We start from the raw sequence: 72,089 nt of genomic DNA on the forward strand, positions 1-72,089 counted from the left end.
TAATCCGGCTGGCCACGTTATTACCGGAGACCTCAACATTGTCAATAACACTTCCCTGCGAAATTTGTTATCCAAAGGTCCGAAATATCGTGAGCCTTAATCCATCAATTGGAAATACAACTTCAAAATACTGATGGATTCAGTCGAGGATTATGCCAGGCAATGGGCTAAACGCGAGAAAGAAGACGTAGATACTCTTTCCGAATAGATTAAGGCTGTGAGGTCGTTGATACAAATCCGAATTAAGAAACTAAATGGGCATATCAATACCCACGCTACATCAATTTTTAAAGACCCAAATGTTGCAAAACACTTGTCCTACCTTCATGACAAATATGTTGTTGTCCCCGCAGATAAAGCCCCAAACAACATCGTTTTTGTGTGTAAATATCGTTACAAAAACTGCTTGATAAATGAATTAGGTATTGACAATTCACTTGGAAACTCAACATATACCCTCACGACACTTACCAAAGATGAAATCCTGGATAATCATAGGTCTTTTCTATGTTCCTTTGGAATTTCAACCAAATATGAAGAACTGGATCTTCCATCACTGTATTGGATACCTAAACTACATAAGTGTCCTTACAAACAACGGTATATTGCTGGGTCTTCCAAGTGCTCCACGAAACCTCTTTCTAAATTATTAACATATATTTTATCAGCAATCAAAGCCGGGCTCCAAAGTTATTGTGAAACTGCCTATTCTAGGGGTGGCGTGAATCAGATGTGGATACTAAAAAATTCCAAAGATCTTTTAGAATACACACAATCTAAGACTCTCTCATCTTGCAATAGTATTAAAACATTTGACTTTTCTACACTTTACACAAGTATTCCCCATTCCAAACTAAAAGACAAATTGAAAGAGTTGATATTACTTAGTTTCATTAAAAAGAATGGCGAACGTAGATACAAGTATCTTGTCTTGGGGAGGGATAAATCCTACTTTGTAAAGAATCACTCTGATTCAAACAACAAATTCTCTGAAACTGACATTATCAAGATGCTTGATTTCTTGATTGACAACATATTTGTTACGTTTGGAGGACGTGTTTTTCAACAGACTGTCGGAATTCCAATGGGAACCAATTGTGCCCCTCTTCTTGCCGACTTGTTTCTTTATTATTATGAGGCTGACTTCATACAGGAACTTCTTAGGAAGAAAGATAAGAAGTTGGCAATATCCTTTAACTCTTCGTTCCGCTATATAGATGATGTTCTCTCACTAAATAATACAAAATTTGGTGACTATGTTGAACGAATCTATCCCATTGAACTAGAGATAAAGAATACTACAAATACAGTTAAGTCTGCCTCATATCTTGACTTACATCTAGAAATTGACAATGAGGGTCGGTTGAAAACAAAACTTTACGACAAAAGAGATGATTTCAGCTTCCCAATGGTGAACTTTCCATTTCTATGTAGCAACATTCCAGCAGCGCCTGCGTACGGAGTATATATCTCCCAATTGATACGATATTCCCGGGCTTGTGTTTCCTATCATGATTTCATTGATAGATGATTGCTGCTCACAAGGACGCAATTAAGCCAAGAGATCCAAATGGTGAAGTTGAAATCATCCTTTCGTAAATTTTACGGACGCCATCACGAGTTGGTTGACCGTTATGGAAGAACCGTTTCACAGATGATATCGGATATGTTCCTTATGTCGTAACTACAATACCCTTCCCTTTTCACGAATGTGACTTACCGAATTAGACTATTTACCGGATTTGTAATAACATAAGCAACACGACGGGTGCCACATGTGGAGCAGGATCTGCTTACCCTTCCGGAGCACCTGAGATCACCCCCAGTTTTTGGTGGGGTTCATGTTGCTTAGTCTTTAGTTTTCTATGTTGTGTCATCTGTACTATTATTTGTCTGTTTGTCTTTTTTTTTTGCCATGGCGTTGTCAGTTTGTTTTCGATCTATGAGTTTGACTGTCCCTCTGGTATCTTTCATCCCTCTTTTAGAGCTTGTGATATTAATTATAAACTCCGGTTTTGTTAAACTCTACATGCTGACCTCAAGATGTTTTTTTGTGATTTTTTAAAAATATAAATGCTTGTCTGATACTGATATATTATTTAACCTGTAGATAGAAAACTAACAATTTTACCTTGTATTGGAAACATTAAAATGGTCATATAAATAGGGCAAATGGGTTTATTATTCTGATTACATTCATCTTCAATCAGTGATGGAAACAGTAAAACCAGCAGAACTTATTTGGGCACGCCTTAGAAATAAAAACATAAACATAATAAATTTTTGACTCACTACGATCACCAGAAATTGTACCATTTTGGATAGCAACATCCCTCTTTGCTGGGACCTTGGATCCGCCCTTTACAGTAATGGTATTTTCATATTTAATAATAGCATGTTAGTTTTAGTCGTCATTCATGTCATTGTGACTGCTCTATTTGTTTGAAAATGTATGTGTATCCTACAAAGAGGGGACTGTATCATCAAAGTTAATTTACAATAATTTGCATGTTTAGGGTTGAAAGGTTGATGCTGAGGTGGAAGATGGGGAGAGGTTAATTTTTGTGCTAATGTAAGGATGGACTGAAAATAAGTATTCTGGCCTTGGTTCTGCTATATGTTTAATGTACTAACATAGTTGTAATATTGTGTATTCACCATGGATAAGCAAGATAGTTTAATTCTAATTGTACAAAAGAAAATTCCAATTCTCATCCTCCCTCTTTAAACCACTTTTTATATCATTTTTTTTTATTTCGGGTTATTGTTTTTCTTTTGCTAGAAGTTTTCAAACTTATAGCAAATCAAAACCCCCTAAATTTGCTTCCACCGATAAATATTAAAATTAAATTAAAACAAACAGCCCACTAATGATACATAATACATGAACGTCCTTGTCATGCTTCAGTCAAAATTTCAACTCATTTGAATCCGTGTTCTTACAACCTTACAATTTGACCTGTTGAGGAGATGCCACCAGTGCACTGTGCACATGTCTTCATCATGCGAGCTTGACGTGGCTCCTTCATTAAAAAGGAAAGAATGTCAACATTAAAAAGTAAAACAATGGTGCCACAAGTGTATTAACCATTTTGTGGACTGATCCTCAATAAAATTGTTGCAAAAATAAATATTTGGAACCCCCGGATATTAAGAAGGCATTTATTCAAAAGCAAATAAAATGGATTTGTTAGTGAAGAAAAATATGCATGACGGCAGAAGCCTGTATATATTGGATCACTTATAATGCACTTGGGTTAAACCCATAACACATTTGTCATCAGCATGATCAGTGGGTCTATAAAAATGGGAAACATGGAAATGACCATCAAGGAATTATTGTTTCATATCCTTAACGGATCTAATTTTTATTAAATTTTGTTGCCAACTGGTGACCTAAAAATGTTGGTAGTCATAAATGGTACTTTGGTTCTCAATTTTGTTTTGTGTATATATCAGTTTTTATCAATATTTTTCTTTGCTAGAATGAGAGGTTGGACCACCCTGACACAGGCTTATTTTTCAATGTCTGTAGTGTCTTTTGTTAGTTCCTGTTTATCATATTTGTTTGTTTATAACTTTTGTATATAAATCAAACTGTCATCACTGTTAGGTTTCTCGTCTAAATTTTTTACATTGTATAACATGTATTGATCAGCCTTTTATAGGTTGCTCATTATGATGTATTAGTTTTGGTCATTGTTGAAGGGTGTGCAGTGACCTATTACATAGTTACTAACAATTACATCACTTTGTCTACAGTTGATGGTTGTCTCATCAAAATTCATACCACATCTCCTTATTCCAGTTATTTTACATTATACAATACTACAATATTATCAAATGAATGTTACTCATTTTTAATAGTTGTCTGACTATTGTTAACAAAAAGCAGCTATGATCAACATGATCAATGGTGATGTAAATAAGATTGCGCACCCTGTAATGTCATTCTGCTTTACCTACATGTACATGATGTATAATTGAATTTTTGTTGAAATTGTGTAATATGAAGGTTTTACAAGTATCCATTAAAATGAAGTCCAATTAACCATGCCAGACAGATGATGTACAACATCCAAACTATGAAATTTACACATTGTCCAATTAACCATGAAAATGAGATAATGGTCTGGCAGATGAAACCGGCCAATCCAACACCTTACAATCATTCCATATGCCAAAAATAGTGATCCTATAGCTACATATAATAGCATCTGGGACACATTGGGAAATAAGACCAAACCACAAAAACTAAACATTGTTCAATGAACCCATGACATTGAGGTCAATGTCTGATGAACCTGCCAGTCAGACAGATACACCGTAGAATTGTTCCATACACCAAATGTATACAAGTAGTTGATCTACTGGAGTACTGCTTATATATATATATATATCAGTCAGGCTTACTACTTGTACAAGTAATTTTTATTTACTTGAAGAAGTAATCATGGTAATATTAATATACTTATATGAATAAATTTGTAGGATACTTATACAAGTGTATTTTATTTACTTGTATAGGTGAAAAAAAATGGCTTAGTTATGTCCGTTAGACATTCAGATTTTTTTACTTATCTAAGTGAAAAAGTCATCCTATCTTCTTTTCTTGAATTCTTAGGACTTCTTTGCTCGAATAGAATTTTGAATTGTCTGTCCTTTGCAGATGTCTTAACTAATCATTTAAGTGTAATTTCATGGACAATAAAAATCTCATTTGTCTGTTATCTTCAGAACACTGATCATTTACAAGCCCCTAAGGAGCAATTTCTGAAGGCCGTGCCCAAATACTTTAGATCTTTGCACAATCAGTTTCTTTGTTGAATTAATGAGATGCAACATTGAACTATAATAAAAAATTATGAGCTAACCTAGGAAAAATCATTAAAGGCATGTTTTTACATCTCAAAACTTGAGATTTTTTGTGGGATTGTAAAAAAAATACAATAGAATTTTTGAGAAAATTAAGGGGAGATTATTCAAACATTATAATTAACTTATATAAGTATATTTTTTTTACTTCTTCAAGTAAATAAAGATTACTTGTACATGTAGTACCCCTGACTGTACATGTATATAGTTTCTGAGAAACAAACTTAACAAAAATGACATTAATCACTGATCCATGAAATGAAGTCAGGGTCAGGTCAACCCAACATGATAGACATGTAGACCTTGCAAGATACCCGTATTAAAAAAAATGTATCCAATTTAAATGTACTCATATGAAAGAGTATTTTACTGTTAAACAAACAGTAATTTTTTCGTGCAGTCACTGAACCATGAAAATGAGGTCAATTGCAATGGACACATGACAGACTGAAACTTCATAACATATTAGCTAGCCTATCTGAATACAAGATAAGAAGCATCCAGGTATTTTAGCTTTTAAAATGTAAAGCTTTATAAAAATAGTTTACGTCACCATGATTTAACCATCCCCAGATTGTAATACCCATTTCTCATGTTTCTTGGATACACCAACTTTTGTCGCAGGCGAGACAATAAAATGATACTTTGAAGTAAATGTGTTGTTTAATATGCTTGACCAGTATAAAATGCCAGTTTCAGTATGAACATTTATTTAGACTATTATTAATACATGCAATATACATGTATGTACATTCAGACTCTTAAGTACAGCAAGCAGTCATTTGACACTAACCAATAGTAACAGACCGTGACAGACCCTCATGGGTAGTTAAGGTCGTTTAACACCCCCTGGTGGTAGTTAACAATAGTAATGCCAGCATTAACTTCAGATGTGATGTACTATAAATTTCACAGAAACCAGAAATTTTCATTATCCAAATTGTTATTTTAAGTGAATAAGTATATATCCAAGGTATTCATGAATTTAGATATGATGCACTATTAATATTCACTGAAACTATGAATTTTCATTATTCCAAATTGCTATTTTAAATGAATAATTATCCAAGGTATTCATTGAATTCAGATATGATGCACTATTAATATTTCCAGAAAACTATGAATTCTTTTTATTCCAAATGAATAATTATCAAAGGTATTCACTCTCATCAAGTAATAATAGTCTTTCTTACAAATTGTAACTTTGTTATTTGTTTAATGCACAATTTCCTTCGTGTCCAATCTAATCCGAACATCCCATCATCATCATGGCATAATAAGTATTGTAAGCCCTATTTGTTATTTCTAAAAGCAATAAGTAAGTAACCAAAAATTATCAATTAATCCACTGTTTCACAATCAGCCGCTATGAAAGTTACTTAGTGACATCTATATATATTTCCTATGCATCAAAGTGCATATGTAGCCGGCTTCATAATCTGGCTGGAAATCATGCTCAAACCAATGTAAATTCTACAAAAAAAATATACATCGAAAATAAAGTACTGTAATACTGTAACTAATCGAATACTATATATATTTACATGTATTTATCTCAAAGAAAACTAGTGTTCCTAATTTGCTTGATAACAAAGTTCTAGGACTTACACAATTGAATTTATAAGTCCCATATAACAAGAAGAATAAAACCTTTTTAGGGGTTCTTTTTCTGAAAAGATATTGTCTTTCTTTCTACATTCATGTTTTCTTAGGTGTGTACCTTCATTGAAGGGTTACTGTCTAATTTAGGCTAGCACCATACTTGTTTTGATCAATTTTATAAAGTCAGACATAGTTATTTCTCTCTAAAACACAACAGGTGATTTTTTTGATCATTTTGATATGAAATAAATAACTACAACGATGAGTTTAAAAGAATGAAAAAAAACCTGAAATAAATGCACTGTTGCTACACTATAGACTTTCCTTTTGTCAAGTGCATATATAGGAATTTTATGTCATGCATGAATACACTTTTTTAGGTAAATCATGTAAATGTAGAATCTTTGTCTTATTAAACCTTTTAATATTTTAAACAACCTAAAATAGCTTATATTTCCTTCTTATACAGATGGGTGCAGTCCTAACCTGTACAGCAAGTTAACTTGATAACCAGTCATTTTGACTGGTCAAAGTTAACCTGTGACAGGATTTAGGACTGCTCTTACCAGTCCTAGGACCACAATCTAGTTAACTTGAAAAGCGGACTTGGTCCTTTTATGTCTGCCGAAAAAGTTAACTTGGAAACAGGTCCGCTATTGATATAAGTTAACTTTGAAACCATTTCTGCCATAAGTTAACACAAGTTAACTTTGATTTTGACAACTCCGATCGAACCAGACCTGATGTCAAGTTAACTTTTGGCCTGGTCTGCTCAACACTAAGTTAACTTGTAACCAGGACCGCTCGATCTACATCGATTTTTTAAAATATTTTTTAATGTCTTTGTTTCTTGGTATAAACATAGAAAAAATAAAGTCAATTTAATACTTCCGTGATATAAACATGATTAAATACATGTAACTCCGTGTTAAAGACCGTACTTTGACTTATAATGGTTTACTTTTATAAATTTTGACTTGGATGGAGAGTTAATTTGTCTCATTGGCACTCATTCCACATCTTCTTATATCTATTTGCAAATAAAGTACGCATAAAACTTTGCTTGTTTATATACAAATTTATCCGTGATCTGCCTTTCTATATATTAAAAAAACGATAATGGTTACAATGCTAACGAGCTGAATATATATTCCAATACATATCAAATTCTTAAAAACGTATCAACCATATTTGCACTTTATAATGTAAATCTATATAGCCGCATAGTAAATCAGAAATATTTTTATGTCGGGATAGTATGTACAATTCAAATGACAGCAATATTGGAACACAATCACTGCAAAATTTTACCCGCATAAATTTAGAGTGCCAGCATGTCCTCCTTTTGTTCAATATATTGATACGTAACAAAATGTCAGTAGTTTGGATACCCCAGGCTGACTCCTATAACAAAATTATTTGACCCCATCAACCAAAACTGACCATATTTGCACTTTATTTTGTAAATCTATATAGCCGCATAGTAAATCAGCAACTATTTTTATGTCAAGATTTAATGTATAATACAAATGACAGCAATATTGGAACACAACAACTACAAATATTTGTCCACATAAATTTAGAGTGCCAGCATGTCCTCCTTTTGTTCAATATATTGATACATAACAAAATTTCAATAGTTTTGATACCCCAGGCTGACTTGTATAGCAAAATTATTTGACTGTATCAACCACAACTTATCATATTTGCACTTTATCATGTAAATCTATATAGGCGCATAATAATTCAGTAATATTTTATGTCAGGATGTATTGTATAATACAAATGACAGCAATATTGGAACAGAATGTGAATACAAAATTTTGTCCGTATTAATCTAGATTGCCAGCATGTCCTCTTTTTAATCAAAATATTGTCTCGCAACAAAATTTTAGTAGTTTTGATACCTCAGGCTGACTCCTATAACAAAATTATTTGACCGCATCAACCATAACTGACCATATTTGCACTTTATTTTGTAAATCTATATAGCCGCATAGTAAATCAGCAACTATTTTTATGTCAGGATTTAATGTAGAATACAAATGACAGCAATATTGGAACACAACAGCTACAAATTTTTGTACGCATAAATTTAGAGTGCCAGCATGTCCTCCTTTTGTTCAATATATTGATACGTAACAAAATTTCAGTAGTTTTGATACCAAAGGCTGACCCGTATAGCAAAATAATTTGACCGTATCAACCAAAACTTACCATATTTGCACTTTATTTTGTAAATCTATATAGCCGCATAATAATTCAGTAATATCTTATGTCAGGATGTATTGTATAATACAAATGACAGCAATATTGGAACATAATGTGAATGCAAAATTTTGTCCGTATAAATCTAGATTGCCAGCAAGTCCTCTTTTTAATCAAAATATTGTCTCGCAACAAAATTTCAGTAGTTTTGATACCTCAGGCTGACTCCTATAACAAAATTATCTGACCGCATCATCAAAAACTGACCATATTTGCACTTTATTTTGTAAATCTATATAGCCGCATAGTAAATCAGCAGCTATTTTTATGTCAGGATTAAATGTATACTACAAATGACAGCAATATTAGAACACAACAGCTACAATTTTTTGTCTGCATAAATTTAGAGTGCCAGCATGTCCTCCTTTTGTTCAATATATTGATACATAACAAAATTTCAGTAGTTTTGATACACCAGGCTGACCTGTATAGCAACATTATTTAACCGTATCAACCAAAACTTACCATATTTGCACTTTATTTTGTAAATCTGTATAGCCGCATAATAATTCAGTAATATTTTATGTCAGGATATATTGTATAATACAAATGACAGCAATACTGGAACATAATGTGAATGCAAAATTTTGTCCGTATAAATCTAGATTGCCAGCATGTCCTCTTTTAAATCAAAATATTGTCTCGCAACAAAATGACAGTAGTTTTGATACCTCAGGCTGACTCCTATAACAAAATTATTTGATCGCATCATCAAAAACTGACCATATTTGCACTTTATTTTGTAAATCTGTATAGCCGCATTGTAAATCAGCAACTATTTTTATGTCAGGATTTAATGTATAATACAAATGACAGCAATATTGACACAACAACTACAAACTTTTGTCCGCATAAATTTAGAGTGCCAGCATGTCCTCCTTTTGTTCAATATACATGATATATTGATACGTAACTAAATTTCAGTAGTTTTGATACCCCCGGCTGACTTGTATAGCAAAATTATTAGACCGTATCAACCAAAACTGACCATATTTCCACTTTATTATGTAAATCTTTATAGCCGCATAATAATTCAGTAATATTTTTATGTCAGGATTTAATGTATAATACAAATGATGACAGTAATATTGGAACACAATGAATACAAAATTTTGTCCGCATAAATTTAGAGTGCCAGCATGTCCTCCTGTTGTTCAATATATATTGATATATAACAAAACTTCAGTACTTTTGATACCTCAGGCTGACTGGTATAGCAAAATTTTTTGACCGTATCAACTAAAACTGACCATATATGCACTTTAGTATGTAAATCTATATGGCTACATTATATTTAATCAGAATTTTTTTTATGTCAGGATGTCATGGATGTACTGTATTATAATACAAATGAAAGCAATATTGGAAAACAATGAATGCAATTTAAATTCTCCCTCGTGACTTCGTCCGAATTTAAAACATTTCTATACTAAATACATGGCTAAATAAGAGACAAGTCATAATTTAGGTTTGTTTGCTCGCAGTAACTTTCTTATTTTCTCAGCGAAACAACATTTAATATCTTGTAAACATTTTACAAATTACAAAAATATACCACAATTCCATCTATATACATTCACAATGTCCTCTAAATACATATCAATACAAACATAACTGTAATATATTATGCAGAGCTTAACGTTAACTTCGTCTATCAAAGTTACTGGAGCACATCGATAATAATCAAACGTAATCAGGACTTATATATGCCTATAAAACCCCACCCGTACTACCGCCCTCGAAATATTCGTGCAGAAAACAACAGTAACATCAGACCACTTCTGATTTACATACTAGCCAAACTTGTACCACAAGTCTAAAGATAGAAATAGAATAGGGAAATTCCAAATATAACGGAATAGAAATAAATTTAAATTCTCCCTCATGAATTCGTCCGAATTTAAAACATTTCTATACTAAATACATGGCTAAATAAGAGACAAGTCATAATTTAGGTTTGTTTGCTCGCAGTAACTTCGATAAAACAAAGGAATAAAAATTTGAGAACTATATGCCAAGATTCAAGGAAACAGCCATTTGAGATTTTAAATTGTCTTTAATATACCCATCTTTGGCTTTATCAGAAGCCCATCTACCGTGGACTTTAAGTAACCTATCAGAGACTCCTCTATTAGCCCCCGTAGAAGCGCCACCACTTCTCAAACTATGAAGCCCAAACTTAAGCTTATCTAAACCAATATCTGATAAACTCTCTAACAAAATTTTTCTCGCTCTGGTATAGGACAATGGACTATTTATATTACATAATTTATAAACATCTTTCGATTTCATAAAAGACAGTGCTCTGAAAATATAGCTATCAGAATTTTTGCTCAATTCAGCTAAATTGATATACTTATTTAACCAAAAAACTGGACATAAATCTGTACCTGTTGCAGCTATAACAACAGAATTACCCCTTCTGTATAAATCAGTTTTGCTTTTATCAATGCGAATTTTAACATGACTGACTTGAAACTCAATATTATTCATCTTAATGTTAGCCAATTCACTATACCTCAATAATCCAGAACATCCTAACAGAAATAATACTACTACACGCAATTTTTTGAGATTATTATGATCTCCGAACTTCAAAACAATTTTCCTTAATATATCTGGCGTAATAGGTTCTGTTTTGTTCGAGGTTTACTTAGCAATCTCCTTCCTCCTTCATAAATAAGACCAAGGAATTTGTCTGAACAAGGATTATGTTTGAAATTAAAGTCATGAAACCATTTTATTGAATAAAAACTTGCATCTAAAATCGCAACACTGGATCCCTGTTGAATGAGTCCACCTATATACATAGAAATCGTAGTAGTTGTCGCTGGTAAACACTCAAGTGAACATGAAACACACCATTTTTCAAACTTTTTAAAATAGCACTTGTATTTCTTAATTGTAAAATTTGATCTAGACGATTCGACAAAAGAGGGTAAATCTCGTATGATACTGGCAAATCTCGAATCATTGGCATAACACTCAAATTGTTTCCATTGATCTGCAAAATAAATATAATAATGAATACCAAGTAATAACTATAAACAAAGTAAATATAATTAACATTACTACTATAAATGAATGCGGCATTTCCCTCGCAAACAACCCAGTGCGGCATTTCACTCGCAAACAAATGAATGCGGCATTTCCCTCGCAAACAAATGAATGCGGCATTTCCCTCGCAAACAAATGAGTGCGGCATTTTCCTCGCAAACAAATGAATGCGGCATTTTCCTCGTACACTTACTGTGGCATGTTTAACATTCTTACGAATATAGTCTCATATCTGATAACTGCGGCAAATAACCATCGCAGAAAACTAAATCAACTACAGTCTGTATACAACATTCAATGCATAAATCTCAATACTTCGAGAAATCCAACAACAAAACATATACATTACTGTTAAAAGGTCTCTGTGCAAATATACTCTTTTCTTGTGAACCTTTGGTAAAAAAGTTCATAGGTTTTACGTACTCTCTAAAGTCTATAACAAAAAATTTAAATCTGTCTGAAAACCTATTCACTAAGATAGGCCAAAATAACGCTGATGGCCATTTAGGTACAACTAAAGTGCCTTTAGCTTTATATAACCGCATGTGATTTAAACACTTGCTAACTAAACAAACTGGTGGAACTAACCAGTTATTATGAGCAGACCAATCATATGCGAAAGCATCAACCCCGGAAGTATCTGGTGAATAATATCTAGAATTAAAATAGTCTACTTTTTTGTTTTTCGAATCTGCAAAACGATCGCATGTGAATGGTCCCCATAATTTATCAAAATATATAAAAATTTGATAGGAAACACCCCAATCGTCATAATCAAAAATTTTGCTCAGATAATCTGCATAAGTACTTTTATCTCTAGGTATCCATTCAACATCCAAGAAAATATTATGTGACAAACAAATATGAAATAAGCTTAAAGCAATGTCTTGTAATTCTACTTTCATGCTACCTTTTTTAACAATCTGTACTACATTTTGGTTATCTGTATAAAGTTTAACAAATTTTCCTGTTAAATCAGATTTAAAAGAAGAAATATTCTTTTCTACAGTTTTCAATTCTCTCCATGTAGAACTTTTGTTTCTTTCATGACCATCAAACATAAAATGTACAATTTTGTTATCATTCGTTATAAACCCTGCTCCGGCATACTGACTAGCGTCAGTGAAAATTACACGCTGTGGTATTCTATTTATAGGTACAATGCGTTGGAAAGATAATGACTCGCATTCAAAATACCAAAATTTTAGTTCCTTCAAAATGTTGTCATTAATAGGGATGACATCGTCCCATGCAGATCTACAACAGACTAGCATATGCATATGCTTCGTCATCATTTGACAAACGTTACCAAGAGCAGGAATCATAGAAATGATTTTTCCACATATTTTAGCAATACATCTATAAGTCAAAATAGTTTTGCCATCTACTACGCTCGATATTACCAGCTTTAAAGCAAATAATTTTTTAAGCGATATTTCTAAAGTACAATCTTTAAAGTTCCAAACAAAACCTAACCAATCAATATTTTGTACTGGTTCCCAGACACTCTTTTCTGTATTAGCAATAAAACCGGAAAGCAGTAAATCATTTTTTACTGTTTTCGATAATTCAAAACATGTATCAAAATTTTCTGCTGTACCCATACCATCATCTAAATAAACCACCATGGGAAATCCTAAAGATCTCCAGTATTTAACTAACACACGTACTGTCTTGGTAAATATATGACCAGCTGATGAAAGTCCAAAAGGCAAAACCGAAAAAGTAAAATAACGCACTGTATCACCATATTGCCAAGAAAATCCTAAATATTTTTGATGATCAGGGTGAATTTCTATATGGTGATAACCAGACTTTAAATCAAATTTAAATCCAAAACCGCTAAAATTTACAAATGTCATAGCTTCTTTAACCCCTTCAAATTTAACTTTTTGTTTCTCGACAAATTTATTAACATGTCTCAAATCTAAGACTAATCTTTCTTTACCCGTACTATTTACCGACACAGTAAGTGGATTAACGACAAATGGTCGATTTACTTCTTTTATACATTCTTTAGTTAAAAGTTCTTCAATAGAATTTTCCACAAATTCTGAGTGTTTTAACGCGAATCTATTATTACTTAGAAAAATAGTCGGTGGTTCACTCAGAAAAGGAATTCTATAACCAAAATTAATAACATTCATTATAAAATCATTAGCGTTAAGTACATTTTTCCAAAACAATGCATGTTTTCTTAAATTTCCTTTCACATTTATAAGATTTTGACAAGATTTTTTCTCATACTTGTTAACAAATTGAAAACAATACTCAACTTCATCTATGTCTGTATCTGTTTTGTTACTGGGTCTTTCCTGTGTTCTGTTCCTGGAACTTTGGTGCACCAACTGTCGCTGTAGGAATCCTTTTTTCGGGGCAGTTCCTTGCAAAGTGCCCGGGCTGGTTACAATAGAAACACTTGTAACTTTCTGACTTGCCTGCTTTGGAGAACTCGGTATCACTGACTTGGCCAAGGCCACGAAAAAAACTCCTGGAATTGAATTCTCCTTTTCCGGAACCACTATTGGAAGATTCTGGTTTACTGTACGGCTTGGAACTTCTTTTACGAGAAGCCCTGGAAATAGCAGCACGCAAATCACTAGCATCTTCTTTATTGTCGGCCAACGGACTATCCAAGTACTCTTTAACCGTGTCCCATCCATGCTTGTCGGCTATCTTTAGAATTTTGTTACGCTTACGGATGATTTCCTTTTCCTGGGTAATAATGTCACTAACTTCGGAAGCGTTTCCAAGCTTTATACAACTTTCAACGGCAGCAAGCCTCTCCAGACGCTCGGTATTAAACGAATGTTGCACTTTAATTCCCTCACTTTGGAATACAAATTCTGGTTGGTCGACACCGGTTGCTTTAACACTTTTTCCTAAACGAGCTTCGAAATGATTAATCAAGGAATGTTTTTGCTTCTCTAAAGCATTGTTTAAAGCTGAAGTGAAAAGCGAAATAGCCCCGTCCGTACTTAACTCTGTTTCGTTACTATTTTCAGCATGTTGAGTAGTAGCACGGCGTTCATCATGGTCGGAGCCTTCCTCGGACATATTATGCAGAGCTTAACGTTAACTTCGTCTATCAAAGTTACTGGAGCACATCGATAATAATCAAACGTAATCAGGACTTATATATGCCTATAAAACCCCACCCGTACTACCGCCCTCGAAATATTCGTGCAGAAAACAACAGTAACATCAGACCACTTCTGATTTACATACTAGCCAAACTTGTACCACAAGTCTAAAGATAGAAATAGAATAGGGAAATTCCAAATATAACGGAATAGAAATAAATATCTTTTCCGCATCAATTTAGATTGTCATCATTTCATCTCTGTATTCATAATATTAGACCATCACTAAAGTTAGTAGTTCAGGATCAAAATGAGGATGGTGTGTATAACAAAACTATTTGACAGCATCATCCAACACTGACATGTCTGATTTCATTTTTACTTTATAATGAAAAGTATAAGAAGTTCTCTTCTGGGAATAGTATATATGTCGGTTGATTGATGTTGTTTGTAGCTAAACCTCAAGTGGCAACTATTTCATTCATGTGCACAGCGAGTATATTTTTTGGAAGTCCCATATCAACATTTTTAATCGGTAAAGACAAATCGGACGAAATTGACGAGATTGTTCATAATTATTCAACACCTTATGTATCCGGACATTGTACAGTTTTCGTTAGAATATTTTGTCGAAAACAGAATCGTCAATCCAAGGCAAACAAGGTGAGTTACGATGAAATATCCATGTAATGCATAAAGTTAAATTTAAGGAAGAGACTGTAAAAAAATGGGGAACGAAGCAACGTCGACAATGATGTTGATATCCCATGACATACAACTATTGTTCCGATGCGTTGGATAACCTTTCTATCCGCCTTCTAATTAAATAAAAACTTTCCTTTCTTTAATGATAGCTGTATGTGATCACAAGTGTGTAATTTTATAGCCATTGTTTAATGTATATAAGAATATGAAATGAAAAAAAGATTTTATTTTTAATGTGTATAATATCGATAGAGTTTAACGAGTAGAGTAATTTGCTATACTGGGAAAAAAGAACAATGCGATTATTGTTTACATATTAAAATCAAAAGTCTTAAACACGGTAATCTGTCATAAGCAGACCTGTTCCCAGGTCTGGTCAACAGCAGACTTGTCCACAGGTCTGGTCAGGAGCAGACCTGGCCACAGGTCTGGTCTGGAGCAGACCTGTCCACAGGTCTGGTCTGGGGCTGACCTGTCCTCAGGACTGGTCCAAATCAGACTTGTCCACAGGTCTGGTCTGGAGCAGACCTGTCAACAGGTCTGCAGCTGTCCTAAAAAAGCAGACCGTAGGTCTGGTCTACCAACGACAAAGTTAACTTGCTAGTCTGCTTAAAATTTCCCAAGTTAACTTGAAAAGCAGTCAACAAGTCTGCTCAAAGTTAACTTTTGTACTGGTTAGGACCGCACCCATCTGTATTTAGTAGTATTTCTTGAGTTTAGTTTGACATCTTTAATGTTACCCGGTATACTTTTTACTTATTACAGCTTGTATTAAGTAATGCTTTGCAGTTTATCTACCCCACACAACACATTTTCTTTATTTTATTTTAGTTATTTACCCATTTTTATGTTGATAAATCAATACTTATATGACTTTTAAAAGCTGAATTTTTTTTATATCCAAAATAACAGAATAAAATTATATCCTATTGTTTCATATTTTTCTTAATAAATTTTCAATTAATTATGAATTTATCCACAATTTGAAAAGAACAATTAAAATTTGTGAACATCATTATAAAATCATCTTCAATACCCATGACAGTTTTATATTCATCCCCCCAAAGCAATAAACTGTTGTGTCTTAATCTGTTTATTACATATAGCATGTATATAAGAAGTCCTGATTATTACCTATCCAGTGTTGACATCCTGATTATTACCTATTCTAATCATAAATGTCACATTTGCATGGTCAGGAATTCATGTTCAGTAAATATACTTAAAGTACATAAAAAATATATACTTACAGATAGATTTTTTTGTTTTGTTTTTCCCACATACTGAATGTTAAACATAAAATAATTATAAATAAAATATAGGCAAAAAATCTGCAGTCAGATGTGAATGAGCATGATGAAAGGAGTTATGGGATATATATCAATGATACATCAACCCAACAATAAAGCAAGGATTTGTAAAGTAAGACTATACAAATCCTTGAATACCTGTAGAAAATATGACTCATGAATAGAAAGTCCTTTAATGGTGGGATAAATAAAAAGACACTTGAATGTTACAACTTGATAACATTTATGCACATTTAGCATATTTGCTGATGTGGAGGGCCATTCATGCCATTCAAAAAACATGATTAAAAGGAGATGTTGGGTATATGTCAAAGAGACAGCAGCCCAAAACCCAAAACAAGTAAAAAGAATATAAATGAATTTTGACTAAACATGCTAACAGGGGACAATTTATATAAGAACTGACAAGAGTTCAAATGAAAATATATAGTTTAGGTTCAAAGTATTAAGTGATTTTATATTCTTCGCTAGATCAAAAAAGAATACAATTATGATGCTCACTTTGGTCTTTGAATATGTTTTGTATTTCCTTTTAAACTGAAAACCATGTAGCAATTAACATGATAAAATATTTATAGATATCTTATTCATTGTATTAATTATTCATTTTGAGAAAAGTTACAACCTCCACAACACTTGTTCAATATGAATCCTTAAGTTCATGATGAAACAATTAACACATTTTGTTATATCAACTGTCTGAAGTTCTAAATGGCAACTGTAAGGACTCTGTGCATTGTTTTAAGAACATTAATTTAATAATATTGTTTTATTTTTATGATGAATATTAGTTTGAACCATCTATAGACGAGTGACATTAACCATAAAATTTTATTTTTAATGCACCCACCTAATATACGGCTAAATTATATAGCATTCGAAACCACATCATCTGCACTACCTTTTTTGCCTGGTCGTCAATAATTCGTATGGTGCAGTTTCTGTCAAATCACAACGAAAGGTCAAGGACGGACAACTTCTAATTTTACAAGAAAACAGCATTTTTTGCATATTCTGTCTTCTGAATAATGATATTTTGTATGGACATATGGAAATCTGATAGAACAGATGTTAATAGTTACTTATCAAAAGTACTTTGAAATATATATGTCGGATTTTTAATAAATAGCGCTGTTTTCCACATATTCCATTGAAAATGACAAAAATGCATGAAAATCAAATCTTATGTCTGTAATTCAACTGTTATTCACCATAAAACCAAATAGCATATTTTATTTAGTGCTAAGGATGTTTTTTACATCATTAAATTACTGCAATTACGCTTCTTGTTAATTAAACAGCCAATTATAACAACCATGCAGTTGCCCAAAATACATCATCTGCAAGAAAATAGCTTTTTTAGCTGTTCTTTGTTAAATCAATTTGTATGTAGTCGATATTATGTTGAAAAACACAAATTTAAAAAGTGCAAAAATGTTAAAGGATAGAATACACAGAAAATTCGTGCATTTAGGGAAAAGTTTGGGAGCGAAACTTTGATAATTCAATATTTCAATATTTGTATGTTTCCTTGGTTGCTTATACTGCATCTTGCATTGAATGAGGAAGTGAAAACTATTATAAGCTAGCCACTGAAATGTTCTTCATTCCTGGCCAATATATTTAATCCTATCCAACTACGTAATTTCTTGTAAATAAATTGAGACCCTCGCAATTAAATTTACTTACATTAATTTTTGAATTGGGAAATCTAGCAATTCGCAATAACAATACATACATTTCCATTAATCAAATTTACTCCCTGAATAGTTTAAATATAAATACATTTTAATATAAAGATGATTGATTGATTGTTGGTGTTTGACGCAATTTTCGGTTTAGCACTTTTGGATTCTAAAGTATTTTGCGGCGATCAGTTTTAAATGGTTTAGGCCCATGGAATGCCCAAGGAACCATCGACCTTCGGAAGGAAAACTGGCAATCCCCATCAACAATACATTAGTTATAGCCATTAGTATCAAGGACGAAGTTACTGTGTAGGTGTCACAACACAAATATGCCAATCAGCATTGATCACCTTTTGTAAAAGTAGGCAACCTCTAAGCAAACACAGCAGTGTTAATGTTGATGTTTACTTCAGCTAAATGTTACAAGTGAAGTTTCTTAATAGAAACAAAAATATAAATGCATTTGAACCACTTTTATTTCAAATTTAATTGGCCATGATTTTGCATTAACATTTCAATGTAGATTTGCCACATAATAAATTTTCATTTTAGGCATTTAAAAAAAAGAGCACGATCTACTATTTTAGTAGATCATCTATTAAGCATTGGTTGATCATTGGCATATTAAAGATAGTACATGTATATTAAGAATACATATGGTTAAAATGAAGTTATTTTATTCTAAAATATCTATACAATTGTGAGAAATGAAAAAATTGTGGTTGAATTTATCCAGTTTTTATAATTGGTTTTATGTAATCTGATCTTAAATTATGTTCGTGGATATTAATTGTGCACTGAGCCCTCTGTTATTGATTTGACAGCGACTTTTGGCGATTTTATCACTTTATTTTCATATTTTTCCGTTCAAGTTTCTAATGGTGCGAAGATCTCACAACAATAATAAATGATATAAGTTGACATGAAAAAAACCGTACAACATGTTATGTATAAGTGTTAAAAACATGGGTTAAAACAATCTGACTAAAATTAAGATCAATCACGACTTGCCTGCTCATATATCGCATGAGAATAACGAAATCAGAGAACTACATTTTAATAAGATCAGGGTTAACTTAATGAGATAGCTTGAAAGCAGGTATGTTCTGGTAAATTTCAAGCGATTACTGTTTTTAGCGCTATTTGAATACGTCTATTATGAAACAAACCCCTTACGTATAACCTCCATATGTGCACTTTGAACTTCCATAATTCTGCCAAGCAATGTCGAAGGAATATTGCTCATTACAATTTTGAGACTCACATATGGATATGTGAATGGAAAGAACAAAAGAAAAAAGGACGTAAGGACAAGATGATTCCTACATTTCCGCTATATCATATAAAGATAGATAGAGATGGAGAGAGAACTACGAGATTTATCACAACTGTTTTCCAATAGTTTGATGTTTTTCAGCTTTTGGTTTTGATATGTGATAAGATACTTTCTGTTTTGAAATTTCCCTTGGAGTTCGGTAATTTATGTTGTTTTACTAGCTTATTTTTTCCATCAATATCTGAGTTTTAAGTTCTGTTGTCTTTTTTCGCTCAGCTTTGAAATTCATGGTTTTCTTTACTTTGGTTGAAAGAAGGGATAAAATAATATGGAGGCAGTCTCAAACCATGGTCGAAGAAAAACAGATGACAACATGACCATGGCGAAAAAGTAAGGCAGACAAACAAATCTTTATAAAACACTATACCGAATTGTGTGAACAATACATAAACCAGTATGGTGATTACCGTTGTTCATGAAGGTTATTCAATCTTAATTAATCTGAATTATTATTTTTCAGTCATATTTATTAAAACAACTAAAAGGAATTCGCCGGATTTGACATTGAAAAGCGGATGGTACAGACAGTTGTATTTCGAACATTGAACGAGCATAATCTTCGTAACATGTCTTTCCACATCGGGAAACTAATTTTTACCAAATATACTCTTTTTGTTCCTTAAAGTTCTTCCATAACCTTTTTTTTTAAATATGTTTGATCATTATCTGCTGATATTAGCATTATTATCTAGCAAAAAAAAGCTAAATGATCCCCATTTGCAGATGGTGTTTTTTTGGGCAACTACAAAAGCTTCATTAGAAGGCTGCATCTGGACCTACATTACATTAATTGCAGCTTAAAATGATGAAAAAATTCCCTCGGTCCATAAACAATAAATCTATTCTATTTTTGACATACAAATATTCAAATTTCAGAAAACATTTAGATGTTATTGCAATTTTATCATTTTTGGAAGTTTTTTCAAGAAATGCTATTTTTTGTTAATATAGCGCAATCAACATTTAAGTTTGCACTTGATTTGAAATCATGGTCATTTGTTTTATAAGGTTTATATCAATTTTAGGGACTAAAATGCCATACAAGTACCTGAAAATGGCATTTTGTGTAATTATAGCAAACATTTGGAATGCTCAGTTTAGACCTTTGACCTTGATTTAACAAAAATTGCACGGTACGAATTATTGACGACAGGGCAAAAATAAAAGTACAGGTAATAAGCTTTCGAATGATATATAATATAGCCGTATGTAAGGTGGGTGCATTAAAGTCGTTAATTAAGAGTCTTTTTTGAAAATTGTCACTCGCCTACTAATAAATATTCACTTACAATGCCTTATATCATGTATATAATCAAATATATTCTTATTTTGTTGTCCATGACTCAGGAATTATTTGAAAAAAATATACTGAAAATGCATTCTTGGTAAATAAGTCAATAAAATTAATGATATTCACAACATTTTATATATGAAATCAGAATAATTGCTTTCTAGTAAAATTCAAGTTGAATTTTCTCAAATTCTATTTAATAGTAGTAATTATTGTACATCACACACAAGGTAATTAAATAACACCTGGATTACTCAACACAATTATATGGATATGTACATGTGAAGATTGGTTGGTTGTTGGTTATAAAAAAATCAAGCGACAAATATTTCATGCAATTTTAGGACGAGACACTCAACCCGCTATTAATAATACTTTAACATACAATATGCATAGGTCCTGTAATAGGCCTTCCAGCACAACTAAACCAATGCACCACATGTTAGGGTTTAACAGTAAGACGATGAACAGGGGTGGATCCAGCCATTTTTAAAAGAGGGTTCACGACCGGGATAAAGGGGGGATGGGGTCCAACTATATGTCCCCATTCAAATGCATTGATTGTCAAAAAAAAGGGGGGGGGGGGGGGGGTTCCAACACCCCAAAAACATTACCCCTCTTGATGAAGATCAAGAGTAACCTTTTTTCTATTCCCTTGCCACCCTTGGGGTGATGTATGTGAAGTACATGAGGGATTAAATGACAGAAACATGATAAAGCGGAGAGGGAATGGAGTCATACATGAATTTCAATGATGCATTAACTTTTTACAAGCCAAAATCCTAACCTTTCTTTGAAACATGCTACTATGCATGAGTGCGGTGATATATAGAACGTCGATTTATACCTGTAGGAAGAAAAAATGACGAAATGTGCACATTTTTCCTTCAACATCTTGGATCCATGATTATTCTGATAGACATGCTTTAAAATATTGTTCATTTCTACTCACCGATTGCAATTTCCAGCTCAGCTTATATTGTACTGTAGTTTCCCTTCTACGAAATAGTAAAATATAGTTTGCCGCCCGGCCGGTCCAGTCTGCCGACAAGAATGCAACAAAAAATAAAGATCGTTTACGGTGAAGAACTGTTTTCCGTTTTTAATAAAACTTGACTGATATGATTAATTTTCATCGAAAAATGTCCCTCATGGATAGTAGTTCAGATTAAACCAGTTTTATTATGCTGTTTAATATAGGTAGTCATATTCTTTAAATTTACTTCAGGTACACCGACATAACATTTTCGCTTCCGCATAATTTATCAAAACTTTTTCAAATATAAATTTGAATTAATTCATTAGCATCTTCTGCAATAATATTTAAACTCTATTTTTAAACGAAAGCTTCTGGTATGTAAAAAAAGTTAAGAACGACTCTGAATAGACAGAATTAAAAATAAAGAAAACATAAGGAAAGTCAAACGCACAAGTAAAAAAAGAATGGACAATACCATAGCAAAAACGGAAAACGATAAAGACATACAACGATCGCAAAATAAATAAATAAAAAAAAAAAAAAAAAAAAACAACAACAACAACAACCGCACAATAGATAATAATATAAATTATGGGTAATATCACAACTATATCAAATCTTGAGAGGGTGCTCGAGAGGGTGAGACGTGAAAAAAAAATTAACACTGAGCTGCAACCGTGACGCTAAATTATTTGTATTAAACATTTACCGACTGTAACATGTGTAACAACCTATGAAATGTTTATCTTGAACATTTAACGACTGTAGCAACTTTTTAAAATTTTTAATAAACATTTTATGACTGTAACAACCTTTAAAAAGTTGTAACAAACATTTTACAACTGTCCCAACTCTAAAAACGTTGTAACAAACATTTTTTGACTGCATCAACGTCTGAAAAGTTGACAAAAACAAATTTCAAATGTCCCAACTATTAAAAGGTTGGGACAAACATAAAACAACTGCCACAACTTTTGGAAGGACTGTAATAAATAGTATTTGACTGTGACAACGCCGTAAACCACTACAACAGTCCAAAAATGACTGTTGATAGCATTTGTTGATTTTCACAACCCATAAAAGTGTTGGGACAGTTATAAATTAACTGTTACAACGAAATAAGGCAACTGTCACAACCCTAACAGTTGTTATCAGTTGCTTTGACAGTCATCTACAGTCTTCCACAGACTAAGACAGTCGTACAACGACTGTTACTGGTATGGACAGTTGTTTTGTCGTCGAGTAGTGCTCACTTATATCAAAACCATGCAGCTAAAAATGAAACTTAAAACGAACGTCCAACAAACATATTTTTACATACTAGAGATATCGTTATGTTATAGATAAACATGTAATGAATATGGAAAGTCTACTGCCTTGTCCAAAGTACTACTAAATCAATGTTGAATAGTTATATTAAAATCATGCAAAGTAAAATATAGTTTCTTGAACATTAGTTTTAGTTTACCATTAAAGGTAAAAAAGGCAGTTAAACAATTGATATTTGGACCATTACCAATTGGTCACACATCATATATTCATTATCCAAATGCTATACCAAGATGCCTTTTTGTATCTACTTAAAACCTGTTGAAAATATATATTACTTCCGGATGAGCTCATATATCATTTATAGGGATATTAGGTTTCTATGTGGTGTCATGTGATATAATTTACTGTTGAAAGATATTTTGCAGCGTCGTTATGTTCAATATGGCTGTTCATCGTACGTTATGGCTATAATTTAGACAGAATGTGGTATATGTGCATAGACACAGCAACTAAATATCCTAAATATATGAAACTTATCAAAAAGAAAACAAATAATCTTAAAAAATGTCGTGATCATGCATAACACAAATTAAATGTTATAAAATAATTAAATAAAAAGGACATATAGCTACAACCTGTACCACGTTGTCAAAAACAGGTACATTATAAGTGGACATAAGACAATCAACATCTGTTGTAAGACAACCAACACGTGAATCATAATTGTGTTTTGTGTATTCTAATCATATTATATAAGAAAACATCGTTATACATTTAGTATAGACAATGTTTCACTTAAAAGAGATTTTCAAATAAAGATCTTGTAATACATTGCTGTCAGAATGGATGCATTAGTTGCTGTCGAATTAATTTGGTTCGCTGATTTCAGTAGTTGTTCCTTCACCATCAATACATAATATGTACTTGTATATATAAAAATTACTCTCATATAAGAACCTCTTCTATTTTCTGTAAGTTATTTAGTTGAAAAAACATAGTTTGTTTTATTTAATGTAGGTTATTATCGAACAACAAACTAACAAGCCTACCTGATGATGTTTTCAGGGACAATGTGAAGTTGGATATTTTGTAAGTTAAAAATTACTGTAATTTTGTGAGTATGTTTGCTGAAATCATAGCATTTCCTTTATGAATAATTAGTAACTTTGTGTATTTTAATCATATTATGCAATAAAACTATCGTTATGCAACTGGTAAATATATTGTTTCACTTCAAAGCTACTTTCGAATGATTATTTGGTTATAAATTGCTGTCAGAATAAATGCATTAGTTAAATTATTTGTAGTCTGCATACGTTTGTTTGTTGATTAAAGCAGTTCTTCCTTAGCAATCGACATATTATATGTACTTGTATAAAATGGAATAACTCTCCTATCAATGCTTCGTCTATCATGTCTATTTTCTGTAAGTTTTAGACATATACTTCATTGAATTAAAAAAACTGAGATGTTTCATTTAATGTACAAACAACGAACTAACAAGCATACCTGTATAAAATGTTCGTAAAAGTAACTTCAACTTTGCTACTTCGAATCCTTATTTGATAGTTTCTTCGAAAGCTGTTACACTCTTCTTTTTAGAATGTTTTGTCGTATACATTACATATTTACTGCATTAAGATATAAAAAAGAGTTAAATGATTTGGAAAAAGTTTGCTTGACACATTTTTACTGACCCAGCAATAAAACGCTTTCTAGGTTATTCGTGAGAACACTGATGTCATAATGCTATCATTACAGTGAAAGAACATTCATTTCAACATCTTAAAAAATTAAAAAAATTGTTAACAAGATTAAGGATTTTTTCTTTATTATGATTTGAGAGGAATTATGTTGAGTGTCAAAGGGAATTGTCATAACATAAAGACTTTATCAAACAGTTAACACAATGTAAATTAAACACTCAGAGAACAATTTCTGATATCCACACACAATAAAAGTCAAACACAGCTGACTATTATGTTTTGTTAAAAGACATCAATGCTACAAATATTGATATTTGATAGAACTTAAAAATCGAAATATATATCTTAATTATGGCAACAGTACATGTAGTTGAGCGATGTTCACATATCTCGAGCTATTTCTTTCAAAATATAGGTCATATAAAAACTAAGATAACTGAGATTGTAGCCGGCATGCTTTTTCAGTTTAGCTCATGACGCTATAGCAATTTATATGATTAGACACTATACAAACGGATCTGCTATTTTTTTGTTTCTTGAGGCAGAAAAACTTTAACTTAAGTAGCGATACTCTGTGGTATTATGATTGTCAAATTACAATACAAGACAGAAGTCTTAAACTCAAGATATAGAGGAACAGCAAAACAACAAAGAGTGTCAATACTCTTTAGAAAATCAGTAACAACAAATTACAGAGGAAGTAAACGTTCTAAATAAAGTGGAGGAAATCTGTTATATACATATTGAAGTAATCGTCCTTGAGTATCACTTGAGAAAAACCTGATGAATTTCATCGCATTGATGATTGTGATTGATATTTTGATATTTAATGTCCCTGTTGTACAAATCAATATTACATGTTCTTTATGTAAAAAAGCTTATATCATATATATACATTGTTTTGGCACTTATTAAGTGGAAAATATCAAAACTAGGCCAAAATTGGAAGTATTTATTTCCCCTTTTTTAATTTTAATGTGTTATATATGAATAACTCTCTTATAGGTACTTCCTCTGTTTTCTGTAAGTGATCGAAATCAAAGACATGTAAAAACTGACTGGATTTTTGTTTTATTTTTTTTGTTTTAATATAGGTATTTATCTAACAACAATCTAACTAGCGTACCTGCAGCTGTTTTCAGGAACAATGTGGCATTGGAGACTCTGTAAGTAGAACATACCTGTAATTATTTCAGAACGTCTCTTGATAGGAAATTATTTTCTAAATAAAGAATTTGTAATCCTCATCTTTTGATTCAACTTTGGCATTGCAAACCATTCCCCTGGTAATCTTTCCAAGAAGACACAAGCTCTATGAAAACACCTTTAGTAACACAACTAATAAATCACGTCTGATTTTTTATCAATTCTACATTAAAACCAGTTTTGATGACATCCGAAAGAGTTAACTTGGATACAGGTCCGGTACTATCATCAGTCAACTTCAAAACAAGTCCTGCCATAAACTAATTTTGATTTTGACAACTTTGATCGAACCAGTAACCATGAAATAGATTCGTAAACAGCAGATCAAACGAAAACAGTAAGTAAACTCTTCCAGAAAGTATCCATTTGAACATTTTGTTTCACAACTTCTAATCGAACAGACCTAGATGCATCAGGTCTATCACAATAGTCAGGTAAATCTTCTTTTTGGATTGGATTCTGTTATTTTCCTACACTACATTACATGCAAATGCAATATAATTAGTGTTGTCTGTTCAGTCCAATTAATTAATAAATCGTGTTTTGTTTTTTAAACAAAAACTGTGCAGAGTATGCATAAAAACTGCAATGAATAAAATCAAATTAATCAGCCTAAATGTAACATTTTTAGCATCAAGATATTGATTATAAATTGTAATTGGCTCTGAACTGGATGTCAGTATCTGCGAGTAGTCTCAGATCTGTACTTAGTGTCTTTTTGTTGTTGGGATGTAAAAGTTCCCGTCCACGTCCACTTTGTGTGTCTGTTAGATGTATTTCTATTTGTATCCATCTGCTAAGTTAAGCCTTTTTGAACTGATTTTTATAGTTTATATTTTGCACAGTTACACCACTGTACCAGGTTAGGGAGAGGGTTTGGCGCCATCTAACTAGTTTAACCCGCCACATTTTGTATGTGTCTGTCCCAATTTAGTGGTTGTCATTTGTTGCTGTGTTGCATATTTGTTTTTCGTTCATTATTTAGTACACAAATAAGCTGTTAGTTTTCTCGTTTGAATTGTTCTACATTTCTCATTTCGGGGCCTTTTATAGCTGACTATGTGGTATGGGCTTTGTTCATTGTTGAAGGCCGTACGGTGAACTATAGTTGTTTATTTCTATGTCATTTGGTCTATTGTGGAGTGTTGTCTCAGCGGCAATCATACAATATCTTCTTTTCATATGTAGGTTTGAATGGCTCACTCAAAACGTGGATAGATGAGATATTTTCGCAAGGTTGAGCATCATTCTAAAATTGAAGTACAATGTATTATATGAAAACAAAACTTTTATTTTAGTCGTCTGTCATTGCCTTTTACGTCTAAATAAAGCATAAACAAACACCTTGAAACAAACCTTTTCCATTCTTAGTTTTATAATGGCAAAACAAAATCATATATCATCAATCGCAATAACACTGTAGAAAAGAATCATTATAATAGTAAAATATTTTTTTTTTATAAGTGTTCAGTTTTGTAGTAAATTGCAAAACCATATAAAAGTTTGCACCATTATTGAGTGATTTAAATGGAAATTTTACATTATAGAAGTTTACAAGATCTTGTCTTCGTGTACTTTGTGCATTGACTAATTTATGGAGTTGATTGAGCGTCGTTTGCTTACGCCCAGTGGCAAATATTTCATGCATGTTCCTCACGAAAACACATAAATTTTTAATACAATGACAGTGAGGTTGAACGTGAAAATTGAAATACCACTGGAAACTGAGGCTATATTGAATAAGGACAGAAATTTAGGCCACATTCGGCCACATCCACAGCCCGTAAATAATTGGTGCAAGAATGTATAAATTGCAGTGAGCGTTGATCCATGAAATCTATTCTGAAGTCGACCATCCATATGTACGTGTAGTTTCTAATACAATTGAACGCATCTAATTTAGGTAAGATACTTATAGCCCGATTTAGTAACTGTGAAATTTTTGTGAACTTGTATTTATTGTACATTTGTCTTTGTATGATATTCTGTACTACCACCTTCCTGGTTTGTTTCGATGGTGTGTTCACCTCGAGAGTGGGAGGTCGTTAGTTTAAACCCCGACCGGCTCAAACAAAGATGTTTATATTGGTATTTTGCCGTTTCAACGCAAACTTTTTGCGGCATTTAAGAGTAAGACCACATACTTGTCGACTCGGAGTCAGAAATGTATTCGAGTAGGATGACTATTCTTCCTGCGAACTGATAGCTTGTGAACTTACGCGTAAAAAAAACCGGCTCAGCGTGTCGGTCTAGTACAAAGCAGGGTGAATACTCATATTATATTTTTATGTAATTGTCCTGAATATTCATATAATATGCCGCTGGACGTCATTCATTATCATAATTTATTTTACCTTTACACTAATCAGTGAAGTATTTTCTTCTACTGATTTATATTACACCTTCTTAAATTTCCACCAATCGATATTAAAAAAGGGCATGTGATATTTTTCAACCAAGCACTTGTTCCTGTTGAAAAATCTTTAACGGTAGATAATATTAAATCAAATCCGTATGTTTTAATCATGGGGCGGTTTTGAGCTTATTCTCTATACGCATCTCTCTATAACAAAAGGCTGTATGTTGACTCTTAATACTGTTGATTTGTCCATGTCGTTTGATTGCTGCCGAATTAATGTATACCTATATCTCCTTTTATTAAATAACCAAAGGATTGACTTGTGAATAGAAATATTGCCATCCCTGGACTTCTCCCGTCTGACATTATACCCTTGCTAAACGGGTGCGTCAGTTTGGCTGTTCGGATGTATAAATACGCAGCTTCGTCCAATCGAAAAAGAAATGTCGTAATTCGATATCTGCTGTAGTGAGAGTTTCACGCTATCTATACGTTTGAGAACCACTTGAGTAACTCTTGAGGTGGAAATACGATCTACGCACAAGTTAAATGATTGAATCTGTAAACAACAACAAAGCTCAGCTAAGTTTTCAAATAATTTGCATGGTTGATTTTAACACATTTTATTTGAGATTTTGCTAAGACAATCGTAGATGAAAAAAAAAAATAACAAAACCGATCAGTAAAACTATATCTAGAAAAATAAATAAAGCGGCCAAAATAAATTGCATCCTGATATAAACTGTTGCTAACATATTTTTATCCATTTTTGCTTTTATAACAACTAGTATACCAGATATGAAAGAAACAGCAAATTTTGTCACCTAGACGTGATTTCCATCGTTGTACGCTTCAGTATATGGGTTATTGTCACTCAATGAAGATTTTATTTTTATTCTACCCTTCTTCTCCTAGTTTGTTTGGATAGGATACAATGTTACCCATAATATGGTCTATGTTATTTAATATTAAAAAAAAGAGAAAATGAAAAGAGAAAAATGAGGAAAGAAATGCTAAAATTAACGCTTAAAAAATCAAATATGAAAAAAAATCAAATATATAGAAATTTGAAAACTGCCTGAGATAATTATCATATGATTATACATCTCTAAATAGTGCTGATTAATTAATTGCTCCCTTGATGTCAAGTGGGAGTATGTCATGCACACTCGCGACGAGATGTAAAGTGGATAAACCTGAAGTAAATGATAACCATTTTAGAGCGACATTTTATTGAGACAGAACGTTGACTAGAGGTAAAACATATGCCGTAATAGAATAAAGCTGAACTATGATCAAAATGATAAGTTAAGCTATTTACCCCTTTTTTCTCCACGGTAGACGAATGCCATACACAAAACGATATGAATTTTCAATCAATAACGGCCACTATAAGTAAATGAGATATGGACTTATTTTGTAAATAAATTCCTATAACACCCAGCATTTCACGGTTTCGAACATAATAGTATTTCCACTCAAATACCGTTTGATAATTAACGGGAGATATTAAATCAACCAAAAGCACTTTGACTCTCTGAAATTGTAAATTATGGTATTTCATTGGCTGTTTTTTCCCGATCCTATTGTTGGCCCCCTGATTCTAAGAGGGCGTGTCTACTTAGTCATGCCATAATAACTTGTAGTAAATTGAACCTCAACTTAAAGATCTACATCGGGTTAATAAGTTCGAGGTACAATAAGTAAACAAAAAAGATTCTTTATGAAATGAGAGCGTCCAAAGTATCTAAGATGATTAGTTTGCTTTGAAAAACAATGGAAAATGCACGAACAGGCTTGTAAATATTTTTTCAAATGTCTATGTTTCTTGATATCAATTTGGGAGAAAAGTCAATATAATATTTCTATGATATCAACAATACTTTGCTTGTTATACAAATTTCTCCGTGATCTGCCTTTGCATAAATTAAAAACGATATTGGTTACAATGTTAACGGGCATTGAAATATGTAGCAAGCAATATTGGTGTACAGTTCCTTATATTTATCATGTTTTTGGTCGGCTTACTTATATTTCTTTTTCTGAAACAATCAACAAACATGTCCTTCTTTTATTCAAATACTAAATCTTCACCAAAAATAAGCAGTTTCACATCTCAGACTGGCATATTTGCACTTTATTATGAAAATCTATATAGCCGCATAGTAAAACAATAATATTTGGTATGTCAGGATGGATTGTATAATACAAACACAAGTAATATAAGAACACAAATAAACTACAAAATTTTGTCCGCATAAATTTAGAGTGCCAGCATGTCCTCTTTTTATTTAAAATGTTGATACGTAACAAATGTTCAATAGTGTTGATACTCCAGGCTGACTTGTATACCAATTTTTTTTTAAATCCGTATGACCTTATAATAAATCAGAAGTTTTTTTTTTATGTCAGGATGGATTGTATAATACAAATGAAAGCAATTTTGGAACACAATGACTACAAAATCTTGTCTGCATCAATTTAGAGTGCCCGCATTTCGTTTCCGTATTCTTATTATTGAACAGTCACTAAAGTCAGTAGTTTAGCATGGTGTGTATATCAAAAAATTTGACCGCATCATCTAACACTGACATGACTGATATCGTTTACAATCGGCGAAGTTAATTCTGTCGAAACTGACGAGATGATTCATAATTATACAACACCTCATATATCCGGACACTGTACAATTTTTGTTTGAACATTTTGTCGAAGCCATACTCGTAAATCCAAGGCAAACAAGGTGAATTACGAAAAAAAAATTCCAGGAATGCATAAAGTTATACTTAGGAAGAGAAAAATGGAGAACGAAGCAACGTAAACAATGATGTTTCTATTCCATATCATATAAATATTTTCCAGTTGCGTTGAATAACCTTTCAACCCGCCTTCTAATTAAAAAAAACAACATTTTCTTTCTTTTATAATAGCTGCATGTGACCACAAGTGTGTAATTTTATAGCCATATGTATATAAGAATATGAAATGAAAAAAAAAATAATGTGTATTATACATAGTCTAACGAGTATAGTAATGTGCTATACCGGAAAAAAAAAACAATGCGTTTATTGTTTACATAATACATGCTCATTTCTAATTTGAAAAGTCTGGTCTGGAGTAGACTTGTCAATAAGTCTGCAGTAGCCCTAAAACAGCCTTGTTCTGGTCTACCAACGCCTAAGTTAACTTGCTTGTCTGCTTAAAGTTTCTCAAGTTAACTGGTAAAGCAGTCAACAAGTCTACTGCAAGTTAACTTTTGTACATGTTCGGATTGCGCCCATCTGTACCTAGTCAGATCTATAGAAAGTTTTTACTTTTTATTCAGACTGCCATTATAGCTCGTAGGTTGGTTCACAGTAAACCGTTTGAATGACGACATAATGTAATAACTAAAGGTGTCCAATGTCCACACGTCATAAAAAAATCTTTAAACATTCCACACAATGAAATTATCAAAAAAAGGCAAAATCATATGTAAACAAGATATAAAGAAATGTATATGAGATTATATTGTGTAGATAAAGTGAAAACACTTAGGTAGAACATAATTATAACTGATAGGAGCAGCTGTTTTTGGTGGGATTCGTGTTACGCAGTCTTCAGTTTTCGGTGTTGTGTTTTGTGTACTATTGACATTCTGTTTTGTTTTCTGTTTTAGCCATGGGGTTGTCAGTTTGTTTTCGACTTGTGAATATGAATGTCCAATTAGTATCTCTCGCCTCTGTTTGTATACTGATCGAAGTTGTTTAAAAATAGGCATATCAAATAGCAGTTTTGTCCATTTAAGTTGACAGAACACGAACAAGTCACAAATCTTTTTCACAGCATTTTCACAATTTATTTTAGATGATTTTGAGATAAACACTGTCCTCACTGATACCAAACCTATGCAGCTAAAAATGAAACTTAGAACGAACGTCCAACAAAAATATTTATACATACTAGAGATATCTTTATGTAATAGATAAACATGTAATGAATATGTAAAGTCTACTGCCTTGTCCAAAGTACTACGAAATCAATGTTGAATAGTTATATTAAAATCATGCAAAGTAAAATATAGTTTCTTGAACATTAGTTTTAGTTAAGCATTAAAGGTAAAACATGCAGTTAAACAATTGATATTTGGACCATTACCAATTGGTCACACATCATATATTCATTATCCAAATGCCATACCAAGATGCCTTTTTGTATCTACTTAAAACCTGTTGAAAATATATATAACTTCCGGATAAGCTCATATATCATTTAAAGGGATATTAAGTTCCTATGTGGTGTTATGTGATATAAATTACTGTTAAAAGATATTTTGCAGCATCTTTATGTTCAATATATATATAACTCTAATTTAGACAGAACGTGGTATATGTGAATACACACAGCAACCAAATATCCTAAATATATGAAACTTATCAAAAAGAAAACAAATAATCTTAAAAAATGTCGTGATCTTTCAAAACACAGATTAAATGTTATAAAATAATTAAATAAAAAGAAAATATAGCTGAAACCTGTACCACGTTGTTAAATAGCAGGTACATTATGAGTGGACATAAGACAATCAACATATGTTGTAAGACAACCATACGTGAATCATAATTGTGTTTTGTATGTTCTAATCATATTATATAAGAAAAACATCGTTATGCATTTAGTATAGACAATGTCTCACTTAAAAGAGATTTTCAAATAAAGATCTGGTAATACATTAATGTCAGAATGAATGCATTAGTTGCTGTCAAATTAATTTGGTTCGCTGATTTCAGTAGTTGTTCCTTAACCATCAAAACATAATATGTACTTGTATATATAAAAATTACTCTCATATAAGTACATCCTTTATTTTCTGTAAGTTATTTAGTTGAAAAAAACATAGTTTGTTGTATTTAATGTAGGGTATTATCGAACAACAAACTAACAAGCCTACCTGATGATGTTTTCAAGGACAATGTGAAGTTGGATATTTTGTAAGTTAAAAATTACTGTAATTTTGTGAGTATGTTTGCTTAAATCATAGCATTTACTTTATGAATAATTAGTAACTTTGTTTATTTTAATCATATTATGCAATAAAACTATCGTTATGTAACTGGTAAATATATTGTTACACTTCAAAGATACTTTGGTGGCCTTCTGCTGTTGTCTGTTCTGTGGTCGGGTTGTTGTCTCTTTGACACATTCCCCATTTCCATTCTCAATTTTATTTCGAATGATTATCTGGTTATAAATTGCTGTCAGAATTAATGCATTAATTAAATTATTTGTAGACTGCATACGTTTGTTCGTTGATTAAAGCAGTTCTTCCTTAGCAATCGACATATTATATGTACGTTTATAAAATGGAATAACTCTCCTATAAATGCTTCGTCTATCATGTCTATTTTCTGTAAGTTTTAGACAAATAATTTATTGAATTAAAAAAATTGAGTTGTTTCATTTAATGTAGGGGTTTTACGAACAACGAACTAAAAAGCGTACCTGATGCTGTTTTGAGTAAGAATGTGAAATTGGTATCTTTGTAAGTTAAAAAAAAACCACTGTCATAATGTTAGCATGTTTGCGGACATGAACGTATTCCCCTACCGAAGAATTTGTTATCCGAATCTTTTGATTCAACTTTGGCATTTAAAACCTTCATCTTGGTAATTTCTGTTTTTTTGATACCGAACATATACGCTCTATGAAGACAAATTAAATATAAAATTAAACGTTAATCACCTAAAAAATAAACCGTGCACATTGAATTGAATGACTAATTGCGCATATATTTAATTAATTCTAAATTAAAATAATTTAATGAATAGAAAGTTTGAACATGAATGTAAAGAAAAACTGACCAGTTCATTATATGGTTATTACAAAGAGAAAAAAGGAACAATCAATTTGATCATGTTTCCCGTAATAAATGACAGTGATCAGTCTTACTATATTTTGCACCCAGCAACTGAAACATTTAGGTAGTATTTTGTGGTTCAGATATTTCATAACAATTAACAAACTCATAATGATTATGTAAAATGTTCGAAAAAGTAACTTCAACTTTGCTACTTTAAATCCATATTTGATAGTTTCTTCGAAAGCTGTTACACTCTTCTTTTTAGAATGTTTTGTCTTAAAGTCGTATACATTACATATTTACTGCATTAAGATATAAAAAAGAGTTAAATGATTTGGAAAAAGTTTGCTTGACACATTTTTACTGATTTTTATATCAGCTGTTGATTTTTGTTTAAGGTCACTAGTAGTCATGTCAAAGACTCGTTATTTCTCGAAAGACACTTATTCACAATCGTTTGCTGTACTACATGGGCATAATATGATAGCACGTTATTTCAGTTATAAATCAAATTTCATTTTATATGTCATTTCTAATAATAATATAATCTTCTGGTACTTTTGATGTATAAATAATTGGTCCAACATTGAGTAAAAGAGATTACGTTACGCTGTTTCTGAATCCTTTGAAATGCGTTGTAATATTTCAGAGTTGATGTGTCTTTGAAGTCAACAAATAAACAAATATAAAATAAAATAAAAAATTGTGAAGCGTGACAACCGATTAAGTTTTTGTTTATTATTGATATGCACTAATACTCTCTCTGTTCGGTTTTATAACAGCGGATACTTTTATCTTTTGATTTTTGTATTTGTATTCTATAGTTATTTCTTGATATTATAAATATTTGCATTTTAAAAAGAGCAATACAGGGGAACCCTCTGAGGAATTTGCCACATAATCTGTTCTCCTCTAACGTTGATATTCCAGAACTGTAAGTATTATTTATCAAAGCTATCAAACGTCAAGCTGACTAGTTCGTTATTACACAGAGGCGGGAGATACAACAGGGAGAATCAAAATGCATGAGTCGATCAGAAACCGACAAAACTATGGCGAAAATAGAAACAAAACTACCTTAAGATGGAAAAGTGTATACAAAACAATATATACTAATAAAGTAACTGACCGACATGAACCCTACACGGATGGTGATTGTAGTCGATAAGGAAAGGCTAGCAATGTATAGCCCATATGTTGAAGCGGTCGAGTCGCCCATGGTAAGAGACAATAATAATTATTATACCTTACATTATATACTAATTATTTGATTGACCAATACGGAATCACGTGTCATAGTTTAATTTCGATAATTTTTCTAAAAATTGGCAGGAGCGACGAATAACCCTAACAAATTGAAACCTCCATCGAACAACCCTATCCTTATTATTTCTAAATTTCACTCAAGATATACTTCTGTTGTATCCTTAATTTCAAATTCGATATAATAGATTTATTTTAACATAGTCACCAAATTGTGAATTATTTAGCGTGAGGAAATCGTCTGTACAGTGGAACCGGTAGTTAAAGGATAACATAAGCTTCTTTTTGTTACTCTGTGTGACATACTACTAATTCCAATCACTACAGATAGAAAGATGAGTCCAGTTAGTTAGCATATGAATTATGATTGTCTGTTGAAAATATTTTGTCAAAAAAAGTCAGAAATACTTGTTTGAATCATAATGAGGTGTGCACAATCTGAATTGTTCCTTTCCAAAGATGATATTTGAATCTACGTTACAACTTAGTTTTCAGAAAAAATACAAAGCCGTACAAAATGACAATCTGTAAAAAAGAGGAATACTTGTTGTAAGAGTAGTTACGTCAAATATTAATTGTCAGTACTTAAAGGGGGAAGAAACTTAGATTGCATTGCCCCATCAGATCTTCAGAAAGTTTAGTTCTATCATATCACCAAAAGAGTTGGTTGTTTCACGGTAACCTTGAAATCCGGTATTAAATGATGATATAAAACATGAAGACATACATTGTGCAATTCAATTGAGGAAGATAGAATGAGAAACAACAGAGGTCCAATGACCAAAAATTGAGTAAATGGTTGATCTACTGCAATACGATACAAATGTTTTTAATATTGTTTTCAACGGATAGTATGTTAGAAATACTTTTATATTTACGATGAACGGAATAATTTAGGAAAATATTATATAACTTGTTAACTTACATATAATTCAAAATATTCCACACAATGAAATAGCCATTAAAAGACGGAATCACTTGAGAACAATATATACAGAAATTTAAACAAGAGTATGTTGTGTATACAATAAGTTAGAAAGTATTTATAACATAATAAATTTTGACCGGAGCACTTGTTTTTGGTCTTTTACACAGAATATTCGCAATTTATTTTAGATGATTTTGTGAACAAACACTGTGCTTACTTATACATAAAATATTCAACTATATAATACGAAGAAGAAACTTATTAAACTTGGTACGAACGTCCAACATAAAACATTATACAAACTTAAAACAAGTACTACAAATACAAGGTTAAATAGTTATATTATAATAATATAAAGTAAAATATAGTTTCATGATCATTATTTTAGGTTTGTTGTAAAGGGGAAAAAAATACGGTTACTAGTTTTTCTCAATCGCTTGAAATAGAATTCGCTCATATCTGGACGACTGATATAGTCTGAGTACTTGAACATAACATTCATTGTGTTTTGTAAAACAATTTATTTGTGGACAAGAACTATTCAAAATATGGACACACATTAAATTCTTATTATTTAAATGACATACCGTGATGTCTTTTTACTTTTCTCTGTTTGAAACCTGTTGAAAAATATATTCTACCTCGAGATTAACTCTTATATCAATAATAGCGATATTACACTCCTATGCGGTTTAAATTATATAGTTTACTGTTGTAAGATACATTTCAGCATCTTAAAGTTAAAAATGAACGTTCAGAGTACGTGATAATTATGATTTAAGTTACAAGCATGATGTTTTGTGAAACAATTCATACTTGGACAAGAACTATTTCCAATCGGTCACACATTATATTATTATTATATTTATCCAAATGCCATACTGAGATACTTTTTTGTTTGTATCTACGTGTAAATATATATTACCTCCGGATTAGCTCTTATTCATCTATAGGCAGTAGTAGTAGCAAGATTTCAGTCTGAAACGGTCAGTTTGGTCTGATCAGACTTTCAGACGCTGTCACGATATACCGTGTCAAGTCCGTTCAGTCATGTCAAGATAAACAAGACAGATTGTTTTTGCGTCAGATTAAGATCTGTTTAGACGGTTTCAGACCTAATCAGACCAAACCTAAAACAAATACTTTCAAATTTGTCGGACCGTATTTAGATCCGTTCAGTATGCTAGTATGATACTACGAGTTACGCCCCTTCTGATTGATGATACATTTTAAATTAAAAATATTTGCTAGAATAAAAAGCGTAACTTTCAAATAAAAGATAAAGAAAATCATCGGTTGGTATTTATTTCTGTTGTTGTTTTGTTGAGGAATTTAAAAAAATATTCGTCTATAAATGTCGTTGGTTTCATTTTTCTTATAAAAGTAGTTTATTTATTTATTGGATAATTGTTTACCATTATTTGCTGAAACCTGATTTTTAAGATATAGAATTAATACATGTATATTTACTAGGGGTCATAAAAATAATCCTCAGAAATTACCGTATTAAAACAGATTTGAAATAGTCGGAAACTGCGTGTATTGGGGGAAATGTTTTTTGTTTTGTGTACACAATCGTTACATAGTTACGTACAAAACATGTATGTTATACACCGGCAGGTGAAAAATGTAGTCGTTATCCCAAATAAAATGTGTACGGTAATTGATTTTCGTCTTTAAAAAAAGATGTAACTGGAAATTTTAAACTTGACAAATGAATATAAATTGAAGGAGATGTAGTATGATTGCCAATGAGAGAACTATCCGCCATATTTCATGTGAATTGAACGTTAGCAATTTAATTATCAAATATTAAGTATGTTTTAAGTCAGGTGCTACAATTCGTTATCTGTCGATACTTTCCTCATAAACTAGATATTTACTTTAGAGCCATTTTGTAAACGTGTTACTTTCGTGCGGGCTACTTTGTAAAACTTGGACAAGTTTCTATTTTCTAAGCTTTTATTGTAAAATATATTTCTTAACAATGATTTACATCACACAGTTGTGCCAAGGCCGCCTAAGTGCATTAAGCTTCTATAACTGCACTTAGCCCGTGATGAGACAGTATTAAAATTATAAATAAAATATCATCTAATAGAGCTTTTCATTAAAACAATACATTTTAATTTATGTTTCAGTACCCATAGTAATTTTAGTGTAATCAATGATTTATATCGTAAGATAAAACGATAACCCACGAGATTCCAAACCTTCTTACTATATAAATCCTTGACGTAATTTAGTATGTTCTGTTTTTAAAGATTGAGATCAATGACACGTGCTAGTAATCGACCGGATCACCAGGTTATAAACCGAATGATCTTTAACGCATGAAAACAGATTGGCAATTACATGACTATATTACAATTACATCTATCATAGTATCATAGTGTTGGTTCGTGGCCTAGTGGTTAAGACCAATTGTTACAGTGCTAAAGGTCCCGGGTTCGATCCTAATTCGAGGCGCAGGAAATTTCAGTATGTTAGTAGGGTGATTTTCACTCTCCCACACACATCTCTGGTACACAGACCGGAGTTTATACCATAAGGGGTACATTGGGGGCCTCGGTTGGTCGAAATGGCCCTCGGCTTTGACCTGGAGATCAATCTGTAGATATTTCTTCGGTTTGTCTGTTTCCGCCGAGAATCCCGGTGGTTAACTCCGAGTACTCCGGCTTCCTCCACCGTAATAACAGACTTCCCGGTGTCCTAACACTCCCTTTGGTGTTGGGTTGGAGATGGTCCGTGGTAGTGGGTTGTATATAAGTTAGTGACACATCCCCATTAATCCTTGTAGGGAGTGTACACGGATTCCACTGTACCCTCGCAGCTCTCGAGGGGTGCTTCGCATATCGAAGGAATTTACGTACATACATAGCTCAGTATGTGTAGTTTAAGGTTCGAACAATATTATATTGGCTTCGTTCTGAACACTACAAATGACACAGTTTACCCTAAATATGAAGATATTGCAAAACCGCAATTTTGAGTAGTCATTAAAAAGATTGGAGAATAGCTGTAATAAGGAGAAACCCAAAATTCCGGAGGAAGCAGTATATTTTCTTCTTCACAGGGTAGCGAAGATAAGGGCACTTACTCAACCCTATTAGGTTAACGCACGTGTATCGCGAATACAACCTAGTCACAGAAGGGTTCCAATGTGACATATGTGTGAATTTATTGTATTTCAGCTACACAGTATATGAAAAGCTAAACGTATGGAAAAAACTCTGTAAAGTCAAGGATTTGTATATACACATCTTATTATACAAATCCTTGGTAGAGTAAGCAGTATTGCCGTGAAAGATTTGAGAAAGAAGAATTATTAAAGTTGTTATAAATGACATGAAATTTTAAGACTATTTAAATCAATACAGGTTCTGTAAGGCCTAGACCTATGTCAAATTTATATAATACAAATCGTTCAAATAATGACAAAAGGTGAATGTAGACGTGTCAATTCAACCATGTCCGAACCACTTGCAAAAGATAACTGAAATAAAAAAAAAAACATTATGATATGCGGCAGAGATCTGCGGTTAAATTCCGTAATTAGAAAAAAAAACATAGATATGAACCAATGTCGGTATCTGTGTAGAATGTATTATAAAAATTCTCAATTTTGATGTATTTTTTAGGATTTTGTAAGGAACAAATACAAATCCATGTTACAATGTATAATGAAATAAGCTTTCAGTGTCGAAAAAAAGACATATAATAAAAAAGATGCATGCGATTATTTTGGCTAGTAGTCCATACATGAAATCACATTAAACATAAAGGTCTCAAAAAGAAGATTGCCAAATCAAATCTAGTCCGCAATTCATCTTTTCATCCTTTGCAAGTGATTCGGACACTTTACAGCAGAATGCATTGAGTGTGTAGGTAAAGGGAATATATTTGGTTAGCTTGCTTGCTAGCTGAACCGTGAAGTCATTATTAGGTTAGATAAACTACCCTCCTTTTAGAGTAGACTAGTCCGACAGATAACCGATCTATCAGTCTATAGGACTAGACTTCTCCGAAAGGAGGGCAGTATATTCAACCTGACAATGACTTCACGGTTCAGCTTACAAGCAAGCTAACCAAAGATTCTACCATTACCTACACACTCAATGCATTCTGCTGTAAAACAGAGTAATGGCAATATGTCATCTGACACATGCTAATTGCATGTACTAAGAATAAAAGTATTGTGTATTTACAAAATACGGCATCTTAAAGAACAGGAATTAACAAATATATTATTTTCACAAATTTGCAAATCCAATTCACACGGAAAATCCTTGTCACAATCCTTGACCACTGATTCATCACCAGATTTAACACAGATCACATTCATGCGATTTTCAAAATAGAAATATATTTCAACAATATCATACAACTTAGGCACGCATATGTTTATGAAGCCTTTTCGTTATTTTAGAAATAAGTATACAAAATTGTGTGCAATATTAATATGGTATATTTAATACTACTGTTCTAGCATAGATACCTCTCTCACTTATATATATACAAGACGTTTTTGAATATCACTCCAAATTTGCAATTTGAATTAACTCTTTATTGATACAGATGACAATACAAGACTAAAGTAAAGACCAGATACCGAGACCGCTTAGATAATACTGAATGGTGACCCTAAAATTATTCTATTTTTTTTCATTTTTAGATTGCCATGCGACGTTTCCAACCTAGTTAATCTAAATATTACTGACATGACTCGTTTAAAGATCAGCAAATAATATCACTTGCTATACAGTGTGACTGCTATCGAAATGATAACAAAGAATATACAATTGTAAAATCAAGAGCATTCCTTAATTCAAATAATAGTGTTGAAACAGTCGCTAGTGTATTTTATTAAATTTCATATTTGTTCTTTTCTCTGTTTAGCATGAATGGAGAATTTAGAAATAAAGTGAGAAAATAGATTATAGCCTAGCTTGGATTAAAAACAATGTGTTTTGACTGATTGTCGGATGATTGCAAACGCGAGTACTTGTCGCATTGCAAACGCGCGTATGCAATGGACGTTTTGAGAATTGAAGATCGTGTTTAAAATCTTAAAAATGTCATTAAGAAATCTAGAGAGAACGTGACTACTTTATAACAAATTTCTATAGAACAGACGGAGAACAATAGCGTGTGCACTTAAACTGCGAGGAATAAAGGGTGAAATCAAACAGAAACTGCTGATTTACCCTATTATCTTTAACTGTATTAATGGAGCCAAAATGCATTACAACACTTCATATGAAAACGATTAGATTAAATATACTTGAATGAATTATTTCTAAGTTCTACTACAACGGAGATCAATGAACATGCACTGATATTCCTGGACTGGGAATAGTATTCTAGGGTTTGGGTAAACCCCCGTTTTAATTCTCTTTATTTATTTTCTTAATATTTTTTTTATGTTTTTGCTATCGTTAACACAATCTTACTTTGAAGGAAATTGACATGTGCCTACCCTTTTCTCTTATTTTTTATGTGTTAGAATAATAATCATCACAAAATTTGAATAAAAAAATCGTGCAAAATCATTTGACGACATCGTTGGAATTCAACTTCAATGAAACGAAAAATTTAGGATCTTCATAGATGTCCATTGAAGCCATAAATCAGCGACCCAACTCCAAACCTTGCAGGCAATTCATAGACGGAGAAAAGGGAGAACATTGTTTGCCTCCCCCCCCCCCCCCCCCCCCCCCCCCAAAAAAAAGTGACTTTAATTTAAAAGTGCATATATATCGATGTTGACATTCTTCTTTTTTTTTTTATCTCATTTGACAAGCTGCTTATATCTACGGGAATCAGCGTATTCAATGGAACAGCCAGTAGAAATATAAATCAAATTTGGTACTTGGAGAATTTATTCACATAGTATTGTTTTTTTTTTTATTTTTTAAATAATTTTCGGAACGATTTATCTTGAGTTATTTATCAGTAACGTCTGCTCGGAGAACGTGCAAACATGAATAGTCTAATTCTCATTGTTTGTATGTGAAGAATTGTTTGCCACTATATTCTCCATTGTATGCTACAATAACCTCTTACCACAGAATATAATCAATTATTCTTGTAATGTATGACTGGAATTATTATAGCATAATCATGATAATGGCAGAGGAAAGTTATTCTATAGACAGATAGTATAATCTGAAATCTTATCATCTTCAGAGCATGTACACACCGTAAAAATGGCGGATTTAAGTTACGAAAGAAATAATCAAACTACTAGTCGAAAACAAACTGCAAAAAGACAAAATGTATATTAGCGCCGACTTACAATATAGAATTTACACACTGGCTTCACGACTCCATGATCATGGAAATACCAAATTAGATAACGCAATTGTCTTTAAATTGAATATTATTTTTCTTTTAAACTATTTAAGTATTTCTTGTATTTGTACAGTTGGCATTAGAGGAAGGAAGACAGCCTATGTGCGGCGTGCACACCTTTCAGATCACGTGGTACGATTTCAGCTCCCGTTTGGCAATTTTGAATACATGTTATGAAAAAGATCGATTTGTGCATTTTTTTTTACATCAAATGTTCTCTATCGCATTCATAAAACCTATAGCACAAGTGTTCTCATAGAAAGATATATTGATGATCGAAAATAACTTTTACATAATATATTTAATGATTTTTTACTCATTTTTGAAAACAAAATATATCATTAATGTCCCATAGTGGCGGGAATTTTTGTTCGATCTCTATAAAAATACATGGCAATTTTTTTGCTAATATTTCTTAAGTTTGCATGTAAAAATCATTGAAATTATACTAGTAAAAGAATATTTTGGTCATACAACCCTGAACATAACAGGTCTCATTAAGTCTCCATCCAATGCTGCATAGTAAGCCGTGGTGTGGTTTTTTTTGTACGTACTGATAAATGAAACAATTCCAATATTTAGAATTTTGTATCAAATAAAAATTTGTCCCGAATAAAAAATGAATTTCAATTCAATGAATAAAAATAAAAAAACGAGTATTCGATTTATGTACATGTCATATAAAATAAGTCCACCGGATTTAGCAGTTAAATAACGATACAAATATTTATCTTCCCAGCAAAAAATTACAATTACCAAATTCTTGTAATTATATATGCATGTAGGAATATTGTATAATAATAACAACCGTGTTTTACTGCTCATGTTTATAATTTTAATCAACACATTTTGAGTGTCTAGGTGATGTTCACACCATGACGGGCTTATGACAAATGACACATATCACTGCGACCGAGAGAAATCTGCGTGCAGGGTGTCGTCTCTCCTCTGACTTAACATATTACACATCTATGGAGTTTTAACATCGCGATCATGACAAGTACGTCTGCGACCTTATATTGTCCTACAACTGTTTGACACTATTATATGAATCTAGGATCTAAATAAAGCTTTACCTCAAACAAAGACAAATTATTTAAAATTATTCTTTTAAAAGAAAATAGTTATGCGTGTATATGCCTTAATTCTAAATTTCAATAAGACACTGCTGCTATTCATAAAAACTACTCAAATGGGTATTATACGCACGAACTTGCAAATGATTTACTTGTTTGGCTATATTGGTCAGAAATTTGAAGATGAATTACAAGTCAAAATTGTATTTTTTTTCGAATCTTATAAGCAACAAATAAACGGTACAAGAAACTGGGGCAAAGGATACTGCAAAACCGCGAAAGTTTATATGGGACATTCTACTTTATTTTTCCCCACAATTTATACACATTAAGTGAGAAAAGTAAAAAAGTACATGCAACGGATGTTTTTATTAACTCAAAATATCGATATTTTGCAGATTATATCTGGGACTATTATACTAAGTATAGTTAGTAAAATATTCCCAGATTATATCAGTTATTAGCCGATAGCTGCATATGCAGTATCGGGTTTGCCTTTTGTTGAAGTTCGCATAAATGACCTATGGTTGGTTGTCACGTTTGAAATCACATGTGCACACCATGTCTTTTTATTTTGTATGACTTTAAAACACAAAGTTAAAATTTCTAAAACAGGATAAGATATTTGGTTTTTGTTGTTGAAAACTACAGGTACATGAGGGTATTGATGCAGGGTTCTTCATTTCTGTAACGTTTTGGCTATTTTTCTCTATTATGTATTTGTGTTTGCCCATTACTCTCCATTTTGTAAACCTGAACCACACCCTTGTATTTGTTTAGACCTTGAGATGATATTTATTTTTTACTTGTCTCACCATAGTAGTATAACTTTTATTTGCATTCATTTACATGGATAATTGACAATGTTAAGTACATGTGACTCTTGTGTTAAGCTTTCATATTACAGACTGTTAACATAAATTAAGGGTGCGTCTAAACAATCCAAGGACTGCTTAGTGCACTAAGGACTTATACTATGCCACTAAGGACTAGAAGGGGTGATATTACATATAAACACAGTTCATATCATTGTAGTGATTGATATCTAATGCATTAATTCCAAATTTTATCGAAAAAGAAACACAAATAAATGAATAACTGAACAATGTTTAGGCACGTGCCGGTTTTTCCTTCATTTTGCCGGAAATCCGTGAAATGTAAGACACGTGTCATTACATAACTGGTTACACCATTATCTTTTAAAAAATAATGATTTGCATAAGAAGTAACCCGGACAGATTGGTTTACCATAAAAATACTTAAGGATTTATCCTTGTTTTTAAATCTTTTTTTTTTAATTCAACATCTATATTTGAAAATCTGAAGTATACATTGGTTAATTCAATGATGAAATATAGAATATTGTTTAGTGTTTTTTTTAATAAAGAAATATGTTTGTCCCGAGAAAAAAGAGTACCCCTCCCCCCATTTGATTGGTCATTACTTAAGAGGGGGCTAACACTTTTAGTTGATATGTATGAAAGACGACGACGAACACAACATGATTGCACTGAATAATTTCACTACCACATAACCCTATACATTTATTTACATACTTGAACTCGTCTAAGAAATACATTTCTGGACAAAAACGAACTCAGTATGCTTACGGTAGAAACAGAAAACAGATACAATTGTGGCTTACATTGTTTAATTCATTTTTAGAGCAAAATTTGATTGACTAAGTGTTGGTTGCTTAACTTCCAGCGGCAAACATTTCATGCATATCCGGGACGATAAGTCGTGTCAGAAATAGATTATGAAGTAATAGGTATTACAAAATTTTAAATTTTCTCATCATTTGGTAAAATTATATTTTCTAAGCTATTTAAATTTGTACCAATCATATTTTTTTCTGACAAAATCATATCTTTTTCTCTAATTTAACACATTCGATTCTGATAATATTAAGTACATTGTAACGTAAGTGTCGGGAATTATCCGTATGATAAGGCTTTTGATAATTTAAACTCGCTGCATTTGTTTCCACCTGTCCTAAGTCAGGAACCTGTTATTCAGTGGTTGTCGTTCGTTGATGTGGTTCATAAGTGTATTTCGTTTCTCGTTTTTTCATATAGATTAGACCGTTTGTTTTCCTGTTTGAATGATTTTACACTAGTCATGTTGGGGCTCTTCATAGCTTGCGGTTCGGTGTGAGCCAAGGCTCCGTGTTGAAGGCTGTACTTTGACCGATAATAGTTTACTTTTTACAAATTGTGACTTAGATGGAGAGTTGACTCATTAGCACTTATACCACAACTTCTTATATCTATTTTGAGCATAGAATATCAATCTTTTTTTATTGTAAACATGTTTATTCCTTTTGTCTTGATAACTCCTTATTACATAAACATATAAAACATATTTGAAATATGCTTGCATTCTTATTGCATTTATTTTCAAATAATGTTTTATAATTTGTAAATGTAATAATTTTATCCGGTGAATCCTTATATATGATAAAACATGGTAATATATTTCACTTAACTTCCATGGATAAAACAGTCACAGCGTTGCACGGGTATTTATAATTATTAAGATAGTTTTTGACAATTTTTCGGTTTCGGTTGACTGCTCAGATAATTCGTATATTGAAATGTAAATAACTTTCACCAAACATCTTTCATCTGTCAAAAATCAGACAAATATAAAGTAAATAAGATACTCCGAATATATTTTCCTTGACAAATTTGATATGGCTTAGAACAATTATTTTAAATCACAGACGAAAATTTGTTTAAGAACATTTTTGATTTTTATTACTAATCGTTATATATTTACAGATAGAATGAATAAATACTGAATTACTTAATGCCAGAAAGCAGGACTGCAAAGTTTTTATGACTTACATATTTTTCCGGTTACAACAATTATTCTTTTCTTATATAACCAATTAAATGATGACTTGAAATAACATCGGAAAAAAAAAATGAATTGCAAGTTTGCAAACGTTATTTAATTAAGAGACATACAATAGAACATTAAAAGATCACAAAAGAATACCCTCCATTCTATTTTATTCATAAAGAGGGAACAACCCTTGATTAACACAGAGAAAGTGTCGCCAGTTTTGCATCCGAATATTTAAAATCTTAACACGACTGAACATGATCTTACAAAATCTGAACAGCATTTTTACCTTTGGTCTGATTTGATCTGAATATGGATTGATCAAGTCTTGATCGGATGCAAGAACAATCTGTCTTGTTTATTTTGACACGACTGAACGGACTTAAAACGGTATATCGTGACAGCGTCTGAAGGTCTGAAAAAGTCTTGACGTTTTTCTCTAGCAATTAATCTAGTCGATTAAGACTTGATCAGACCAAAATTACCGTTTCAGACTTAAATATTGCTACTAGTGAGAGATATTACGTTCTTATGTGGTGTTATATGATATATTTAACTGTTTAAAGTCAATTTTCAGCATCTGTAAGTTCAATATGCATGTTCATTGTACGGGATAACTATGAAGAATGTGGTATACGTTAGTAAACACAGCAACCAAATATCCTAAATATCTGAAACTTATCGAATAGAGAACAAATAATCTTAAAAAATGTCATGATCATGACATTAAACAAATTAAACGTTATAAATAAAATGAATAGAAAGTACATATAGCAGAAACCCGTACCACGTTGTCAAATAAAAGGTACATTATAAAGGGAATAACTAATAGACAATCAACATCTGTTATAAGACAACACATAACAAGGCTCTCTTTTTTAAATTTGTATTGAGATTTATAATCTTATTATACAATAAATACACCGTTACACATCTGATACATACATTGTTTCAATTCAAAGGGACTTTCAAATAAAGATCTGGTAAAACATTGCTGTCAGAATTAATGTATTAGTTGCTGTAAAATTAGTTGTAGATTGCATAATTATGTTCGCTGATTGTAGTAGCTGTTCCTTAACTATCTATACATAATATGTACTTGTATATATACAAAATTCCTCTCCGATAAATACTTCCTCTATCTTCTGAAATCTAAGTTACTTAGTTGAAAAACATAGTTTGTTTTATTCAATGTAGGTTCGTATTTAACACCAAACTAACAAGCGTACCTGATGATATTTTCAAGAATAATGTGAAATTGGATACTTTGTAAGTTAAAAATAACTATAATTTTGTGAGTATGTTTACAGAAATGATAGCATTTACTTAATGAATAATTTGTAACTTTTTTTTTTAATTCATATTATGCAATAAACTATTATTATACAAATGGTAAATACATTGATAGACTTCAAAGATAATTTCTAATGATTTATCTGATAAAATGCTGTCAGAATTAATGCATTAGTTAAATTATTTGTAGATTGCATAATTTTGTTCGTTGATTCAAGTAGTTCTTTCTTAACTACCGACATATTAGATGTACTTGTATAAATAGAAATTACGGTACGTTTTAGAAATATACTTATTGAATTGAAAAAAAATCTGGGTTGTTTTATTTACTGTAGGGGTTTATCGAAAAACGAACTAACAAGCTTACCTGATGATGTTTTCAGTAACAATGTGAAATTAAAAAAATTGTAAGTTAAAATAATTGTTACTTTGTGAGTATGTTTGCTGAAATGATAGCATTTACTTCAACCGGTAAATACATTGTTACACTTAAAAGATAATTTCGAATGATTATTTGATAAAATGCTATCAGAATTAATGCATTAGTTAAATTATTTGTAGATTGCATTATTTTGTTCTTTGATTCAAGTTGTTCTTTCTTAACTACCGACATAATATATGTACTTATATAGAAACATATATAAATTACTGGAAGTTTAAGAAATATACGTTATTGATTTAAAAAAAAAATGGGTGTTTTTTTTTAATGTAGGTACATAGAGAACAACAAACTAACAAGCGTACCTGATGATGTTTTCCGTAACAATGTGAAATTGATGTATTTGTAAGTTAAAACAAACTGTTATTTTGTGAGTATGTTTGCTGAAATGATGGCATTTCTTTAATGAATAATTTGTAACTTTGTTTATTTTAATCATAATATACAATAACACTATCATTATTCAACTGGTAAATACATTGTTAGACTTCAAAGATACTTTCGAATGATTATCTGGTAATAAAATGCCGTCAGAATTAATGCATTAGTAAAATTATTTGTAGATTGGATAATTTTGTTCGTTGATTCAAGTGGTTCTTTCTTAACTACCGACATAATATATGTACTTATATAAATACATGTATGAATTACTGTAAGTTTTAGAAATATACGTTATTGATATGAAAAAAAAACTGGGTTGTTTTATTTAATGAAGGGATTTATCAAACAACGAACTAACAAGCTTACCTGATGATGTTTTTTAGTAACAATGTGAAATTGTTTTTCTTGTAAGTTAAAACAAACTGTTATTTTGTGAGTATTTTTGCTGAAATGATAGTATTTACCTAATCAACAATTTGTTATCCTTATATTTTGATTCAACTTTGGCATTATAAACTTTTTCCCTTGTAATTGCTGTTTGGTTTGTACCGAACATGTCAGCTCTATGAAGACAAATAAGATAAACCAATTAAAAGCTTTATTTTTATAAAGCCAAGGTGGTCGAGTGGTCTAGCGCGTCGGGCATAGTGCTAGGCGATTTGGTGCCACGATATCTCAGTAGCATGAGTTCGAATCCCGGCCAGGGAAGAACAAAAAATTTGCTTTCGCAAATTTACAGATCTAACATTGTTTGACTATTGTTTAGACGAATTATATATACAAAATGTATTTTCAGCCTTGTATCACCATCACCGCTGGTGATCCGATGGAAACAATCTGTTGCAAAGTGGACACTGGTTCAGACGTACTTTTAATATAATTATTTCTGTGACTGCATCTTACATTAATTTGTAGGATCCTTTACAATAGATGATTCAGCTGATCTTAACAATTCCATCTTCATGACTTATATATCATGTACTGTGTTACGACGCTAGATAAACACTGACGAGGAAAGATAACATCCGGATACCAAAAGCTTTATTATTATAGAGCCTAGGTGGACGAGTGGTCTAGCGCGTCGGGCATAGTGCAAGGCGATTTGGTGCCACGATATCTCCGTAGCATGAAACTTTAGAATTGTACAAGTCTATGATGTGCGGTTTAAACCGGTTTCTTGTATAAATTTCAAGGTTGTTATAGTTTAATCAGAATAGATTGAAATGATTCATTTAACATCATTATCATACTGATGTAGGATATCTGATTCCCGAAATATTTATAGATAATTACATTTAATGTTTCATTTTTTTGTTATTGGTGTTGTTTTGTACACTTTTTAGGCGTTTATATATATATATATATTTTGAAAATGTTGTTTGTGCTGTATTTAGACCCCTCTACCAAGAAATTTGTTTTGCATGCACATGCATAAAAATTGCGGTTTTTATCCAACGCAATCATAGGTTTGAACGATGTTTTCAATTTAGACTTATGTGTATTTTTTCGTTTGGGCTTGTATTATATTTGCCTTCGGGTTTATATGATCCGTTCATCCTATTTCGACTCTTCAAAATGCAAGAGTCTATCCTAAATTGAGGTAAATTATATGGCTTTCCAAATACCGTTTCGATTCCTAACATCACTGAATAGAAATTAATTGTCGAAATGCGGATATGGTGTACAAATGTTTGCACCTCATGTTAGCGGTATACCATCTTTTCCGCAAGTTTATTGTTTTCTGTTTGGTATTAAATTAATAATAAAGATCCATTTTGTTACATCTTGTGATCCGTTTATTTGGCAATCGCCAATGGCAGTCAGCAGGGTTTAAGAACATCCGTTGTTCGACCTATTAGTCAAATGCGTTTTGTTTAAATATACTTTTTTCACATTTTTCGTCTTTTGGAAAATGTTGTTTGTGCTGTATTTAGACCCCTCTACCAAGAAATTTGTTTTGCATGCACATGTATGAAAATTGCGGTTGTTATCCAACGCAATCACAGGTTTGAACGTTGTTTTCAATTTAGACCAGTTTATATTTTTTTGTTTGGGCTTGTATTATATTTGCCTTCTGGTTTATATGATCCGTTTATTCTATTTCGACTCTTCAAAATCCAAGAGTCGATATCCGGATATGGTGTACAAATTTTTGCACCTCATATTTGCGGTTTACCCTCTTTTCCATAAGTTTATTGTTTTCTGTTTGGTATAAAATTAATAATAAAGATCCATTTTGTTACATCTTGTGATCCGTTTATTTGGCAATCGCCAATGGCAGTCAACAGGGTTTAAGAACATCCGTTATTCGATCTGTTAGTCAAATGCGTTTTGTTTAAATATACTTTTTCACATGTTTGGTCTTTTGGAAAATGTTGTTTGTGCTGTATTTAGACCCCTCTACCATGAACTTTGTTTTGCATAGTGCAAGGCGATTTGGTGCCACGATATCTCCGTAGCATGAAACTTTAGAATTGTACAAGTCTATGATGTGCGGTTTAAACCGGTTTCTTGTATAAATTTCAAGGTTGTTATAGTTTAATCAGAATAGATTGAAATGATTCATTTAACATCATTATCATACTGATGTAGGATATCTGATTCCCGAAATATTTATAGATAATTACATTTAATGTTTCATTTTTTTGTTATTGGTGTTGTTTTGTACACTTTTTAGGCGTTTATATATATATATATATTTTGAAAATGTTGTTTGTGCTGTATTTAGACCCCTCTACCAAGAAATTTGTTTTGCATGCACATGCATAAAAATTGCGGTTTTTATCCAACGCAATCATAGGTTTGAACGATGTTTTCAATTTAGACTTATGTGTATTTTTTCGTTTGGGCTTGTATTATATTTGCCTTCGGGTTTATATGATCCGTTCATCCTATTTCGACTCTTCAAAATGCAAGAGTCTATCCTAAATTGAGGTAAATTATATGGCTTTCCAAATACCGTTTCGATTCCTAACATCACTGAATAGAAATTAATTGTCGAAATGCGGATATGGTGTACAAATGTTTGCACCTCATGTTAGCGGTATACCATCTTTTCCGCAAGTTTATTGTTTTCTGTTTGGTATTAAATTAATAATAAAGATCCATTTTGTTACATCTTGTGATCCGTTTATTTGGCAATCGCCAATGGCAGTCAGCAGGGTTTAAGAACATCCGTTGTTCGACCTATTAGTCAAATGCGTTTTGTTTAAATATACTTTTTTCACATTTTTCGTCTTTTGGAAAATGTTGTTTGTGCTGTATTTAGACCCCTCTACCAAGAAATTTGTTTTGCATGCACATGTATGAAAATTGCGGTTGTTATCCAACGCAATCACAGGTTTGAACGTTGTTTTCAATTTAGACCAGTTTATATTTTTTTGTTTGGGCTTGTATTATATTTGCCTTCTGGTTTATATGATCCGTTTATTCTATTTCGACTCTTCAAAATCCAAGAGTCGATATCCGGATATGGTGTACAAATTTTTGCACCTCATATTTGCGGTTTACCCTCTTTTCCATAAGTTTATTGTTTTCTGTTTGGTATAAAATTAATAATAAAGATCCATTTTGTTACATCTTGTGATCCGTTTATTTGGCAATCGCCAATGGCAGTCAACAGGGTTTAAGAACATCCGTTATTCGATCTGTTAGTCAAATGCGTTTTGTTTAAATATACTTTTTCACATGTTTGGTCTTTTGGAAAATGTTGTTTGTGCTGTATTTAGACCCCTCTACCATGAACTTTGTTTTGCATAGTGCAAGGCGATTTGGTGCCACGATATCTCCGTAGCATGAAACTTTAGAATTGTACAAGTCTATGATGTGCGGTTTAAACCGGTTTCTTGTATAAATTTCAAGGTTGTTATAGTTTAATCAGAATAGATTGAAATGATTCATTTAACATCATTATCATACTGATGTAGGATATCTGATTCCCGAAATATTTATAGATAATTACATTTAATGTTTCATTTTTTTGTTATTGGTGTTGTTTTGTACACTTTTTAGGCGTTTATATATATATATATATTTTGAAAATGTTGTTTGTGCTGTATTTAGACCCCTCTACCAAGAAATTTGTTTTGCATGCACATGCATAAAAATTGCGGTTTTTATCCAACGCAATCATAGGTTTGAACGATGTTTTCAATTTAGACTTATGTGTATTTTTTCGTTTGGGCTTGTATTATATTTGCCTTCGGGTTTATATGATCCGTTCATCCTATTTCGACTCTTCAAAATGCAAGAGTCTATCCTAAATTGAGGTAAATTATATGGCTTTCCAAATACCGTTTCGATTCCTAACATCACTGAATAGAAATTAATTGTCGAAATGCGGATATGGTGTACAAATGTTTGCACCTCATGTTAGCGGTATACCATCTTTTCCGCAAGTTTATTGTTTTCTGTTTGGTATTAAATTAATAATAAAGATCCATTTTGTTACATCTTGTGATCCGTTTATTTGGCAATCGCCAATGGCAGTCAGCAGGGTTTAAGAACATCCGTTGTTCGACCTATTAGTCAAATGCGTTTTGTTTAAATATACTTTTTTCACATTTTTCGTCTTTTGGAAAATGTTGTTTGTGCTGTATTTAGACCCCTCTACCAAGAAATTTGTTTTGCATGCACATGTATGAAAATTGCGGTTGTTATCCAACGCAATCACAGGTTTGAACGTTGTTTTCAATTTAGACCAGTTTATATTTTTTTGTTTGGGCTTGTATTATATTTGCCTTCTGGTTTATATGATCCGTTTATTCTATTTCGACTCTTCAAAATCCAAGAGTCGATATCCGGATATGGTGTACAAATTTTTGCACCTCATATTTGCGGTTTACCCTCTTTTCCATAAGTTTATTGTTTTCTGTTTGGTATAAAATTAATAATAAAGATCCATTTTGTTACATCTTGTGATCCGTTTATTTGGCAATCGCCAATGGCAGTCAACAGGGTTTAAGAACATCCGTTGTTCGATCTGTTAGTCAAATGCGTTTTGTTTAAATATACTTTTTCACATGTTTGGTCTTTTGGAAAATGTTGTTTGTGCTGTATTTAGACCCCTCTACCATGAACTTTGTTTTGCATGCGCATGTATAAAAATTGCGGTTTTTATCCAACGCAATCATAGGTTTGAACGTTATTTTCAATTTAGACTTATTTATATAATATATGTGTATATATATATATATATTGAACAAGTCTAAATTGAAAACAACGTATACACCTATGATTGCGTTGGATAAAAACCGCAATTTTTATACGTGTGCATGCAAAACAAATTTCTTGTTAGATTGGTCTAAATACAGCACAAACAACATTTTCCAAAAGACCAAAAAAGTGAAAAAGTATATTTTAACAAAACGCATTTGACTAACAGGTCGAACAACAAATGTTCTTAAACCCAGCTGACTGCCATTGGCGATTGCCAAATAAACGGATCACCGATGTAATAAATGGATCCTAATTTTAAATTTAATACTTAACAGAAAACAATAAACTTGCGGAAAAGATGATATACCGCAAACAAAAGGTGCAAAGGTTTTTGAACACCATATCCGGATTTCGACAAATAATGTCCCTTAAGTGATGTTAGGAATCGAAACGGTATTTGGAAGGCCATATAATTTACCTCAATTTAGGATAGACTCTTGAATTTTGAAAGAGTCAAAATAGGATGAACGGATCATATAAACCCGAAGGCAAATATAATACAAGCCCAAACGAAAAATTATAAACAAGTCTAAATTGAAAACAACGTCCAAACCTATGATTGCGTTGGATAAAAACCGCAATTTTTATACGTGTGCATGCAAAACAAATTTCTTGTTAGAGGGGTCTAAATACAGCACAAACAACATTTTCCAAAAGACCAAAAAAGTGAAAAAGTATATTTTAACAAAACGCATTTGACTAACAGGTCGAACAACAAATGTTCTTAAACCCTGCTGACTGCCATTGGCGATTGCCAAATAAACGGATCACCGATGTAATAAATGGATCTTAATTTTAAATTTAATACTAAACAGAAAACAATAAACTTGCGGAAAAGATGATATACCGCAAACAAAAGGTGCAATATATATATATATATGTATAAAGTGCCTAGAGAATCAACCTAACGATGTTAGAGTAGATCTGTGTCTTTACTTCCTCCCCGAGCGGGAGTAACGCCTATGTATTCTATGTATCTGCACAGTATCGTATAAACTACATATTTAATATACCGGTTGGTCCTTTTTAAAGACTTCTTTATATATATTATTGCTATATAGTATTCTATAAAAATTATCAACCAGCATACTTAATAAATTGCTTTCAGAATTAATGCGTAAGGTGCTGTAACATAATTTTTAGATTGTCTTATTTTCTTTCGTTGGTTTAAGGAGTTCTACCTTAACTATCAACACATCTTATGTACTTGTATAAACAAGAATTACTCTCTTAAACGTACTTTCTCTATTTTTCTGTAAGTTATCGAAATCTAAGCCATATAATTGAACAGAATGGTTTATTTCATTTAATGCAGGACTTTAGCTAACAACTATATAACAAGCATACCTAATGATGTTTTCAAGTACAATGTGGCATTGCTATATTTGTAAGTAAAAAACTGTTATCATGTTAGTATGTTTGCGGACATGATAGTATTCTCCTAAAAATTAATTTGCTATCCGAATCTTTTGATTCAACTTTGGCATCTCAAACCTTAATGGTTATTTTTTATACCGAACATATACGCTCTATGCATATAAATTAAATATAACAATTAAACGTTAATCACCTCTAACATAAACCGTTCACATTGAACTGAATAATTAGTTGTGCATAATTGTTCCTCAATTCTCAATTAAAACCAGGTAATGAAAAAAAAGTTTGAAAATGAATGTAAAAAAACTGACCAGTTCGCTACTATACGGGAGCGAGATATATAGAAGGGGCAATCAAAACGGTCGTGCTTTCCATGGTAAGTGACATATATGACATTCGAGACTTTGTGGTAGGATTGTCAACCCGGAACCTGAAGCATAACGGAAGTCATCTGTGTTTCAGATATTCCATAACAATTAGCAAACTCGTGTTGATATCTGTAATATTTTCGAAGAAATTACTTAACTACTTTGAACACTTATTGGAACGCTTCCATGAAAGCAGTACATCCTACATATCTGAAACTTATCGAGAAGAGAACAAATAGACTTTGGAAATGTCATGATCATGAATCAAACAAAGTAAACGTGATGAATTAATTAAATAAACAGGACAAATAGCTGAAACCTGTACCATTTTGTCAAGTAACAGGTACATTGTCAGTTGATATAAGCCAATCAACATCTGTTATGAGATAACCAACACATGACAAGTTGAACGATCTTATTTGTTTTTTATTAAAGAAGTTTATACAAAAAAACATCGTTAAACATCTTGTACATACATTGATTCTCTTGAAAAAGGACTTTTAAGATATTGTGATAAATTGATCTTATAATTAAACTTTAGTTGCTGTTTAATTTTTTAAAGATTGCTTAATTTTGTTTAATGGTTTAAGTAGTTTTTCCTTAACAATCGACATATTTTATGTACTTGTATATATACAAATTACTCTACTATTAGTACTTCCTCTGTGTTCTGCAAGTTTAAGAAATCTAAGACATTTAAGTGAAAACACAACTTGTATGTTTTATTTGATATAGGAATTTATTTAACAACAGTCTAACTAGCATAGCTGATGCTGTTTTCAGAAACAATGTGGCATTGACAAATGTGTAAGTAAACAATAACTCGAATGATGTTAGTAAGTTTGGTGAATTTCTTCTAACTTCATTTTCGCTATAAAGATGACGTTCTCTCTTCCACAAATTTGCAAAATATAGTTTCGATCGAACTTGAGATAATTGTTACAACAGATACAGTTTAGTCTGCCTCATATCTTGTCTGACATCTAGAAATTGACGACGAAAGATGGTTGAAAAGATATTGTTCCAAGAGACGATTTGATATCAGATTCCCACTTGTTGACTTGCAATTTCAATGTAGCAACATTCCAGTAGCGCCTGCAAAAGTAGTATACATTCTACAGGTGATACGATATTCAAAAGCTTGTATTTCGTATCATGGTTTCCTTGATAAAGGACTGCTGCTCAAACGGAATCTACAAAATCAAGAATTCTAAGTAGTAAAGTAGAAATCATCCCTTCATAAATTTTACAGACGCCATCACAAGTTGGTTGGCCTTTATTGAATATCCGTTTTACAAATTACTCTCCTATATGTACTTCCAAATGTCACAACTCAATCCCTTTTTTTCCCGAATGTGACCTACTGCATTAGACGTTTTATCTGGTCGTGCGAAAATGATCATGCTACCCTTCCAGAGCACATGAAATCAGCTTCTGGTGGGGTTGAGGTTGCCTAGTCTTTAGTTTCTTGTGTTGTGTTTTGTGTACTGTTGTTTGTCTTTTTTTCTTTTAAGCCATGGCGTTATCAATATATTTTTGACCTATGAGTTTGAATGTCCCTTTGGTATCTTTCGACTCTTTTTTGCTGGTTTGATAGTATTTGTGAATACAGAATGTGATCCACGTCTTTTGATTCAACTTTGATTTGCAAACCTCTACCCTGGTAATAAATGATTTGTTCAATTGAGAATATTTTAACTCTGTGAAGACAAATTTGATATAGCAATTGGATGGTTATAACCTTTGACACCAACCGTTTAAATTGAATCGCATGATTAATTGCACATATTTTTCATTAATTCTAAATTAAAAGAAGTTAATGAAAAGAAAAGGTGAACACGGATACAAAAAATATTCACCCTTTCGTTATTACCCCGAGGCTGGAGATACAGAAGGGACAATCAACCCTGTCATGTTTTCCATAGTAAGTGACAATGATAAGTATCATGCTAATCGATTATGTAGTAATCGAGACTTTATGGTAGTTTTCTGGCCGCGGCAACTGAAGCATATAAATAGTGATCTGTGGTTCAGATGTTCTATAATGATTAACAGACTCATGATGATATCTGTAAAAAGTTTTAATTGTTGATATCATATATTATGACCCAAAATGTAATTTAAAAAGATAACTTAGAAATTGAAAAGGTGTACATGATTCATGTCCTGCAATATGATAAAACAGAAATTAATGATTGGGCAAAAGTTTATTTGAAACAAGGACCAAGCAATATAAAGCTTTCTAACTTGTCTGTATGTCGTTTCGGTATTTACTACATTGAAAGTAATCCATTTCTTCATCCTACAATTTAAGGAATTAAAATCAGAATCAGAGTGTTTTCTTTATTATATTATGAGAGGAATTGTGTTGAATTTATTAGGCAATAGTCAAAACACAATGACTTGAAACAGTTTCCGTAATGTAAACTGAAAACTCAGCGAATATTCTTCTGATATAAAAAAAAACAAACAAAAAAACTCACAAGACAAAAAGCCGGCTATAATGTTTTGTAAAGATAAATTGATTTTTACAAATATTGACATTTGATAGAACTTGAAACTCGAAAACCATATTTAATTTATGGCAACAGGACACACAGTTTTGCAATTTTCAAATATCTTTCTGTATTTCTTTTGAAATACACAACATGTACAAACTAAGATAATCGACATGGGAATTCCAGCAAGCTTTTTCAGTTTATTTTTGTAACGCTATAGCATGTTTAGCGATTCGATACAATACGATAAGATCTTGGATTTAATGTTAGACTTATGCAATTGAACCAGGTTTAATCCACCATTTCGTAAGTAAGCAAAGACCTGTAGTAAGTCAGGAATATGAAAGTTGTTATCCATTCGTTTGATGTGTTTGAGCTTATTATTTTGCCAGTTTATTAGGAACTTTCTGTTTTGAAATTTCCACCGAGTTCAGTATTTTTGTTTTTTTTTAATTTTTATATTTTCACAGGTCAATTTATAAAAATAAAAAAAAAACATTTGTTTTAATTAAAGACACTTAGAATTGGGAATGATTATTTTTAATTGAGGTGTGTTTGTATTGTTTTTTTTTAATAAAAAATATGTATAAACAAAAGAATCCCGTGCATATAGTTGATTTAATCTTAAATTCATATAAATGAAATAGGTGGCTGTTTATCTTTAGTTCTACATACCTATAGACAATACATAAATAATAACTGTAATATATAAGACAAGATCATGCACGTGTAAGACAAAACAGTTTTGTGATATACTAATGATATACAGAAGTAATATAGGAAGATAAACGAGAAAATACAAGAGTCCAAAGTCCAAAAATTGCAAGTACCCTATCAGATTTTTAGAAAGTGTTTATTTTCTATTCAGATCGCCACTTTAGTAGATTGCTTCACATTTACCCTGAAATCCAGTGTTAAATGATGATACAATGTATACATTATATGTTGATATAAGACCATCAACACCTGTTATAAGAAAGCCAACAAATGACAAGGTTGACTATCGTAATGTTTGTTTGTTTATTCTAATCATTTTATTCATAAAGCATGAGTTCGAATCCCGGCCAGGGAAGAACAAAAAATTTGCTTCCGCAAATTTACAGATCTAACATTGTTGAGCTGTTGTTTAGACGAATTATATATACAGAATGTATTTTCAGCCTTGTATCACCATCACTGCTGGTGATCCGATGGATTGAATCTGTTGTAGAGTCGTCACTGGTTCAGACGTACTTATAATATAATTATTTCGGTGACTGCATCTTACATTAATTTGTAGGATCTTTTACAATAGATGATTCAGCTGATCTGTAACAATTCCATCTTCATGCCTTATATATCATGTACTGTGTTACGACGCTAGATAAACACTGACGAGGAAAGGTAACACCCGGCCACCAAAAGCTTTATTATTATAGAGCCTAGGTGGATGAGTGGTCTAGCGCGTCGGGCAGGGTGCAAGGTGATTTGGTGCCACGATATCTCAGTAGCATGAAATTTTAGAATTGTACAAGTCTATGATGTTCGGTTTAAACTGTTTTATTGTATACATTTCAAGATTGTTGTAGTTTTATCAGAATATATTGAAATGATTAATTTAACATCATAACCATACTGATGTAGGATATCTGATTCCCGAACTATTTATAGATAATTACATTTAATGTTTAATTTTTCAGTTATTGGTGTTGTTTTGTACACTTTTTAGGCGTTTATATATATATATATATATATATAAAGTGCCTAGAAAATCAACCTAACAATGTAAGAGTAAATCTGTTTCTTTACTTCCTCCCCGAGCGGGAGGAACGCCTATGTATTCTATGTATCTGCACAGTATCGTCTAAACTACATATTTAATATACCGGTTGGTACTTTTTAAAGACTTCTTTATATATGATATTCTTATATAGTCATCTATAAAAATTACAAAACCAGCATACTTAATAAATTGCTTTCAGAATTAATGCGTAAGGTGCTGTAAAATTATTTTTAGATTGTCTTATTTTTTGTTGTTGGTTTAAGTAGTTCTACCTTAACTATCAACACATCTTATGTACTTGTATAAACAAGAATTACTCTCTTAAACGTACTTTCTCTATTTTCTGTAAGTTATCGAAATCTAAGCCATATAATTGTGAAGAATGGTTTGTTTTATTTAATGTAGGACTTTAGCTAACAACTATATAACAAGCATACCTAATGATGTTTTCAAGTACAATGTGGCATTGCTATATTTGTAAGTAAAAAACTGTTATCATGTTAGTATGTTTGCGCACATGATAGTATTCTCCTAACGAATAATTTGCTATCTGAATCTTTTGTTTCAACTTTTGCATTTCAAACCTTAATGGTTATTTTTTATACCAAACATATACGCTCTATGAAGATGAATTCAATGTAACAATTAAACGTTAATCACTTCTAACATAAACCGTTCACATTGAACTGAATGATTAGTTGTGCATAATTTTTCCTCAATTCTCAATTAAAACCAGGTAATGAAAAAAAAGTTTGAAAATGAATGTAAAAAAACTGACCAGTTCGCTACTATACGGGAGCGAGATATATAGAAGGGGCAATCAAAACGGTCGTGCTTTCCATGGTAAGTGACATATATGACATTCGAGACTTTGTGGTAGGATTGTCAACCCGGAACCTGAAGCATAACGGAAGTCATCTGTGTTTCAGATATTCCATAACAATTAGCAAACTCGTGTTGATATCTGTAATATTTTCGAAGAAATTACTTAACTACTTTGAACACTTATTGGAACGCTTCCATGAAAGCAGTACATCCTACATATCTGAAACCTATCGAAAAGAGAACAAATAGACTTTGGAAATGTCACGATCATGAATCAAACAAAGTAAACGTTATGAATAAATCAAATAAACAGGACAAATAGCTGAAACCTGTACCATTTTGTCAAGTAACAGGTACATTATAAGTTGATATAAGCCAATCAACATCTGTTATGAGATAATCAACACATGACAAGTTTAACGATCTTATTTTTTTTTATTCAAAGAAGTTTATACAAAAAACATCGTTAAACATCTTGTACATACATTGATTCTCTTAAAAAGGACTTTGGAATGAAGATATTGTAATAAATTGCTGTTATAAATAACACGTTAGTTGCTGTTAAATTTTTTAAAGATTGCTTAATTTTTTTTGATGGTTTAAGTTGTTCTTCCTTAACTATCGACATATTCTATGTACTTGTATATATACACATTACTCTCCTATTAGTACTTCCTCTGTGTTCTGTAAGTTTTAGAAATCTAAGATATTTAAGGGAAAACACAACTTGTATGTTTTATTTGATGTAGGAATTTATCGAACAACAGTCTCACTAGCATAGCTGATGTTGTTTTCAGAAACAATGTGGCATTGACAAATATGTAAGTAAACAATAACTCGAATGATGTTAGTAAGTTCGGTGAATTTCTTCTAACTTCATTCTCGCTATACATATGACGTTCTCTCTTCCAAAAATTTGCAAAATATAGTTTCGATCGAACTTGAGATAAATGTTACAAGAGATACAGTCTAGTCTGCCTAATATCTTGTCTGACATCTAGAAATTGACGACGAAAGACAGTGGAAAAGATATTTTTCCAACAGACGATTTGATATTAGATTCCCACTTGTGGACTTGCAATTTCAATGAAGCAACATTCCAGTAGCGCCTGCAAAAGTAGCATACATTCTACAGGTGATACGATATTTAAGAGCTTGTATTTCGTATCATGATTTCCTTGATGGAGGGCTGCTGCTCAAGTAGTAAAATTGAAATCATCCCTTCATAAATTTTTCAGACGCCATCACAAGTTAGTTGGCCTTTATTGAATATCCGTTTTACAAATTACTCTCCTATAAGTACTTCCAAATGTCATAACTCAATCCCGTCCCCTTTTTTTCCGAATGTGACCTACTGCATTAGACGTTTTATCTGGTTTGTGCTAAAATGATTATCCTGCCCTTCCGGAGCACATGAGATCACCCACAGCTTCTGGTGGGGTTGAGGTTGCTCAGTCTTTAGTTTCTTTTGTTGTGTTTTGTGTACTGTTGTTTGTCTGTTGGTCTTTTTTTTTATTTTAAGCCATGGCGTTATCAATATATTTTAGACTTATGAGTTTGAATGTCCCTATGGTATCTTTCGACTCTTTTTGCTGGTTTGATAGTATTTGTGAATACAGAATGTGATCCACATCTTTTGATTCAACTTTGATTTGCAAACCTCTAACCTGGTAATAAATGATTTGTTTAACTGAGAATATTTTAGCTCTATGAAAACAAATTTGATATAGCAATTGGATACCCTGAAATCCGGTGTTAAATGATGATATAATGAATACATTATACGTTGACATAAGACCATCAACACCTATTATAAGAAAGCCAACAAATGACAAGGTTGACTATCGTCATGTTTGTTTGTTTATTCTAATCATTTAATACAATAAAACATCGGTATACAACTGGTACAAACATTATTTCACTTCATGAGACTTTGGAATGAAGATGGTAATACATTGCTGGTATAACAAATGTGTTAATTGCTCTCAATCATTTTTCTGTTGCTTAATTGTTTTCGTTGGGTTAAATATTTCTTCCTTGACTATCGGTTGTTGTGTAAGTTTTCGAATAACAATATAACTAGCGTCCAGGACGGTGTTTTGGAGAACAACGTTGCATTGACATATATGTAAGTAGAACATAACTATACTCTTATGATAGGATAGTATTTACCTTTTAAAATAATTGTTATGCTTGTTTATTGGTTTACTTTTCTATATATAGATTGAAATAATATCAATCGATTTAACCATCAAACAATTTAAAAAAAAGACCCTACACATTGTGTTATTTGACATACCTTTTGGAATAAATATAGTTATTTCTTAAACTACCTGTGCACGGAAAAAAACTGTTTTTGAAAGTAACAAAGAAATGCACTGCATAAAAAGGAGTTATATCCATTAAAAACAATAACAAATAGTTTTTCTTATAACTGTGCATTGCAAAAAAATATGAATGATTATTTGTAGACCTTTATTTCATTATTAGTCATTATTAACAAGATTGTAAAGTTGAGTGATTCTCAAGTGCCCAATCCTCGTCAACACCATTTTTACAATTTAATATCTGAATAACCGTATTTCAGTCGTTTACAATAACACGACATCCCGTCATAGAAGTACAAAAACCGTCATTGATATTTATGTTAATAGTAAAAATACCAAAATATCAAACTTTAGCAATTCATATTCACATATAATGCTTCTTATTTCTTAGATATTGCAAAGAATGTTTTAACTGTGACTGCTTGTCTGCTTCAACCTATCAATGGATAACAACAATTGTGAAAGTCCTGAAAGAATACGAATTCACATGCCGTAACGGAGTAGCTCTCCCTAACACTGTTGTCAATTGCTCAGGTTAGGTGTTTTCTTTATAAACAGTTGTACTCTAATCATGTAAGCTTTTTTGATGTTACTGCTTAATTTTGATGCTGTTATTATGAAATGGATATACAAGATCTCTGCTTTTTTTATATTTAATGACGTACAATAATATGCATTGAATGAGTTCGCAGAATGGCGACGACATCACCCTCAATACAACCTGTTTATGAATAAATTCGTCTTCGTCAGTTTCTTTTTATCGTTACTAATAATATCCCGATTAAAAATAACATACCGATTATGAAAAAAGCTATTAAATGAAAGCTGTAAATAACCCCGGAGTTAGCCTTTGACTTGGTAATGTGGAAAGTTGTATCGTATGACGTACAATCTATTTCAAAAGCAATAAAACATCAAAAACTAAAAATGCAAAACACAAATACTGCTCATATCACTACATTTATATGTATTAACAAAACGAAAATTAAATCTGAAAAGATTTTCTTGGTTAAAGATGACGTGGTTTATACAAGAGACGTATTTTGTATTGTTTCCCAACTTACATGGCTTTTGAAAACATTCGGAAAACTGCACATTCATTGAATAATGTTATTTCCTTTTGGTTTTTTTATATAAAAGCTGAAATTGTGCGATGCTATTCAGTCGCGTTTCAATATCACTAAGATTTCTCTTCACACTATCTTAAAGTTGTACTTATTCTATCATTATCCTGCTAAAACATTTCTGGTATATATAAACAATTATATTTGCCTTAGGGTTTATATGATCTGTTCATCCGATTACGACTCTTCAAAATTCAAGAGTCTATCCTAAATTGAGGTAAATTATATGGCCTTCCAAATACCGTTTCGATTCCTAACATCACTGAAGAGACATTAATTGTCGAAATCCGGATATTGTGTACAAAATGTGTGCACCTCATGTTTGCGGTATACCATCTTTTCTGCAAGTTTATTGTTTGGTATTAAATTAATAATAAAAATCCATTTTGTTACATCTTGTGATACGTTTATTTGGCAATCGCCAATGGCAGTCAGCAGGGTTTCAGAACATCCGTTGTTCGACCTGTTAGTCAAATGCGTTTTGTTTTTGTTTGTGCTGTATTTAGACCCCTCTACTAAGAAATTTGTTTAGCATGCACACGTATAAAAATTGCGGTTTTTATCCAACGCAATCATAGGTTTGAACGTTGTTTTCAATTTAGACTTATTATATATATATATATATACTCTTTTTTTGATCACATAAACAATTTCAAATGTAATATTCCGTACATATGTATAACTAAATCAAATGCAAACAATTAATAAACGTGTTATTTTCAAATATGTCTCAACTGTTAAGAATTGGTTTAAATAAACAGAAGGTTTGAGAAAGTGTGAAACATATCATACAGAAGCATCATTGTTTTAATATATATATATATGCGTTTTGTTAAAATACTTTTTCACTTTTTTGGTGTTTAGGAAAATGTTGTTTGTGCTGTATTTAGACCCCTGTAACAAGAAATTTGTTTTGCATGCACACGTATAAAAATTGCGGTTTTTATCCAGCGCAATCATAGGTTTGAACGTTGTTTTCAATTTAGACCAGTTTATATTTTTTCGTTTGGGCTCGTATTATATTTGCCTTCGGGTTTATATGATCCGTTCATCCTATTTTGACTTCTCAAAATTCAAGAGTCTATCCTAAATTGAGGTAAATTATATGGCCTTCCAATAACCGTTTCGATTCCTAACATCACTGAAGAGACATTAATTGTCGAAATCCGGATACGGTGTACAAAAAATCTTTGCACCTTTGTTTGCGGTATACCATCTTTGCCGCAAGTTTATTGTTTTCTGTTTAGTATTAAATTTATAGTTAAGATCCATTTAGTACACCTTGTGATCCGTTTATTTGGCAATCGCCAATGGCAGTCATCAGGATTTAAGAACATTTGTTGTTCGACCTGTTAGTCAAATGCGTTTTGTTAAAATACTTTTTCACTTTTTTGGTCTTTTTGGAAAATGTTGTTTGTGCTGTATTTAGACCCCTCTAACAAGAATTTTGTTTTGCATGCAAACGTATAAAAATTGCGGTTTTTATCCAACGCAATTATAGGTTTGAACGTTGTTTTCAATTTAGACTTGTTTATATATATATATATACTTTTTAAAATTCAAGAGTCTTTCCTAAATTGAGGTAAATTATATGGCCTTCCAAATACCGTTTCGATCCCTTACATCACTGAAGAGACATTAATTGTCGAAATCCGGATATGGTGTACAAATTTTTGCACCTCATGTTTGTGGTATACCATCTTTTCCACAAGTTTATTGTTTTCTGTTTGGTATTAAATTAATGTTAAGATCCATTTTGTTAGATCTGGTGATCAATTTATTTGGCAATCGCCAATGGCAGTCAGCAGGGTTTAAGAACATCAGTTGTTCGACCTGTTAGTCAAATGCGTTTTGTTAAAATAGACTTTTTCACTTTTTTTGGTCTTTTGGAAATTGTTGTTTGTGCTGTATTTAGACCCCTCTACCAAGAAATTTGTTTTACATGCACACGTATAAAAATTGCGGTTTTTATCCAACGCAATCATAGGTTTGAACGTTGTTTTCAATTTAGACTTTTATATATTTTTTCGTTTGGGCTTGTATTATATTTTCCTTCGGGTTTATATGATCCGTTCATCCTATTTCGACTTTTTTAAATTCAAGAGTCTTTCCTAAATTGAGGTAAATTATATGGCCTTCCAAATACCGTTTCGATCCCTAACATCACTGAAGAGACATTAATTGTCGAAATCCGGATATGGTGTACAAATTTTTGCACCTCATGTTTGTGGTATACCATCTTTTCCACAAGTTTATTGTTTTCTGTTTGGTATTAAATTAATGTTAAGATCCATTTTGTTAGATCTGGTGATCAATTTATTTGGCAATCGCCAATGGCAGTCAGCAGGGTTTAAGAACATCAGTTGTTCGACCTGTTAGTCAAATGCGTTTTGGTAAAATAGACTTTTTCACTTTTTTTGGTCTTTTGGAAATTGTTGTTTGTGCTGTATTTAGACCCCTCTACCAAGAAATTTGTTTTACATGCACACGTATAAAAATTGCGGTTTTTATCCAACGCAATCATAGGTTTGAACGTTGTTTTCAATTTAGACTTTTATATATTTTTTCGTTTGGGCTTGTATTATATTTTCCTTCGGGTTTATATGATCCGTTCTTCCTATTTCGACTTTTTAAAATTCAAGAGTCTTTCCTAAATTGAGGTAAATTATATGGCCTTCCAAATGCCGTTTCGATCCCTAACATCACTGAAGAGACATTAATTGTCGAAATCCGGATATGGTGTACAAATTTTTGCACCTCATGTTTGTGGTATACCATCTTTTCCACAAGTTTATTGTTTTCTGTTTGGTATCAAATTAATGTTAAGATCCATTTTGTTAGATCTGGTGATCAATTTATTTGGCAATCGCCAATGGCAGTCAGCAGGGTTTAAGAACATCAGTTGTTCGACCTGTTAGTCAAATGCGTTTTGTTAAAATAGACTTTTTCACTTTTTTTGGTCTTTTGGAAATTGTTGTTTGTTCTGTATTTAGACCCTTCTACCAAGAAATTTGTTTTACATGCACACGTATAAAAATTGCGGTTTTTATCCAACGCAATCATAGGTTTGAACGTTGTTTTCAATTTAGACTTTTATATATTTTTTCGTTTGGGCTTGTATTATATTTTCCTTCGGGTTTATATGATCCGTTGATCCTATTTCGACTTTTTAAAATTCAAGAGTCTTTCCTAAATTGAGGTAAATTATATGGCCTTCAAAATACCGTTCCGATCCCTAACATCACTGAAGAGACATTAATTGTCGAAATCCGGATATGGTGTACAAATTTTTGCACCTCATGTTTGTGGTATACCAACTTTTCCACAAGTTTATTGTTTTCTGTTTGGTATTAAATTAATGTTAAGATCCATTTTGTTAGATCTGGTGATCAATTTATTTGGCAATCGCCAATGGCAGTCAGCAGGGTTTAAGAACATCAGTTGTTCGACCTGTTAGTCAAATGCGTTTTGTTAAAATAGACTTTTTCACTTTTTTTGGTCTTTTGGAAATTGTTGTTTGTGCTGTATTTAGACCCCTCTACCAAGAAATTTGTTTTACATGCACACGTATAAAAATTGCGGTTTTTATCCAACGCAATCATAGGTTTGAACGTTGTTTTCAATTTAGACTTTTATATATTTTTTCGTTTGGGCTTGTATTATATTTTCCTTCGGGTTTATATGATCCGTTCATCCTATTTCGACTTTTTTAAATTCAAGAGTCTTTCCTAAATTGAGGTAAATTATATGGCCTTCCAAATACCGTTTCGATCCCTAACATCACTGAAGAGACATTAATTGTCGAAATCCGGATATGGTGTACAAATTTTTGCACCTCATGTTTGTGGTATACCATCTTTTCCACAAGTTTATTGTTTTCTGTTTGGTATTAAATTAATGTTAAGATCCATTTTGTTAGATCTGGTGATCAATTTATTTGGCAATCGCCAATGGCAGTCAGCAGGGTTTAAGAACATCAGTTGTTCGACCTGTTAGTCAAATGCGTTTTGGTAAAATAGACTTTTTCACTTTTTTTGGTCTTTTGGAAATTGTTGTTTGTGCTGTATTTAGACCCCTCTACCAAGAAATTTGTTTTACATGCACACGTATAAAAATTGCGGTTTTTATCCAACGCAATCATAGGTTTGAACGTTGTTTTCAATTTAGACTTTTATATATTTTTTCGTTTGGGCTTGTATTATATTTTCCTTCGGGTTTATATGATCCGTTCTTCCTATTTCGACTTTTTAAAATTCAAGAGTCTTTCCTAAATTGAGGTAAATTATATGGCCTTCTAAATGCCGTTTCGATCCCTAACATCACTGAAGAGACATTAATTGTCGAAATCTGGATATGGTGTACAAATTTTTGCACCTCATGTTTGTGGTATACCATCTTTTCCACAAGTTTATTGTTTTCTGTTTGGTATCAAATTAATGTTAAGATCCATTTTGTTAGATCTGGTGATCAATTTATTTGGCAATCGCCAATGGCAGTCAGCAGGGTTTAAGAACATCAGTTGTTCGACCTGTTAGTCAAATGCGTTTTGTTAAAATAGACTTTTTCACTTTTTTTGGTCTTTTGGAAATTGTTGTTTGTTCTGTATTTAGACCCTTCTACCAAGAAATTTGTTTTACATGCACACGTATAAAAATTGCGGTTTTTATCCAACGCAATCATAGGTTTGAACGTTGTTTTCAATTTAGACTTTTATATATTTTTTCGTTTGGGCTTGTATTATATTTTCCTTCGGGTTTATATGATCCGTTGATCCTATTTCGACTTTTTAAAATTCAAGAGTCTTTCCTAAATTGAGGTAAATTATATGGCCTTCAAAATACCGTTCCGATCCCTAACATCACTGAAGAGACATTAATTGTCGAAATCCGGATATGGTGTACAAATTTTTGCACCTCATGTTTGTGGTATACCAACTTTTCCACAAGTTTATTGTTTTCTGTTTGGTATTAAATTAATGTTAAGATCCATTTTGTTAGATCTGGTGATCAATTTATTTGGCAATCGCCAATGGCAGTCAGCAGGGTTTAAGAACATCAGTTGTTCGACCTGTTAGTCAAATGCGTTTTGTTAAAATAGACTTTTTCACTTTTTTTGGTCTTTTGGAAATTGTTGTTTGTGCTGTATTTAGACCCCTCTACCAAGAAATTTGTTTTACATGCACACGTATAAAAATTGCGGTTTTTATCCAACGCAATCATAGGTTTGAACGTTGTTTTCAATTTAGACTTTTATATATTTTTTCGTTTGGGCTTGTATTATATTTTCCTTCGGGTTTATATGATCCGTTCATCCTATTTCGACTTTTTAAAATTCAAGAGTCTTTCCTAAATTGAGGTAAATTATATGGCCTTCCAAATACCGTTTCGATCCCTAACATCACTGAAGAGACATTAATTGTCGAAATCCGGATATGGTGTACAAATTTTTGCACCTCATGTTTGTGGTATACCATCTTTTCCACAAGTTTATTGTTTTCTGTTTGGTATTAAATTAATGTTAAGATCCATTTTGTTAGATCTGGTGATCAATTTATTTGGCAATCGCCAATGGCAGTCAGCAGGGTTTGAGAACATCAGTTGTTCGACCTGTTAGTCAAATGCGTTTTGTTAAAATAGACTTTTTCACTTTTTTTGGTCTTTTGGAAATTGTTGTTTGTGCTGTATTTAGACCCCTTTACCAAGAAATTTGTTTTACATGCACACGTATAAAAATAGCGGTTTTTATCCAACGCAATCATAGGTTTGAACGTTGTTTTCAATTTAGACTTTTATATATTTTTTCGTTTGGGCTTGTATTATATTTTCCTTCGGGTTTATATGATCCGATCATCCTATTTCGACTTTTTAAAATTCAAGAGTCTTTCCTAAATTGAGGTAAATTATATGGCCTTCCAAATACCGTTTCGATCCCTAACATCACTGAAGAGACATTAATTGTCGAAATCCGGATATGGTGTACAAATTTTTGCACCTCATGTTTGTGGTATACCATCTTTTCCACAAGTTTATTGTTTTCTGTTTGGTATTAAATTAATGTTAAGATCCATTTTGTTAGATCTGGTGATCAATTTATTTGGCAATCGCCAATGGCAGTCAGCAGGGTTTAAGAACATCAGTTGTTCGACCTGTTAGTCAAATGCGTTTTGGTAAAATAGACTTTTTCACTTTTTTTGGTCTTTTGGAAATTGTTGTTTGTGCTGTATTTAGACCCCTCTACCAAGAAATTTGTTTTACATGCACACGTATAAAAATTGCAGTTTTTATCCAACGCAATCATAGGTTTGAACGTTGTTTTCAATTTAGACTTTTATATATTTTTTCGTTTGGGCTTGTATTATATTTTCCTTCGGGTTTATATGATCCGTTCATCCTATTTCGACTTTTTAAAATTCAAGAGTCTTTCCTAAATTGTGGTAAATTATATGGCCTTCCAAATACCGTTTCGATCCCTAACATCACTGAAGAGACATTAATTGTCGAAATCCGGATATGGTGTACAAATTGTTGCACCTCATGTTTGTGGTATACCATCTTTTCCACAAGTTTATTGTTTTCTGTTTGGTATTAAATTAATGTTAAGATCCATTTTGTTAGATCTGGTGATCAATTTATTTGGCAATCGCCAATGGCAGTCAGCAGGGTTTAAGAACATCAGTTGTTCGACCTGTTAGTCAAATGCGTTTTGTTAAAATAGACTTTTTCACTTGTTTTGGTCTTTTGGATATAGTTGTTTGTGCTGTATTTAGACCCCTCTACCAAGAAATTTGTTTTACATGCACACGTATAAAAATTGCGGTTTTTATCCAACGCAATCATAGGTTTGAACGTTGTTTTCAATTTAGACTTTTATATATTTTTTCGTTTGGGCTTGTATTATATTTTCCTTCGGGTTTATATGATCCGTTCATCCTATTTCGACTTTTTAAAATTCAAGAGTCTTTCCTAAATTGAGGTAAATTATATGGCCTTCCAAATACCGTTTCGATCCCTAACATCACTGAAGAGACATTAATTGTCGAAATCCGGATATGGTGTACAAATTTTTGCACCTCATGTTTGTGGTATACCATCTTTTCCACAAGTTTATTGTTTTCTGTTTGGTATTAAATTAATGTTAAGATCCATTTTGTTAGATCTGGTGATCAATTTATTTGGCAATCGCCAATGGCAGTCAGCAGGGTTTAAGAACATCAGTTGTTCGACCTGTTAGTCAAATGCGTTTTGTTAAAATAGACTTTTTCACTTTTTTTGGTCTTTTGGAAATCGTTGTTTGTGCTGTATTTAGACCCCTCTACCAAGAAATTTGTTTTACATGCACACGTATAAAAATTGCGGTTTTTATCCAACGCAATCATAGGTTTGAACGTTGTTTTCAATTTAGACTTTTATATATTTTTTCGTTTGGGCTTGT

The sequence above is a fragment of the Mytilus californianus genome, unplaced genomic scaffold (assembly GCF_021869535.1).
Source record: "Mytilus californianus isolate M0D057914Y unplaced genomic scaffold, xbMytCali1.0.p SCAF_8, whole genome shotgun sequence".
Lineage (NCBI taxonomy): Eukaryota > Metazoa > Mollusca > Bivalvia > Mytilida > Mytilidae > Mytilus > Mytilus californianus.